Source organism: Centrocercus urophasianus, unplaced genomic scaffold, assembly GCF_019232065.1.
Source record: "Centrocercus urophasianus isolate 14NV4802_14NV808 unplaced genomic scaffold, USGS_Curo_1.0 seq_11, whole genome shotgun sequence".
NCBI classification, from domain to species: Eukaryota; Metazoa; Chordata; class Aves; order Galliformes; family Phasianidae; genus Centrocercus; species Centrocercus urophasianus.
In genome coordinates, this window is record NW_024884253.1 from 25145174 (window position 1) to 25206121 (window position 60948).

At 38.8% G+C, this 60948-nt stretch overlaps 2 protein-coding genes across 3 annotated transcripts; both read right to left on the reverse strand.

The window, feature by feature from the left end:
- Positions 1-5148: 5148 nt before the first annotated feature.
- Positions 5149-21305, reverse strand: LOC122171980 (carbonic anhydrase 3-like). Of its 2 annotated transcripts, XM_042839927.1 has the most exons (8): positions 21165-21305; positions 20514-20711; positions 13750-13868; positions 12818-12910; positions 11843-11908; positions 10681-10836; positions 6528-6659; positions 5149-5448 (listed from the first exon to the last, which is right to left on the reverse strand). In XM_042839927.1, the coding sequence occupies exons 1-7, from the start codon at positions 21208-21210 to the stop codon at positions 6540-6542; spliced, it is 798 nt and encodes a 265-aa protein (XP_042695861.1). In that variant the 5' UTR covers positions 21211-21305; the 3' UTR covers positions 5149-5448; positions 6528-6539. The 2 variants fall into 2 exon arrangements, with proteins under 2 accessions (XP_042695861.1, XP_042695860.1); XM_042839926.1 differs by lacking the exon at positions 5149-5448 and having other exon boundaries at positions 5482-6659.
- A 17090-nt stretch (positions 21306-38395) lies between these two features.
- On the reverse strand, positions 38396-51595 carry LOC122171971 (carbonic anhydrase 3-like). Its single transcript, XM_042839915.1, has 7 exons — positions 51551-51595; positions 51182-51379; positions 46750-46868; positions 44806-44898; positions 43952-44017; positions 41472-41627; positions 38396-40399 (listed from the first exon to the last, which is right to left on the reverse strand). The coding sequence occupies exons 1-7, from the start codon at positions 51585-51587 to the stop codon at positions 40280-40282; spliced, it is 789 nt and encodes a 262-aa protein (XP_042695849.1). The 5' UTR covers positions 51588-51595; the 3' UTR covers positions 38396-40279.
- Positions 51596-60948: the final 9353 nt, after the last annotated feature.

Genomic DNA, 60948 nt, shown 5'->3' on the forward strand with positions numbered 1-60948 from the left:
GCATTTCCACTTGCTTGCTGACATCGTTCCATAGATTCCTGTTCTCATTCTCCTCGCCTCGCTTTTGTAGACAATCATGAAGTCAGACAATACTGAGCCCCACTACTGAAGAGCAGAACAAATACATTGGTATTAAGAGAAGTAAACTTAAAAGTTAAAAAGAAACCATAATGCCTTTTTGCATAAACTTTTTGCCGCAGGAATACAAGGCAAGACCACAGGTCTAATTACCCTTCTACTGGAAAGAAGGCTCTTTGTCTCATCATTAAGTACCTGTGAATGTTAATGCTGCCCTGTGCTTCCATGTGGGATCATTACATCTCTGTCTTGCTGCAGCACATAAAGAGTAAAAGTCACAGCCATCTATCTTCTTGAAGAAGTTGATTTCCACTTACCAATGTGCTACACGTCTGGTTTTCAAGAGACAGAATTTGACCACTCCCTAGTTTTAGAAGCTCTTCTTACTTTCTCCAACCATAGTGAATTTTACTTTTAGATAAGTCCACACATCTTACAGTGATCACCTCCCCTATCTGTTTGCTGCCTGCCCAGTTTTCTCCAACTCTTCCTGAGATCTATGACATTCATCTTTTTCCTTCACGCATGACCAATATGAAAAAACACCTGCTTCTCCCTCTTAGCCTGATCAAACACTATTTAGCTTCTTCAAAATTAACACTGCAATTTGTAGGCTGGAGAACAGAAAAGGCAAGTGCCTCAGTGATCTCAGAAACAATCAAATCTATTCCATTTTGATGGACTTTTATTCCTTTTCTCCCCTTCTGCAGAATATTTGCAGTTCTTGGAAAAGGAAGGACAGGGAGCTGTTTCCTCAGCTACTTTATTCTGGAAGACTGCTAGATGTGGCAGGTTTTGTAAAAGCAACAGTAATTTAAGTAGAAGGATGCTATCTTCTCCTGTGAGTCTGACACTAATTGTGTTTTCAGTCAAAATACTATCTCACATTAAAATTTAAAATAATAAATATAGTTTATTTACATAGCAAGCATTTCTGATATTTATTTTTTATTATTGTTATACATTAATATATATAGACAAGCATTAGGCTTTAAAAGCACAGAGACGTTGGTCTACGGGAAAAAGGCTTTGAGACAGCAGGATCAAACATCATGCAAAACAAGCCAGATTTCAGCATGTTCTATTGGAGGCATGATATGTTATCTAATGATCATAGTTAGAGATTAGCACATGTCCTTCTGGAAAGATGGATTTCTCCAGCTGCCAGATTGAAAAACTCAGGCCTAGAGAGATGATACTAATGTAAAACTGCCCACGAAAAGGACAGAATGCTCATGTCAATCAGTTCTTGTGATCCTAAATATTCATCATAGGATGCTGTATAATAAGGTCACAAAAAAAATGCATGACAGCTCAATTCTAGCTGTAAAGATTGTGTCATAGAAAACCTCCAATTTTTTCCATAATCAAAACAGAACCCTAAAAAAGTGTTGAGGAGTGATATTGCACTCATAAAATGGGTTCCCACATGCTTATCTTTGAAATGGCTGAAAACAAGACATTTTCCCTGAACACCTGAAGAAGGAATGTAAATTGAGAGATTTCAGAGGGACTATGATCTTATTACTTTCCATGGAGGGAGTAAAGTAATACTCAGGCCGATGAGACTAAGGGAGCAGACTTGACACCATACTCACTGCAATACAAAAACTCAACTGCTACTTCAGAAGCAGCTCAGACTGCAGAGCAACACTGTGATTTGTCCATAGGCCCAAAATATAAGAAATGGTCCCACTGTGCACAGTGTGCTCCTTGCAAAAAGTCTATCCATGCACTCTGCAGAACAACTCAAGGAGACCAGGGCAGCTACGAAACAGAATGCAGAATGGGGAACTGCCCACAAAATCAGTCTGCACAAATTCATGATCAGGCTGCTGCCGCATGTTAGTACCATCATTCCTAAGAAATCCTATAAAGAGAATAAGATTTTAATTTGAATATCTCAGATTTTTTATGAGAAATAACTTAAGCCCAAGTCATAATAAAAAAAAAAATAAATAAACAGGCTTCAACAGAGGACTAATCTTCATCTCTTCTTCGTATCTTGCTATCTTTTCTTACTCTCTCTTTCAAAGGTAATACTAATAATTTGCCCAGTCTTCATGCTATATTGAGTACCTTGAATGTGAATAAGGAGGCCAAGTACTAGCCATAAAGAAACCAAAGTGTGAAAACACAAAGCAAGCAGAAGTACACATAGATCAGTTGTGTTGCTTATACTGCCCATGTCCCAATTTGCTCCACTTTACCCTATTCCTTCATGGTCGTTTCTGCTGAGGAAAACAATGTTACAGAGCTTCTGGTTTAAAAGCCATGCTGATGAACAAAAAGTTTTCGTATTTCACACATCTGAAGTAGTGACATGAGTACTGAATTTCTGTTTTGCAGCACTGCTTAACTTCTTTTTGAAAACACAATAGATACATTACTGTGGATTCCTTCCCTACAAGGAGAAATTTGAACTCTTTACAACAAAATCTGAAACTTGAACAAAATAATTCAGAATTTTTCTCATGGTCTTTCCAGCCAAGCACATTGTGTTTTACAAACTGTCTTATTTAACATAAAAGAATGGGTCCTCAAGTCTGCCCCTTATCATTTCGATTACTCCAGTGAAATGTCCAAGGAATAAATTTGGACATAGAATAAATCTCATTTAAACAAATGTAGTCCAAACCTAACAAAAATGTGATCAGTTTGAATTCTTCAAATATACATACCACTTGAATGATTTCACCTCTTCATCCCCATTAAAATCTATGCCCATTTAAATAGAAAATTTCAGATCAATATGTCTATCTCCTTCTTGCCTGCCTCAGAGATTTCCATAATGTGAGACTGCTGGTTGTTTCCTGCCTAGCTGCATATAGTTATCATAAGGATACCTTCTCAGACCAGCATGATGTTGGGGCTACATCAGAGGCTCCCAACAAGCAACATGAGAATTCACTTCTCACACATTTGTCAAGGACATCTTTTAGTCTGATCTTTAGGCATGATGATGGTGATTCATCTTCATTGTGGATAAGCATAATTACTTCTGGTGCAATTAAAAAAGCTACAGTTCTTTCCACATACACCTTCTTATTTAAGAGTGCCAGTGACCTGGATGCATGTACATCTGTGTCTTTAAATTTTCAAGCTTCGGGAAGACTCACAGCAGCAAAGAACTAGGCTCAGATACCTATTTCTGATATCTATTATTTGATAACTATTTTGATGCAGAGGACGAACAGTGACTTAGAGAAGAGGCTGTCAATGAGCTATACAACATGGCTGAATGTCTCATGTCTGCATTTCTGCTTTAGAGAGAGGGATTACTTTTTAGCACTGAAATACCACATATGTCTTAGCCATAGAAAATAAAGCATAACTCCTTGTTTTCCATTCCATACAGATGAAAATTCTTTTCCCCTTAAAGGGTTTTTTTTTTTTTTTTTCAGCTAAAAAACGAGGATCCAGGGCTTTCTGCTCTCATTGCACTTAGCACTACTACCCCCACAGAGGAAATATGCACATAGAAGTGAGATGTGTGGGATGTTATGACTACCATGACCCATGTTCTTGAATTCATTCGTATCAGTGATTAATTTTTCTTATAGTTACAGAAAGCTGCAAGCTAAAGGCATAGAAGGGCATTTGTAAAATAACAATGAACATGGCCAGAAGGCAGGGAACACATTCTGAATGCTGACTCACATTTCCTCCCTTGCTGCCTTCAAAGCTCTTCATATTTACAGTTAGCAGCTCAGTCTATAACACCAGTGCCCTTGCCACCCCCATTCTTAAACTTTTTCTTTTTCTTCTACTCCTACATTTCTAATTTGTTTCTGACTCTTGCAGAGCCACTGTGTTCTTGATTCATCCATTACCTCAGACAGTCCCTTAGGCACTGCAAGAGACTCCACAAAAAGACTGCTGGAGTAAATCTGAAACAGAGTGAAAACAGTCCTGGGCCTAATTTAGATGACATTTTACTAATTATGAATAAATATACTATGGAACCACCTTCATGAGTCAAATTGCACCTTTTTTAGAGGTTACTTAGTCTGCAAGTTCAAAAGAGCATCCTTCAAAGGATGAGGCTGATCTTAGCTTCACTTACAGAACCCAAATAGCTCCTTCACAAAATGTGACTGGGAAACCATCTCACAATTTAAAAAACCCTGACATTCTATACCCCAATTTTTCATCATCATTAATTTCAATAACGACATAGCCTACTCAAAGCCCTACTATATACAACTTGGTTGTCTTCATAAAATAACCTATCTTTCAGGGTATATATTACAGAACTGACCAGAGAAAAAGTAGTAGAAAGATATTCATAATATTGTTTTCTCATATTTGCATGCATGAGGAAATTGCCATTTTCACCATTTTCAAAGGTAGGAGACACTGGGTATTCCATCAAAACCCTGTCCTGCAAAGTCAACAGTGGTAGGCAACTTGTATTCTTGTTCAGAATACAATCATTTCTTAGATATAGACTACTTACTGTTTCTGTTTTAGATATTTACTTTAGATTTGAGATAAATAAACCTTAGTGAATTAAACCTGCCTAAGAAGAAAGCACAATCGAACAGCACGTCCTTATCTCTACAGCTAACACTGTGTTGGGTACTGGTGGTCAAACAAGAAGCTATGCTTTGAGGTTTCCTGGAATGACCTAGCTAGTAAGAAAATACATTTAATTAAGCATTTTAAAAATAAATACATTTTTTTTTCCAAACATAAGAACCACCATAGGCTTTCTGATTGTGATTCTGAGTAATAAGAATTATATGTAAGATAACTTATGTCAAAATCAGAACTGTATACATGCATCGTAGAAAGTATTAACTCATCTGAATCTTTTCACAATTTGGCTGCAAATAAGAAGAAAAAGCATGGAACACATGGAAATTTCGCAGCCAACACACTGCCTATTTGAAGGAAGAATGCAAGGTAAGGAGACAGTCCAGAAGCACATCCCCTGTCACATGAGTAAGCTCAGCAACACCCTCCTGTCCTAGAAAAGAGTAGCTATGAATTCACTCATGGCACAGACACTACAGCACTCTGTATTTTCACAGCTGAATCTAAATTACCATTCAGAGTAATGGTTTTAAATACAGATTGAACTTCTCCAGCATAAAATCAACTTGTGAGGAAGTTGATTCATATGATATTACAAAAACGCCAGTGCCAGAAAAAAAACAATCTCACTGGAAGAACTGATGTGGATCTCTCAGCCACAAACCACGTTTAAGATGTTATTTCCTCGCAGTCATATAAAATATTTTCAGTATTCTGGAAGTTCAAGTAAAATCTGAAAATCCATCCATCATCAATTTTCATGAGGATGTATTACAGAGGACACTGAAAAGTCTTTCTTGAAAGTTTTGTTCTTTTTTCATGCTCCCAAAACTGGAAAAAAAAAACAAACATGCAAAACCAAAATCCATAAGTACATGTATTTATTAACACTGGATTTTTAAATGCAGAAATACTGTTATTTCAACTATTGGCTTACAATTCTGCTACATTGTTCTTGATGCCAAAACAAAAGAGAAAGAACACCTTGATCTACTGCCTTTTGATCAGAAGAGTCAAACTGTGGATTCAGATATTTATGCACAAATCTCATTAATAGCAGAACCAATTATATTTGCACATGAACAAAAAATATGCCTCAAAAAAGCACTAAAAATTAAGAACTTTTGCTATCTTAACAATCTACTAACAGCGAGAAGATATTAGCATACACGGAGAAAATATATATACTTAGGATACTAAGATGAAGTTCTCAAAATCCATGTCACTTTGATTGCTACAACACTGAAAAGCAAATTAGTTTTTTAATATGGACAACCAGTTTTGACACAAATAGAAATAGCTCCTCCTCAATTCCATAGTTTTATCTAAGTATGATTTAGGGAACGCAGTTTTCAGAATAGACCTTTGTTTACAGCCGTCCTTTGTTTTATCAAGTTAAAAGCTGACTTTGAAATCAGTGGTAATGAAGCAGTTTGCTATCCTTACCTATTTTATATGAATATCAAATATCAACAGTGCTCTCTTTTATTAACGTGCATAACTGGTGCAGCTCAGAGTAGAACACGCTTAGTTTGAAAACAATTTCCAAAAAATATGGTTCTATTTCGAAAACAATTACTTCTCTTAACTGCAATCTCTTTAATTTGTAATAAGGCAAGCACCAAGAGACACAGGCAATAAGAAATTCTTTTATATTCATTAGTAACGTCTTCTTCCTTCATACTAATAAGAAAAGCTAATGCTAAAGCAGTTACGAAGAGCCAAACAGATTTTTTATTTCCATTTTAGTAGTACTATTTTCAAATGTAAATTTTATCCTCTGAAAGTGAAATTCCCATCTCAAAGTTTCAGCCTCCAAACCTACAGCTGGAGTCCTGTGTAAATACAAGAGGATCCAAAGCAAGACCACTTCCTAGTTCTAGAGATCACCTCACTGAAGGGCAACAAACCTGAGCCAGGTCCTAAAGGAATGATGCGCTCACCATCCTGAAATACCGAGGCTGAGTTGGGCGCCAGTTATCGACCAGGGGGAGATTAGGTTCATTCTCAGCATTCTTTGATAAGCTACGGAGCTTCGCCATCTGCAGGAAAGCAAAATCAAAGTGTGGTCATGGAAATCTCTTGGGATAGAATCCGTAAGCCCTGTAATTAAAGAAAGAGAACATCCAGATCCAGAAGCAGGAGATAAAGCCTCCTTCAAATTTTGAGGACGTTCTTCACCCTGTCACCACAATAACTGTACTCACCTTGTTTTTGTACGGTAATATTCTTGGAAATAACGAAGAGACAAAAAACAGGTCACATGTGAACTGCACTGTGAGAAATTAAGTACCATCACATATGCATTGTCTACAGAACTGACAACAGCTACGGAAACTGTAGGAAGTCCTCAGAATATGGCTCTCCTCAGAAATGGCTCTGGGCAGGCTGGTCTGGTGGTTGGCGACCCTGCACATAGCAGGGGGGTTGAAACTACATGATCATTGTGGTCCTTTTCAACCCAGGCCATTCTATGATTCTATGAATATGTGACTAGAACAGCCTAACAAACTTCTACTATTAGCCTATGTCCTAATAAACTTCTACTTTAACCCCACCTTAATGTCTGACTGTTTACCAGCAACCAGCAACTAGAATTGAAAGGTGTTAAAGGGCGTTAAGACTAAATGATAAACTAATTGATCACTTCTGCGGTGGGTCTGTAGCAGAGAATATATCTTGGTGCTGAGACAAATACATTAGTAGTTAAACCTGGATAATGACCCGGTCAAGATTTCAGATGGACTGTAAACAGGGTCTGCAGCTTCACTTTCTGGTGTTGTTTTTTTTTTTTTTTTTTTTTTTTTTTTTTAAATCAAGCTGTATTCTTTTTGAGAGATGCCATAAAAATTCTGCCCATATTCTTCAAAGCCATATAATTCTCTTCCTCTACTGCTCTCTGATTTTCAAAACCATACACCCACTCACAGATACATTCTGTTCATTTGTTGCCACTGCCATGTATGACATTAGACAGCATATCAGCTGTGATTCACACACTTGACATTTCCCTTTCCCTGGTTTACTGTGAAGAGGATGCATATATTTCTCCTTGTGTACACCTGAAAACTTATCCCCACGCACATCAGAAGTTAAATTTCCTCACAACTAGCTTCAGAATGCTGATGTATCTACATTATATAGCACAGAGTTCAAGTCTAATAGAAGTAGAACTTCTGTCTGGGCTGTTAATCCACATTCACCACATCTCTATTCATTCCAGCTTATGGGCTGGGCCAGCTCACGGATCTCAGTGTTGTCCCTCACTGCCTCACTGTACAGCTTAGAAAAAGCATGAGCAATGACAGAATCACATTTACACTCAATATGCATCAGATGCATTATGCATCTGAAACTAAGTTTTCTATTTCAAATGAAAAGTAATTTGTATGGGAACAGTAGGATATGAAAATAGTTCATCACTTCTGCTAATACTGAAAAAGTACTGCTAAAGAAGATACTAGTGGTTTTTATTATGTTTTGGAAGATGGGAAAAAGATATACCTACTGAGCAAAAAAAAATAGCATATCCAAGCTAGTTCCAATCCTCTGCCATGGGCAGGGTCATCATCCATTCGATCAAGCTGTCCCCCACCCAACGTGGCCTTGATACTTCCAACTACATAAGGGTGAAAAAATGAGTCTGCAATTGGATAGAGGAATTCCAAAGTTAAATCCTACCCTTCAAAGAAAGTTAACCTGAATATTCAGGCTGCCCACACTACATCTATCATAGAAGTTTCCGATGAACTGATTTTTCCTGCAGAGTACTGTTTCTCAGTGACTGTATTTATCCTTGTGGCTAATATGCTACTACCAGCTGGCAGCAAAAACATCCAAGTGATGCACATGCACTTAAAATAAATACTAAATAAATAAATACTGCAATAACAGCACATTTTCCAGGATTAGAAGTAATTGGTAACATGACTGGTTTTTTTTGTTAATGCATCATATGGACTGCAGACACTGGAGTAAGAAGAGTCTATTGTACTCGTATATGGCACCACAAACACTGATAATTCTGCCTGTAAAAAGTTATCTCAGGAAAAAACCAATGTCCCATCTCTGTGTAGAAACTTTCTTTTCATCTTAAATGCTCTTTTTTTTTTTTCCCCCGCAGTAGGACTAGTTCCATATCTGCCTGTGTATCTCCCAATACTCACTAACTTCAGATAAGCCTGGAAAAAGACTACAGTTCAAACAGATCAGTGATCCAAACGTCTTCTCAGAGAGCTGGATCAATGACATGATTAGCCATCCCTTGCAAAACTCATTTTAAATTAGAGATGCTCAGCAATGACTACCTCTTCCCCAACAAAATTTGTAGTTTGTCATCTATGGTATAAATCTCTAAGCAGATTTGTTAGTAACCAGTCAAAGCATATCTGTATTTTTCACACAAGCACCAGCTTAGAAATATTCTGTGTATTTTAGTTTTTGGATGGGCACAGAAACAGAAGATGGATCAAATAAATAAGCTGTGAAAATTACACTGTAAGTTACATGAGTACATTACTATGTTTCACCTCTTGCCGGCTAAGGTTCACACCACACCTGAATTCTATTCTTTGAAAGATAAAAAGCCAGATAAATACATAGAAGCAAATAGATTTTTTTATGATATATGCCCATCAATCAATGCAGTGAAATTCCTTATCATCTGATGATCTAAGATGAAAAGTTGTGTCCACATATAATATCTACATAACATCTGTCACTTGATTAATGTTCAACTTCTCACTGTGCTGAAATATTAAAAAAATCTTAAATCTTAAAATTTGTGCTATCACATCTGCTAATTAGAGGAATAATCTCAGATTTAAATAATTAGTACAATCACTGGGTGATGAAAAAGGGCATTCAAATGTATATAAACGAGAATGAGGGGGAATGAGCATTAACACAAACACAACTGTTGGTGTAAAGCCAACAACAATCTTTAGCTAAATGTTTCATTGTTCCGATTTAAACAGTCACAGAACACAGGCTAATGGCTAGAGCTTTCCAATATTGGGTCTTGGGAAAAGCAGGGTTTAGAGCTCAGTGTGAAATAAAAGGTGCAAACCACGTCCAGCTCTTTCCTTTACTATTAACAAGAGTTAATACCAGGAGAACACAGACAGGGAAACAAAATGAGGACAGCCTCTTTTCTTCAGCTGATGTTACAGAAGGTCTTTTGTCCATGGGAGCAATAACTTTCTGTAGTATTTACATTCTACAGTAATTACTATAGTAATTACTGCTTGCTATCAATCCTGCCTCCAACTATTATTAACTCTTAACATCTCCATTGTGTTACAACTTTCCGGATTTATAAAGCACGCTGATATCAGCTCATTTAAGCCCCTTTTCAGATGGGGACATTGAAACAACCAGTTTTGTTTTATTATCTTGGCTCATGATGCCAGAGGCGGATATTGGCGATATGATAGCAGAGGCTGAACTTTCTGTCAGTATTCCGTAACATTCTGTTGGCAAGTGACAAATTGCAGCAGAGGGGCAATCTGACAAAATGGCGTCTGACATGGAAGTGCGTATGAAGCAAAAGTGTGTCACTGAGTTCCTCCATGTGGAAAAATTGGCACCCACTGACCTTCACGGACATTTGCTGAAGTTTATGAAGATCAAGCTGTGGGTGTGAGCACAGTGAGATCGTGGGTGGTGTGTTTCAGCAGTGGCAACAGTGGGTCACCTCTGCTAATGCAGATTCTTATCTGCATTAAGCATTTAAGCACAGTATGAAGGCTCTTGTTCATCGCTGGCAAAAATACATAGTTAATGGTGGTGACTATGTTGAAAAATACTGTTTTGTAGATAAAATTTATTCTATCTAATACTGCTATTGTGTTCATTGTATCTCTTGTGATTTCCATGGAAATAAATAGGAGGCATTACTTTCAGAGTGACCTACATAGTTTCAAAGGCATTCAATTCTTTACCGTCCTTTCAATCACAAAACTTCTCACATCCAGTAAGCAGATTCACTGCCAGAAGAATCAGATCAGCTTACAGCATGCAACCAAAATGAAGTGAGTAAAGTATTATTTGCTGGATGTTTACCTGGTCTGAGCTGACTATGATAGGCTCTCGAAGAACAATCCAAGTGATGCACTCTTCACAAGGTGGAGTAGTGAAAGAACCGTGGTATGTCCAGTAGTCATGAGATTTAGGGAAAAGAATTGAAGGATCAAAGTTTGGAAAAGGAGCTTCTTTCCCCTTTAAAAAACAACAACAAAAAACAGAATAGACAAAAAAAAATTCAACAGCTCTAGTCAAGATTAGGTAAAGATTCAAGCCCGGCATTTTAAAAAACAGCATGACTCTTGTACATTGAAAACACATACATGGTCTGAAAAAAGCAGACATATAAACAACACAATCTCGGAATCATAGAGTTGCTTAGGCTAGAGAACACCTTCATCATCATCAAGTCCAACCATTAACTTGACCTACCAAGATCCATCACTAAACTTTGTCCCTTTGTCCATGTCCAGATATTTCCAATACTGATACAGTGCAAAGGCAACTGGACTGAATAACCCTCACAGATGGAGAATGACACAACTGCATGGCACTACTTTTTAAACTTGACCTAATTCATGTAAAGCAGCATTCCGTACCAAAGTGTTTCACTCCTTTCTGTGCAGAAATACTTTTCTTTCTGGCCTGCTTTCTCAGGGCAATTCTGCCTATGTTATGAATTGGGTTAGGTCACTATACAATGACGTAAGAGGTATTTTATATTTTTGATATTTGTGTTGATAACAAAGAAAACAGCCTAGCAAATGTATACTAATGGTGAGATTCTAATCACTTGAAGTTTTCTGAGACACAGATGTTTAGATAGTGGCACTATTAGAGAACCATTAAGCAGACCATCTCAAGGCTGAGTGAAGTATTTTCCAAAGGTGCCCTTTCTTCCTGGCCATCTACTTCAGGATTAAGATTGCATGTCTAGTTTTCGGGAGAGTGAATCTTGGTTAAATGATTCTCATTTACACAAAGTGTTGTAAGGCCAATTAAAGCCAATAAAGGCTCTTATGAGAGCAGGAAAAAAAACAACTTTTCTTGCTAAGGAAAGTTACCCTTGATTTTATTCACAAGTATACTCTGGCAATGTTGCAAAGTTCATTCTGAAAACTACAAAGTCGTGCTTCCTGATGTTTTTTTTTTCCCGAGAATTCCCAGCAATCTTCTTATTAAAACAATACAACATTGTTACCTTTGTTTTGATAGCATTTATTTCTTCAAGAATTCTTTTCATCTCTGGTTTGGGTGTTTTCCCTACCTGTAAGGAAGAAACAATGAGCTATCCAAAGAGTTCTGCTTATTTCTTCTTGATATTCTTTACATGTGCATCCAAACACAAATCAACTATTAAATTATAATGCATCGACCAAAGCTATAACTCCTACCAGATAAGATACATCTTCTGTCTGTACCTTCTGTCTGTACCCCAATGGGTATTGTGATTCAAATGAGGAAATGACATCAGTATAGAAGCTCAGCATTGCAGATAATTTTGCAATGCAGTAATTCCTCTTGACATTGTATTTTAGCCTAAGAAAGGCAAAGAACTCTTCAGATTCAAGTACAGACTAAGGAAAAGTTTCACTCTAGTTTGAAATTGGGACATGATCATATCCACTGTTGACAACTGCTGATCTCAGAAAGATGCTGATCTGTTTTAACTCCAACATACATTAATTAAACAAGATATAGAAAAGGCCTGTGTTTCAAGCTAGGACTTCACGCCTTTAAAATAATTTCTTTTTTAAGGATGAGTGACATGTATAGTCTATGAGTTAGTTTTGCCTAGGAAAAAGTTCACAAATAGCCGAAAAGCAGTATCTGCCCTTGAAATCAGCCTATGACTAGCACAACAAGCAGCTGACTGCTGTAGGTCCAAGGGCCACTACTGACACTGTGTCCCCAAAGCAGGGGAAAATACATCTGGATTTACAGCTTCCACCAGCCACTTAGTGAGACTATAGCTGCTGGGACAAAGTACTAGACACCATTTGAAATAACATGACTCATACTCTGTAACTTGAAAAGCATGCACTATTGAAAGTCAAGCCCTTCAGTGTGATATGAACTCTAGAAAATATATTCAGAAGGTTTTGTTTTTTTAACCCTGCAAGAATAGAAAACTCTACAGTAGCAGTACAAAGGAGGAACAAGAGCTTCTACTTACTTGCAAAAAAATGGCCAAAACAGCTATACCATCTGTTCTTCTCACAGCATCAAGGTAATTACTGTATTTTGGATTCCAGTGTAATAAGTGTAGCTGAAAACAAAGAGATATAAAAACAGATCCATTAGTGAGTTGTAAGCCACTAGAGGTTGCATTTAGAGTTCTTCATGTATGTGAGAAATTTTGGGGCCACAAAGAATGAGGAATAGGCCTCCAAAGGATTAGACAATTGAAACATGAATTATACCAATCACATTATCATTCAGAATATTATTTTTATTAAAAATAATCTACAAACACCTCAGTATATAAACAGCAAAGAAGAACAGAAGTCTCATCTTGAAGCTAAAGAAGAGAAACACATTTGAGTAGGCAGGCAGACTACACATGTATATCAGAAATATACCTATACCTACCTATGTGATTCATTACAGTTTTTTACAAATTACAGCAACTTTAGCAAAGAATTCATAAGAATATATGCTATGTATATTATTGATCTACAGTTCTTATCTTCTCTTACCATCCTCAAGGCAGAAAATCAAAGTAGCATATATTCTTATTTCTGTGGCCACAATTCTTTGCTTTCATGAAGACACTACTCTTTCAGAATGGTGTTTTACTAAGTTTGCATTGCTTCTCAGTAATTCAATCTTGATGTCCTACGTTTCAAAGCCACAATGGCTTGAAAACATGGGAACTTTTGTTTGACACAATATTTTTCTTTTCTTGTGTTGTGAATGAAGGAATTACTTTAGCTTAACTCACAATTATAAAAATCCATGGATGAAGAAAATGTCACAGATAAATAAAGTTAGGCATGCTCAAAAAGCAGACAAATCTTAATTCTTGCCTCCCTCCTCACTCTCCCCCAAGATAATGACAAATATTACTTTATACCTTATTTTAAAGTAAGAAGTGGTGACACTTACCTCTCCTGCATATCTCACTCCATTCACAACATGCTCAGAGCCATGGTCGTCAGATGAACCCCAGTGAAAGTGAAGCTGACGCAGCCTGTAGACCCCCTGAAGTGGCCCACCTCTCAACACTGCAATTGACAATCTGCATCAGCATTAGATTCAGATATATTTCAGCTTACTTTTAAGAAATATATAGATTTTAAAAAATATTTACATACAATTACTGTACAGAAGTCCTGCATTCCCAGAGTACCATCTACATTTTGGAAATTTGCAAGAGCACTTCAGGCAAACATTTTCAGCCACAAGCACTTACAGTCAGCAAGTGTCTAGGCTTTCATTATAGTCAGTTGAGATCATTGTTTTAATTCCGCTGCATAGACGTGAGCAGCTGGGATATGCTGAAGGTGTCTGCACAGGGCTGGCAGATATGATACAAGATCTGTAGGAGAAATGTACATTGCTAGAGCAGCACCTGGAGCAAAGTGATACACATTATGTCATCAAAAACAGCATGAGATACCTATTGTTTAGGTAATTGAATTAAGCTCCTACTCAAAATAATTGAGCTGCTAAAGTAATTCTGTTTGGTTTAATCGGACACTCAGCAGACGGTGACCTGAATTGCTCTCTAGACTCCATTGATTCAGAGTGACTCCACCTCCAGTGAAAAAGAGTGATTTTAGATATGTAGCTCACCTACATTTAAAAGCCCACACAGGACACCTAAGTTTAGGTGTCTTAATATCCTTCTAAACTCTATCCAATATTTACCTATGTCAAAGCACACAGAAATATCCAGAAACTCTACAGACTGTGCCTGATACTGCAGACAATGACTAATTTGTTTAAAAAGCTAAGAAAACATTGATGCAGCTTCTGCTATAACGGCCACTTCTCCTGGCTATGGTAGCAGCAAACGAGCCAGAAAAGCAGTCACTGAGAATGCAAGCTATTGTCCTAAAAAAAAAATTCAGCCTGTGACAAGCAACAGTCATTCTAAATAATCTCAACATTTACACAGCAATGGAAGCAGAGGGTTTGAAAATAACTCACACTAAATAGGGAAGAACTTCTCAACATTCATCAAATATTAATTAATATTCAATTCTCATTTGTATTATTTGGAGAGAAATTAATAAGCATTCCATTCAGCAGTTCTCAGGAGGTGGCTTTCATAGGTTAACGAAAAATATCCTTAAGTCTGGAAAGATAAGGAATAAAATCGATGGTCACCTCAAGAAATAAAGGACCAAGAACATAAAGAATACTTTTTACTGAGTATTAAGAGCACGCTGATACTCTCCACAAATGCCTTTTACTTGTTCCACAGACATGCAGTACCATGACTAATGCTGATACAGTAACAGTAACAGTAGTAGCTAATAAGGCCATCAATCCTCCATTAAAATAGATCTGTAAGACCAAATAATCCAGTTTAAGACCAAAATGTGCCATTATTCACGCAGATGGGCCATCAGCAGACATTTTTGATCGGGTGTTGTGTGAAGCTCTGTTACCTCATGTCAACACATCACTGCTTCACTCCTCTATAAATAGACTAATTTTTACTTAGGACATTTTGAGCGGACAGAATGGTGCAAAGGTGGTGATAGCTATAAATCAACATTTCTCCACAAACAAAAAGGTGTTGTTTTTTTTTCTGTTTCATTGCAAGTGAATTGGCCAAGAAGGCCAGTGGCATTCTGGTTTGTATCAGAAATAGTGTAGACAGCAGGAGCAGGGAAGTGATTCTCCCTCTGTACTCAGCACTAGTGAGGCCGCACCTTGAGTACTGTGTTCAGTTTTGATCACTACAAGAATGACATTGAGGCCCTGGAGCATGTCCAGAGAAGAGCAATAAAGATATGAAGGGTCTGGAGCACAAGTCTTACAGGGAATGGGTGAGGGAACAGCTGTTGCTTAGTGTGGAGAAGAGAAAGCTCAGGGGAAACCTTATTGCTCTCTACAATGATATGAAAGGAGGTTGTGGGGAGATGGGGGTCGAACTCTTCTCCCAGCAATAACAGCAATAGGACAAGAGGTAGTGGCTTCTAGTTGTGCTTGTGCCAGGGGAGATTCAGGTTGGATACTAGGGAAAATTTATTCTCAGAAAGAGTGGTAATGCACTGGAACAGGATGCCCAGGGAGGTGGTGGAGTCACCATCCCTGGAGGTGCTCAAGATACATGTGGATGTGACACAGAGAGACATGGTTAGTGGTCATGGTGGGAGTGCATTGACAGTTAACCAGATGATCTTGTAGATCTTTTTCAACCTTAATGATTCTACAAGTGCGCAGTATATAAGAAAGAAATATATGGAATGATAATTTAAATAGAAATTACCACAGTAAATGAGTCTTCTATGCTTTAAGAAGTGTAAAATATAATAGTTGCAAGAACTAAGTTTTCTAATATCTAGAACAAAACAGTCCAAAGCAATGTCTGTACAGCTCCAAGTTAATGAAAGGAATCTTCATTTTGATTAAACACATGGCTTGGAACATAAATTCTAAATGTATCTCCATTCTCCTGGGATTTTATTTTCAGAAAATGCTAATAAACTCATACAATATACCAGTTTGAAAAAGAGTATGAGATCAGATCCAGAAAAAAAAAAAAAAAAAAAAAAATCTCACTTTCTACTTTGTCCCTCATGAGCAGCATGAGATGATGGGCTAAACATCTCTTCTCATTCCTACTGTGGCCAGCTGTGCAGGTACTTGCCCCAGAGAAAGCACAGGAAGATGCAGCCTAGATCAAATTATGCCTACACAAACACCTTTCTTGATGGAGGTGAAGACACCCTATGGGAGTGGAAAAACATTTGATTCTGCACCAAACAGAATCGCAGAATCACAGAATCACCAAATCACCAAGGTTGGAAAAGACCTTCAAGATCACCCAGTCTAACCATCCACCTATCACCAATAGTACTCACTAAACCATGTCCCTCAACACAAAATCCAAATCTTCCTTGAACAGAATCATGAAGCCAGTTGTGTTTATAAACAGGGCAAGAACTAACTGCTCTTACAAGGTTCACCATTCTCACATGCTGCCAAATCCATAAGTGGATTCCACAGTGAAATGAAATTAGTAAGGCATTACTGCAAGACAATTGAAGGCCGTAGCCTCAGAAGGCCCTTAGCTGTTCAAGCATTTATAGCTTCAACAGTAATGTAGAAGTCCAAAGCCAACAGAAACTCGATTACTAAATCCCCTGAACCCAAGCTCTGCACTGCTCATTAACGCTCAATTACTTCATGAAAACACTACAAATGATAAAAGTGCTAAGCACCAAAGGAAGAATTTATCTTTGCAGCCTTTAGCGGTATGCAGTGTACCATCTAGTGGTATGCAGCATAGCTACTGGGGCACACAAGCATTGGAATTAAGCCGTGCTATTTCTGTAACATCTACTGACTTGTTCTAGTATCACTTCAGCACCCAGGATTTAACCAAATCTACAGCATGCATGGAAACGCTTGCCAGTTAAAGTTACTGGCTTTTGTCCTTTTTGTAGAAAAAGTCAACCAATATATGTTTATTTATCAGAAGTTGATAACAAAATATATTTTAACAGAGATAAATGAGATTTCCTACAAGGTGGTACTCTTAGAAATGGTGTCCACAAGAGCTAGTCATGCTAAAGAAAGATAAGCAACAAGATCTACTTACAGTAACAGTCTGCCTTTGATCAGAAAGCAAGAGATTCTGCAAAAAGCATCCAGGCAGCCTTATAAAAAGTGTGCCTGCATAGTGGTACTCCAAGCCCTTAAATGCCAACCATCAGAAACTCATTAAAAGGATAAGCAGGAATCCACTTTGGCCAGTGAACTTCCATGAAGTACATTAAAGAGATAACAAAAGCACCATTTGACATAGCCTTAACCTATCTTTCTCCAGCTGCTGGGTCTGTGTTCCAGAAAAAGACTTACACATCTTTACTGTTTATTTAATGATTGAACATTTGACCTAACCCATTGTCCATAGAAATGACAAATAAAGCTGCAGTCATTGGTGCTAAGAAAGTTAGAAGCTGCAGAACTCATGCAACATCATGATAATGGTCCTTCCAGTTAGATGGTTTCAGGATGCTCCTCTGGTGCGAATATTTTTGGGAATTCTAAAAGCAAAGAGACTCTGCTAGTAGAAATAATACCACAGTCCTGTTTCAAAACAAAACAATTACTGTTGGATCTAAAGGAATATCTGACTTGCCGTTCCAGCCAATAAATGTGGCAGTGGTGTGTACCTGCTAAACAGGTAGGCTGCCGAAGTACCCGAGTTTTGGTGCAGGGTTTTCTTGCAGCCGCCAAAAGGTGGCACAACGACCTTCTTCAACACAGGTATGGTAAGAGAGACAACTGAGTCCATAATGATCCATTAACTTTCACAGACAAGTAGCAGAGACACAACACAGCTCCAAAAGCAAGTATCTGTCAGAAATGCCTGGAGGCATTCAAGGCCAGGCTGGATGTGGCTCTGGGCAGTCTGGTCTGGTGGTTGGTGACCCTGCACATAGCAGGGGGGTTGGAACTACATGATCATTACGGTCTTTTTCAACCCAGGCCATTCTATGAAATGTCTTCAGTTATAAAGCAGATTCTTGAAGTAAGCCAATATTCATAAACTGCAGGAGTAGGTCCAAAGATAAAGTGATAAGGCCTCTGCAACATAAAATGTTAATTACATTGGACCACACATTGGTCCAGAACATTCTTTCCAATAATTTGAGTTTAAAAAACTGTCCCAATGGTGCATATTTAAAGTTTTCCTAGCAGAGGAAATACAATGAAAGTAAAACTCTGAAAGGTCATTTGCAATTTACTTAGCAATAAGAAAGGGTATAGACCTATTTCATCCACCACTTATGAAAATCTAGATTAAGTACAGACACAAATATGCTCTAACCAAAAAAGTTACAGAAATAAAAGAAGCCCTTGTTTTCTGGCTAACTCAGAAATAATTTAGATAGATAGAATAATAGATGAATGGATAGGTAGATAGAGAATGGTTTTGTTCCAAGGGATTGAAACATACGTTATGATTGTTATTATATAGTCTTATAGTATGCAGCAGGTGGTAATTTTACTGGGAAAATAAGTTACTATACATATCAAAAGAAACTTAAAACTTGTTCAAGTCAGTAGAAGCATGCAGAGTGGAATTCGTCCTGCAATTAACACTATATTAGAAAAGGAACACCACCTACAGACTGCAGATAATGGTATAACAAAAAGGCCATAACAGTAAACACTGAATGTTTCTTGCCTTCAAAGACATCGAAAATACACCTACTTTTCTTCCAATGAGTCACTATTTCTGAGATCAGAGCACAGCAGTTACTGAGTAGTATTCTGTTAATGCAAGAGATGCAATGACTGATATATCTGATGCTGTTCCAGCACATAATGGAGATAGTAAAAAAGAAAAGGTAAGCAATGGTCACAGATCTTCACATATGCCACAGCAACATGCCGTTACTGATGCGTACTGCTATCTGACGTTAGGAATAATATTTTATACAAATAACAGTAAATATTCCCATTTTGCTACAAAGTTAATCAAAGACTTCATACTCCTGAGTTATGAGTGTATTGACAAGTTCATCTGACATAACACATTTTCATACTCAGTTTTCATGAAACCCAAGTCATTAAAAAAACAAATTAATGCATGTAGATATTTAAGGCCAACAAACTTATTAGCAAAATTTCTCCTACTAGTTATTGCAGTCAATCTTAATTATACTGTAGTGGTAAATGAAGCTTATAATATAATTAAATTTAAGTCTGTGCACTGCAGAAGACAGACTTTTAGTATTTTACCAAAATGGACATCTTTTTCTTACCAACTCATGCTATAAATAACACAATTCTGTTGACCTCAATAAAAGAATAAAGACAGAGGTATGCATTTGATTTTTTCCTTTTATCTCAGTACTAAAGCAATTCCATACTTCTTTAATGTAAGGTTTTTTCCTTTGAAATATAGCCAACAGTATCAACATGAAACTTCAGTGGTTATGCCAACAAGCCTAATACTTCTAGCACCTGTTGAAGAGAACAGATATAACTCTTCTAAATACATGGCTCCACTAACTCTTAAAAGGTATGCATTATATATGCAGCATACACTTCAACTTGTAGTAACTGTGAGTAATAAGATTAAGGATTTTGGACACCAGAACATTCTGGACATTGAAGATGAAGCACTGGAATTCCTCAGCCTTCTAATTAAGACAAAATCTCACAAATGCTAAAGGGCATTTTAACTGATTAAATAAAGTGATTAGGTGGCAACATCTGATCTGTTACTCCATTTATTAGAAATCACTCAAGTACAGTATTCAAATATTGTTACTTCAGCCACATACACAATTACAGATATCCTTCTGTGCATCTCAGATAGCCTTGTATGGAATTCAGTCCCCACAGGAAAAGCCTAGACTCTGTGCCCCTAGGAAGCAACACACCAGCACCAGCCTTTGCAATTGCAGAAATTTACCCTTCACCTTAATTTATCCTGCATCAAGCTTTTCTGCAGCTCTCTTCATTCCCTAGGATTTTACCTACAGGCTTCAAAAGTAGTCTCACACCTTTCCTGTCAGATGTGCGGGACGCTGTAGGCACAGAATTCAGCATGCCACATGCAGGCTCTACACAAGGACCTTCTGACAGCCATGAGCACTCAGAGTACTCTTTCACCCAATTTGAGAAATATATGCTGATGTACAACAACAGCTCAAGCTGAAAACAAAACTAACCTGATCTATCAAAAGAATCATCAAACACAACTCTGCAGGTTTTCCCGTTATTGAGGATGGTCTTCGCTGCACCAGGATCGTAACTGGCAAACCAGGGCAGCAAGGAGCGGTCATAGTGCACTTCTTTGTTATTGATCTCAATGGGGGACTGATGGCGTCCTTTGGCAGTAGGGTAATTTTTGTGCCATTGATCTGGTCCTAGAAAAAAAATCAGAGAAACATCATGAAAACCTCTTCTAGCTCGGTACAAATTACATTGTTTCACAATGAATGGAAGGTTGGCACTGCTGAGCTATGGCAGTAAAAGTATTAATAAGTGGATTGCTAACAGGAGGCTGTTAGTCATGAGCTGTCAAGAGCAGCACTATGTTACAAGCGTTTAGATCACTGTAGCTGGACTATGACTGCACATTATTCATCTGAACCAAACTTGCATCACAAACTGCACTTTTTTCTTACTAGGAGCCAGACAACACTTCAAGAGGAAACCAGAGGTGGATATGGACCAAAGTCCAGCAGCGCCCAGAAACATGATACGATACACCCATTGACCCCGCCATGACAACACGAACTCAACCGGAGACAGACAAAGCCAGCGGCAGTCAGCTGTCAGTGCCGCCCGGCACGCTGCCTGGCCCCGCGCCCTCTCACCGTTGTCGCTGTCGTAGCCCCACGGGTAATAGTTGGGGTTGATCATGGCGCCGCGCTGCCCCTCGGCGCCCCTCGGCAGCTCCGGAGGGACGGCGGCTTCGCATCACGGCGGCTTTTTATACGCTCCCGCCAACTCCATGCCCTTCCCCGCAGAGAGGAGCAGCGCGGCCCGGAGCGCCGGGGGCGGGGAGAGCCGCGCTCCCTCGCCCCGCCCGCCCTGGCCCCGCTGGGTGAGGCGCGTGGCATGGCGGCGTGGAGCAGCGCGGCGACGCGTGGGAAGGGCGGTGTCGCTCCTCAGCCGTCCTCAGACGCACGGGGACGGAATCGCTGCTGTGTGCTGGGAAGGCCACCCCGGTGTGCTGCTGCCTGCCCCAGAGAGAGGAGGGTATAGAGTGTGTGAAGCAGCTCCAGACTGTCAAAGAGAGCAGTCCAAATCCTTCCCAGATTTCGACAGCTTCAGGCCAGTACAGGTCTGGAGCTGTGGGCTCCATCAGCTCGGTTCTCCCTCTCGAGCAGGTGCTGTGCTTCACCTGTGTGCAGCAGTATAGGTCTGCCCTGCTGCTCTGCCCCCACGTTTCTCCAAGGTTGCTGGGCTCTTTAGGGCTGTTTCTGGAAAGCCCGTTGTCTGTAAGACTGCATCTGGATCAATCAGACCGGGTGACGTCCGAGGAGCCGGGTTAGCTGTGTGTTCCCCACCTGTGTGTGTTAAAGCACAGATTCAGAGGTCAGCTGAGGATGAGACACCACATCCAACAGCTTCTGTGCGCAAGCAGCTCTCACAGATTCACACCCATCCCCATAAAATTTCCACATATACAGCTGGAATCCAGCATGGCTCCCCAGCACACTGCCTGCCAACGTTAACATAAACAGCTTCCCCAGTGCGTCTCAGTGGAGTTAGTTGTCCCTGGCCTTTATAAACGGACTGGGTCTTACTGCAAGAGTTCTTAGTGGAAATCCTGCCTGCTCCAAACAAAACCTTAATTGTCAAATTAAGCACAGGATCTGTTTGTTTTGCTTTAGCTCTAATTCTCTTTTCATTTAGCAGGGTGTTAATGCATCAAATTGCACTTAAAATTGTGAGCATACTTAGCATGCATACGCTCCTTAGGTGACTTGTGTATGACACACAGAACTCAAATGGCTTCTAAGAAATATTTGTTGTTCTGGCACAGCAGGAATTATTAAGAGAGTTAGATAAGACAGACATTAGCACCAGTGCTGTAAAGTGAACCAAGGGACTAATGAGGCAGCAGAAAAGACATTGCACTGAAAGGGAAACTACTGTGGTATAAGCTTTAGTAGACATTCTGAATAAAAGCTTGTTAATAGTAATGAAGGGAAAATGACATCTTTCTATACTTATACCTCAGACAGGCATACATCAAGAAATGAAAAGAGTGACTGAAGCTGAAGAACCAAGTCAGCCAATGAACAGATACAGACACATGTCACCAAGAAACAGAGCCAAGATGACTGCTGAATGTTTGGAGGCACCCAAAGTAGTCCATTAGCTTTTTAACAGGAAGATGGGGACATGAACAGTGTACACAGGAGCTATGTATTTATGCCCTATAGAGCACAAGTACTATTTCCCACTTCCTCCTTTTGTTACTCCTGTTTCACCATCTTCTCACTACCTCGGCCCACAGAGAAATCTCCAGGTGCAGTGCATCTTCTCGTGACTCAGAATGTACTTGCCTGTCTTCTAGATGGAGATACATTGCAAATGTAACCACAGCCCATATGAAGTAGCCGAGGGCTACGAAGAGAACCCTGAAATAGTTATAAGAACTCTATTTCCAGTTCAGCATTCAATCACCTGGAACCTACTCTCTTCACATTTTCCAGTTTTTCAGTGTATTTTTGTTAAAACAGCTTTATGTTTCTTCTTAGAGCCAAATTAGCAGTAAGTCAGGGGAACCACAGTGAGAAGATGTTTGGGAAGAAGAAAAAGAAAAGAAATGGAGTTCTGTTTTATGTGTACAGACTCACACATTGAAGCTAATCAGTGAGTTTCATGTGCCCCATATAAATATTTCCCCAACCTTCTTTTTTTTTTTTTTTTTTTTTTTTTTTTTACAAATATGTGCCCTACACCCTTTCAGGAATCTCTGCTAGGTCTCCGCTTTCTCATAAGATATTGTTAGGGCAGAATTAAACTTTGCGACTCTTAGGTATCAACCTGTGAATTTGTGCACTCACAGAATAACTTGTAGATTACAGGGGTGCACGCTGTGCCCCAGCAGCTCTCTCCAGGTTGAATATTCACTCCTTTACTCTTCAGAAAGTCCCGAAGTAGAATAACTTAAGTATGTTGACCTTAGTAGCAGAAAATCTCTTTTTCTGCTGAAAGAAAGCTATTAAAAATCTTCGCTGGGCTTTCTCATTGCTGGACATGGCCGAAGTTCTCTGCACGCTACAGACAAGAGAAGTGTTATAAGTAAATGTACAGATGGCTTTGAAAACAAAAGTGACAATTAAATGTAGTCTAAAATGGAGGCTGAAACTAATAGATTTTTCACAGAGCAAAAGGACATTCAGTACTGGACAATTACATATCCCAGCCTGCTACAAATCAGATTACGTTATGCCCATTGAAGTCTCCAGTGCAGAGATACTAGATTCAGTGAAATACTTTTTCAGGCATCATGGCAATAACTGCTTTTAAAGTGGTAGGAGTTACAGTAGAAAAAAAGAAAGCAAATATATCAACATATTCTCTATGTGATCTGCATGATACTCTATGGGAAAAAAAATGTTTTCCCCCAAAATATGCTCTATTCACATGCATATTTATAGACTCTATTACATCCTAGGATTATTACTGTTGCTATTTACTCTTTATGTTTAGCAGTAACAGTCAGAGGACATATCATGCTATATACCCCACAAATACATAATAAGGCCCTCTTTAAAGGCCCAAAAGACAGGTGGGAAAAAGGCAGGCAGTTGGGAGTACTAAGAGTAGCTCTTAATTACAAAGCAATTTAATGACACAGTATGATACAGGATTCCAAGATTTTTGATGATTTATCCAAGGCACAGATCACTAGAAATTTGAGTTAAAAACAAAACACTGTTTTTCAAATTTCTTGCTGAGGTACAGAAATTTATTTCAAGGCGGAATGCAAGTCACAATTTGGTGGGTCCTGTCCTTGTGCTGGAACTAATGAATCTGCTGCTTTAGACAATGGCAACACGAGATAAAACAAACAAACAAAGATTTGATTTCTGATTTAAAATCCATTTAAATAGTACTGAGTTCAGAGATAAAAAGCAGACGTGAGGTTAAGAAGTCACCGAACAAAATCAATCCTTTAAAAAAGTAAACAGGCACATTCAGTAGACAGAATCCTGTAAGCTTTCTAGGAGAACATCTATTGTGGTGTTACTGTAAGATCACTCACATGGCATGCACACTGAATCAAAGTCTCCATTCAAGAATGAAAATTGAGTTGAGCTATCTGCTCTTGTCTGCTCTAGCATTGAGCCATTTTAAAAATTATTAAAAAAAACTTAAAAATTATAGTAGAAATCTTGCCCCCAACCTACATTTTTGAAGGATTTAAATATATCAGAACTGAAACAGTTTTGCAGTATTGCTAGTTAGAGGAAAAGTCCTTTGACAGAAAGCACAGCATGAATCCACATTGCTTACATGTCATGAAGAAGTGCTCAACAACAGTATCTTCTGTGTCAGTATACTAAAAGCGGTGGGAGAGCAGATCTGCAATTGTGAGGATCCATCAACCAAATCCTTGATGCTACTGGTGGTGATAGGGACAGAGATACAAAAACTACTTCCAGGAATAGATAATAGGTTGTCTTTGCTCATGTTTCATAACTCACTTTGATAGAGTGGAGGAGGTTGCTATTTCTAGCAATCCTGACATAGAGATTCCTCGCAAATTACTTTGTTTAAACTTTCTAAGGGGACCAGGAATTAGTGCAAGGTCCTTGACTGATTAGCGGACTATCACCTCTGTATCTTGTTTCCATCTCTCTTGATTATTCATTTCTGCTTTGCTTTGCTTTGCTTTCTGTAAGATAGAAAATAATTAGAATGTGTGGTCTCTCATTTTGACTAAGTACAAAAGTAATTCCAGTTCAAAGAGGCAGAAGCACATAGCTGGCCAAGAGATTTACGTTGTGCAGTTATATTTGCTTGTCATACATTTGTTGTTTGGACTGTATTAGTTTCTTGGTATTATGTGTTTCCACATAATGCTAATCATGGTTAAAACCGGGGCTTTGTTACGGGAGGTGAAGAAATGATTAGAAGCTTATTCTGAATTTGTATCCAGGGCATGCACAAAACTGCTTTAATAATAGGATAACTACATTCATACTATCAGTCTAAGAATTGCTATATTCCTCAGTAGCATAAATTTGTCCATACCGACATTTTACTGAAGACATGAGGAAGAAGCCAAGAAGCTATGACATTATCTAGACAATTAGGGGGTCAAATTATATAGTCAGGGAAAATGTGTAGCATTGCCAGTCTCTTTCTTTCGTATTAAAAAAGTGAAGAGTGGGATATGTCTGGTATTTTTGTAGTTCCTGTTATGAAGCCTAGGAAGAACCAGGCCCTGCTGTGTTAGCTTATTAAACAACTCTCATCCAAAGAATTTGATGAATTGCATGCCTTGTTTTCAGAACTAAGTGAGGAAAGAAATAGAAAGATTGATTAAGAAGGTCTACTGTTGCACTAGAGAAATTCAGTCTTCCATTATGAGGCAGATCAGCTGCAATTTGCTAAGACCTCTTTCATTACGTGTTTCTACTTATAACCCAACACAGGATTTGGCTGATTCATATAAACACTGATTTATACTGCATTTTCAATTCAAGTATTTCCCCCCCCCACCAAAAAAAAAAAATCCCAAATATTAATATGTACAAAGAATCATGGCCAGCAGGGTGAGGGAGGTGATCCTGCCCCTCTACTCTGCTCTGGTGAGGCCTCATCTGGAGTACTGCACCCAGATGTGGAGTCCTCAGTACTGTAGAGACATGGACCTGTTGGAACGCATCCAGACGAAGGCCACAAAGATGATCCAAGGGATGGAACACCTCTCCTATAAGGACAGGCTGAGAGAACTGGTGCTGATCAGCCTGGTGAAGAGAAGGCTTTGGGGAGACCTGGTAGCAGCCTTTTCGTATATAAATGGGAGTTATAAGAAAGAAGGGGACAGACTCTTCAGTAGTGTCTGTTGTGACAAGACAAGGAGAAGTGGTTTCAAAATAAAAGAGGAGAGATTTAGATTGGATATAAGAAGAGAGGCTTTTTATGTCGGGGCAGTGAAGCAGTGGAACAATTTGCCCAAAGAGGTGATGGATATCCTGTCCCTGGAGACATTCAAGGTCAGATTGAACCAGGCTCTGAGAAACCTTATCTATCTATATATGTCTGTGTTCACTGCGGAGGAGTTGGACTGGATAACCTTTAAACGTCCCTTCCAACTCAAATGATTCCATGATTCTATGATATTCACATTTGTAATACTGAATAGTGCTTCTGCAGGAGACTGAGCATGGTAAATCACCCATTCAGATCTGCTTTACCTCCCAAATAGATTTTTAGTATAATATTTACAAAATGAAATAGAGCAGAAGGCATAGATAAGAGATCTGTGGAAAAGTTATCCAGATTATCTGTGCTCAGAGTATAAGATTTGAGAAAACAGCACATCCTTAATAGCAGTTTCACAGATTGCATCCAGAGCCTTTACAAGTGAAATTTGGTGGTAAGTATGCATACCAGGCTTAAGCAAAGACAGTGTTTGCACTGAAAGTACTTTGTATAGTTTGGGGATCACCAAATGAGAGCAAATAATTCATACTTCATAAGAACTGGTACCAGCTGTTTCTCAAGAATACTGGCAAAACAGAACCAGAAGAAAGAAGGGCACACAAATACTATATTTCCTCTACCTTTACTGAATGTAGCCTGCCCAGAAAACTTGAAAATCAAGTGATCACACCGTAAAACTATTGTTAAGAAATATTAAGTGGGAAATATTTTCCTATCTGTCATGTCATGATTATGGCTCAGCATAGTTATGTGTTAAAGGCAAAATGTACATAGAGTGGTTTACGTATTTTATCTTCAAAAACAATTGAAAATACTGCTGATGCCAATGGTGTTATCTTTTAAGAGAGTAAATGAGCCTTTTTAAAAGGATATAGTCAGAAAATCTCATCTTTGTCTCATATTCATACATGAAAAGCATTTGAAGGTGATGAAAGCTCTTTTGCTCAACTGCTGTTAGGCTACAGTGCTACAGGTATTTTGCAGTAGGTATATTGTTCAGTAAGCCTGAAAAGTGCACATATAGCAGAGTAAAAATATGAGGGAAACAAACTTACTCCCAACTAGGGTGACATTTTAGTACAAACATTTTTGTGTATACAAACTAGTCTATAGAGACAACCTGAGAACTGTTTTGAGATAAGCACCACGTAACTGAATTGGCTAAGCATTCTGACATCATCTTCATAACATTTATCTCTCTGTCTGCTTGGAAGTAATGTGATAACTAAAGAATGGGCAGCTCTGTAGCATAAAATACCTCTGCAGTTTTCTGCAGATCAAATAAACAGCCAGCTTGTCACATCAGCTAATGCTGCCCAGCTATAAACTGAATGCTTTCCTTATTCATCTTCCCAGTTAGGCATATTTACAGGTAAATCACTTGGTGATTTATTGGCTGAGCAGGAAAAATCAAGAGAAATAAAAAGGAGATATGAAGCATTTAATGTGTGGCTGAAAGAATAGCCTGGGAAGGAAGGAAAATGGGAGCTGAGTATAGGAAATGGATAATAGAGACCAATAAGAATTTCTAAGGAAAGCAGAAAGGAGACTGAATAGGAAGGGCATCAGTGAAGAAAGATATGGAAGATGATTTGTGGCACAAGAATAATTTATATGACAGAAGATAGCCTGGTTGCCAGGAGTCCATAATATGGAGAGGAAAGAAAAAAAGATTGTACACAGTGTGTGAGTGGAAAAGTGAGAAGAGCCAGTGGCAAGGTCAATAAATATGTCCAGTAAAAGCAATAATGCACTGGGACAATGCTCTAGAATGCAGTCTCTCCATCCTTAAAATTTTGTATAATGATAGAGATCATGATAATTTAAGTGAAATTAAGATTGCTATTTATTCAAGTAGAGTGAGCAAAGGTTGTTTAACAGGTTGTTAAAGGTTGTTAGAGTGCCCAGTAGTGTCTTTGAATGAAATTTCTTCTGTTTTACTTAATGGCAAAACTATAATGACCTATACAGTGGCACAGAATACACCTTCAGCATATCTGTGGATGAAATCCAGGGCTGCTCTCCAGGGACACTGAGATAGGCTGGGGAATAGGTCTGACAAAGGCAGAGCAAGGTCCTGCCCCTCGGCAGAAACAGCCCCAAGACCAGGATATGCTGGCCAGAAGAGAGTTGTGCACAAGAGGACGTGGAGAACCTGCTGGTCAGCAAAGAGTCCATGAGGCTGTGGTGTACCCTGGACATGGTGCACACTGAGCTGTGTTAGAAAAGTGTACCATCAGGAAGAGGAAGAATAATTTTCCTCTCCTCAAAACCTATGCAACTTTGTCCAGAATCCAGTTTTCAGCCCACAAGCACAAGAATCATAGAATCATGGAATCATAGAATTGCTTGGGTTGAAAAGGACCATAATGATCACGTAGTTTCAACTCCCCTGCTATGTACAGGGTTGCCAGCCACCAGACCAGGCTGCCCAGAGCCACATCCAGCGTGGCTTCAAATGCATTCAGGGATGGGGCATCCACAACCTCCTTGGGCAACCTGTTCCAGTGTGTCACCACCCTCTGTGTATAAAACTTCCTCTGAAAGGAAGAAGTTGTTGAAGGAAGAAGGATGTTGGCAAAGTGTTTTGAGTTCAGTGGAGCGCCATTAATATGGTTAGTGGCTAGAGCACATGGCCTGCAAAGAGAAGCTGAGTTTGTTCAGCCAAAGAGCAGACTAAGATAGAATTGCTCTCCTTGTTTCACATCAGTGCCTTGATGCAGAAAGATTGCACCATATTACAGAAGAGTTCCAGAATGATTATTCTCTGTCTACTACAAATATTATTGTAGCATACCTTTCATTTTAATTAGGAATTTGTGGAAAATAATGCAACAAAAGTGAAGCAGCAAAAAGCACATTATGTTTTGCAGCAGTTCTCTCATTGTATGCCTGGCAGTGTGTGAGAGACATTCCCATTGTGCTTTTCATTGAGCATACCATAGTTGGTGTGCCATGTCACAGCCAAGAAGCCAGTTTGTCATATGTCTTCTACTTCACTGAAATTCATGCCAGGCTATGGAAAACATGGCAGGCATGAATGGAAACCTGTCAACAGCCAGATCTTTGTCTGCCAAAATAAAAAGAAGAGCATACTGAGTGAAATAAGGTTGCTAATATGTCACAGCCTCCCTGTTTTTCTCCAGTTTCCTTTGTCAAAGAGCGGAATCTGATACTGGCAGACTACGAGTAGATAGCTCTATAGAATATATTTCTGCCAGGATTTATTCTATTTTTATTGCTGTTGATTGGCAGCATCACGTAACTGTTATGGCTTTCTCCATTCTACCACTTACATTATTTTTGTCCACACATCTCAAAATCTGTACAAGAACAGAAAAAAAAAAACCACAAAGTTTGCTAGTATCAGTAACTTTGTTACCATCTCAGGTAAAGGTTTTTAAATATGGATGAGATAAAAAAAAACAAACCCACCAAGTAAACACATCTAAGTTAATGTTCAAAATGTGTTGGCACTCTTGGCTGGAATGCTGGATAAAACACTTGCTATATTTCAGCATATGTTCCCATCTACTCACTTTGCAATGCAGTGCATCTACAACACATAATTGTGAGCTCACTTGGATACTTTCTGAATGCCATCCAGCCATTTCTGTCGACTGCATTGTTTTGTCTACTACCTTTCAACTCCTTTCAAAGCCCTGGAAAATATTTGCTTTTGTACGCGTGCGCACACACAACCAGTGTCCATGTGTAATTGTCAGAGCCAACAAGTATGCTTCATTTAATATACAGGGTGTGAGCTGAACAACAAAAGCATGCCCAAGAAGTGTATTAATGTGTGGGCAGAGAACCGTGTGAAGCTCTGCATAGTAGCTGGTATTAAGAGAGTAGAGGAGATGCTAAGTCAAGATAAACAAGAAACAGGTATTTCTGCAGAAATCTCTTGCAAAACTATACCTGGCAGTCATGGATGGGTCAGTCAGACTGCTGCCCAGAAGGACTCCAGCAAATCTGGCAGATCTAGTCAGCCTGTTTCTACACAAAACCCAACAAGTGCATTTTTTTTTCTCCATTTGCAGTTTGCAACCCACACTAACCATCTTCTAAGCAAAGGGAAGCGTGATTTTTTTAGATCAGACATAGAAAAGCAAGAAAATACCATCATGAAAAAGACTGGTGAAAAGGACCTCCAAAAGCCCTCCAAAATTTAAAAAGATAATGAGACCAAAGTCTAGAACAGATCCTGCTGTTAGAGAAAACATGGGGACAAGCTGAGCAGAGATGGCCAACAAGGCAAAACGTTGGTCTCGTTTGTACATTTGCACAGAGCAGAAGAAGGAACCATGTCCTCAGCAAGACCTGGAGCTGGATACATAACACAGAACCATAGATTATTTTGGAAAACAAATGAGAAGGATTTTTGGGCTGTGACCAGTTTAATTGTGTTTATTGAACTGGATTTAGCTTCTGTTTTGGCAAAAGCTACACAAATATCCTTCGTCAGGTACCATCAAGGGCATGTTCCAAATGCAGTAACCGTACATAACAAAGTTATTTTTATGTATTATCCGAATGTCCATATACTGATGAGAAAAAACATAGAATCAAAAAATAAATCTGAGCAAACAGATTGAATGTTCAGAACAGACGGATTGTATAGTGATTCCCGGTGACAAGCAGCAGATAGGAAATCTTTTTGCAGGTAGTATTACCTTGGTGCCCCATCTATCTGAGCTGCTGGCAAAACTCCACGTACTAATTTAAGATGATATGGATGTTCTCATTGATTTCTGCCACCAGTTCCAACCACTGACATGTGAGATTTTATATGCAGCAGTCAGACCGGATGGTGAGTCAGAAGCTGAGGCAAGGAGATGTTCCACAGCTTCTCTTCTCCTAGCTGATTATAACCATCCTTTGCTACAATGCTTACTCACCAGTTGTGATTTTTCTCTCTGTGGACTCATCAATTGAATTAATCTACCCCTCTTCTGCCACATAGAGTATTCTGTTCCCTTGCTGGCATGAAAATATGTGTATGTTCATTCATGTGTATCTATGCAACAAGTTTCAACAAGTTTTTCTTTATTCAAGAAAATCTTGCCAAGTGAAGAGGTTACTCATGAAAAAATACATTGCGGATTAGACTTTACAGTCCTATAATGTGAAGATTTATTTTAACAAATGAATCCACTGTTAAACTGGCAGGTTCGTGCTCTGCAAGTAGAATGATCTAGATGGCCTACAACAGCCTTTAAGACTGTTCCACACCAATCTTTTCTGAATGATGGGATATCAATGCCTGCCTAATAAAGTTTCAGTACAACAGGAAAAAAACAAAACAGTAAAGAACCTGATTGTAGTGCTGCTTTTTTTCTGCATTTAGACAATTGCAGAGCAAGAGAATAGCAGAAATACTGAAAAATGAGTAACCCTTCAGTCAGCATCTGTGACCAGTGAACACCATGCTTCCACATGGGCAGCAGGGGTCTCAGCAAGTTAGCACAAGCAGCAGATTTTGCCAGGTTTCTGAAAATGACTAGTAATGCTTGCTTTTATTAATAAAAAGAAAACAGTTTCTATTCAATATTAACCACTGAAAGTTCAAATTGATTGAAATACAAAACAGCAGAAAGCAAAATTCAGTACAACTCAGATCATATCCTTGAGTAAAAAGTCATAACTGGGGAGTCAGCAAGAAGTTCCTTTTATAAAGAACTGGTAGGGAAGATTCTTTGCTTATTCCTTCACTCCCCATCAACTCCAAGATAAGGAGGATAATATCTGCGTCCGTGGCAAATATGATTTCGGCTTATTAAGGCCACACGAAGCAGATAGAGGAACTCTGGTTTGCAATGTTCAAAATATTTTACAAGGCTTCTTACAATGGCATTGAAATGGTCTGATGATGGACACCATGTAAAGAAACACTTATTTTAACTTTTAATTAATATTGTACATTTCCTCTTTAATGTAAATCCTAACTTGATTGCTACCTTAAAGGTAGAACACATATTCAGCTTTATCTGGATTTCACTCATTCCATGCCTTTTTCAGATTTTTTCAGTGGTAATTCTAGCAAAGTGCTGTAAGGCATTTGACGTGGAAAGAATTGCTTCTAACTGGCACCTCTACCTTTCCTGACAGAGACAATGAAATCACTGTTTCAATTATAGATCTTACACACTGTTGGGCAACAAATCAAGTTTCATCTGTTTATTCATGGGGCAGTAGCATTTGTTTAGCTATAAATTAAGGTATGTTGCAGACATTGATACCATCCACTGCTCTATGATGTCTGACAAGAAAAATTATTCCTTGTTTACACTCTTACTCCAAAAAGAATATTTATTATACAGGCAATGCACAACACTGTGGAACTATTAAATTAGAGCTCACTGGTTGGAAATCTGCAGTGTTAATGAAAAATCATCACTGATTTCTGAAATATATCAATTTTAATGGAAATGTCTTTGTTTTAAATTCAGTAGAGAATTTATCATAACTGTGAAAGATGATTGAGACATCAAGTGCAGAGAGAAAAGGATATGTAGGTTGAAAGTGACAGTCAAACAGCCTCTCAGTAATATACAGGGCAATGTGTCTTGTTCGTGTCTCAGGTCAGCAACTGATGTGGTGCATATCAGTTGGAGGCTCTTCACTGAGAGGGCAGTCAGGCCCTGGATCTCCCTGGCTGGGCTCTCCAGGTCACAGCTCCCAACTGCTAGAGTTCAAGGAGCGTTTGGACAATGCTCTCAGACAGAGTTTTGAATTTCAGGCACTGCTGTGCAGAGCCCAGAGCTGGACCTTGCTTGTCTCTTCCAACTCAGGATATTCTATGATTTTGTGATTCTGTGGTAATTGCTCCCGGCTACTTCTTTTCAGACTTTCATCCAGCTGTCCTCTCTGTAATGTAGGTAAATAGCTGCTATACTTTGCAAAACTCTGGCTAGAGAATCCTTCAAGTAGTGTTACGCATTTCCTATTGTGTGAAGGTCCACAAAAGGAGCTGTGGATGAGAACCAGGATCTTGTCTCAGGATGACTCAAAGAGGTAGGAGGATGATTTAACAGAGATATCTGTAGCCAGTGATATTCAAAACACTACAAGCAGTGTTGAAGGCAAAGTACAGGCGACGTGTGATGTGTGTGAGGGGAGTAAAGTGAGGCTGGGACAGCCTCCCTCATGCACCATTGTTTCTCTTTAGCTTTTCCAAATTTCTCCACGTTACTCTATTACCTGTATCTCCATTCCCTCTCCTCACAGAAACCATTTCACTTCTATTGGCAGACTTTTAATTACCTGAATTCTGTTCCTTCTGTCACCTCTTCCACAGCCAAGGAACAGAGGTGTGTATGAGGCCACCTTGCTGCTGTAGGAAAAAAACTGGTATAAAGCCCTGCCTGCACCTCTGCTGAGCAAAGAGCACTGTGGCTCAGCTGTGGGCTGTCATGACAAGGCTGTCAGGTACTTGTGTGCAACACTTGTACTTGTGTACAACGTTGGCTAGCATGGCAGAGGTTCACCACCTTCACCAAATATCTTTTGTTTGTCATATGAACAACATTCAGGAAGGAACTCAACTTTTCTCCCAGGTAGACAGAGATAGGACAAGGAAAAATGGTTTTAAACTATAGGAGAGTAGATTCGGATTTATCTGATATTGATCAGATTTCTTTTAGACTCAAGCAATATATTTTCTTCTTGAAACAGTTCAAGGAATACCAGTAAGTATTTAGCGTGAAAACTTCCTGTTCCATTCATGCAGTGCTAGTCCCTATTATGTGCCATTACACCAAAAGATTGTAATCCTGAAATAAAGTCCCTAAATGAACACCATGGTTAAAGGCAGCCAATATTACCGTCACCAATAGGGCACAGAAGCAACATGGGACTGTGATGAAATCGCTTTTTTGTTCTCTTAACTCTACCATCAGAATCACAAAGACTCATAAAATGGCTGAGGTTGACAGACCTCTGGGCCATTTGGCCCAATCCCTGCTCAGCAGGGACATCATCTTCAAAGAGGAGGCCCCTCAGCCTCTGGACAGTCTGTGCCAGTGCTCCAGCACCTCACAACACAGCAGTGCTGACTGGTGTTCAGAGGGAGCCTCTGTGCTCCAGTTTGTCCTGGCTGTGGGCACCACTGAACAAAGCCTGGCTCTGTCCTCTTTGAATTCTCCCTTCAGATATTTGTGGACATGGATGAGATCCCCCTGATCCTCCTCTTCTCCAGGCTGAATGCCCCAGCTCTCTCAGCTTTCCTCACAGAAGAGGTACCCCAAGCCCTTCGTCATCTTGGAAGCCCTGTGCAGGACTCCTTCTAGGAATATCCAGGTCTCTCTTGTACTGCAGTAGCCAGGCCTGAACACAGCACTCCAGGTACAGCCTCCTCAAAGCTGATCAGAATGGAAGGATCGCTCTCTTCTGCTCTATTTGTGATACTTTGCCTAGCCCAGCCAACAACCAGGCTGATACAAACTTGCTGGTGTAGTTGGCTTCCCTTTGATATACAGTGAATTTAGATGAGAGAATTCATTATAGTTATTAGTACTCTTAAAGTATTTGAAATCAATGGGTGTAAAGGAAACTCAGCCACAATCATTTCTCAGTAAAGGGTGCTTTCACCCTTTTTCAGTCTTTGGTGTTTTGTATTCAAATCAATCAAATCACAGAGTGAACTAACAGCAGCATATAGCCCAAGATGTCATCTCCTTATTCTGATGTGAACATAGATGCACTTGTGTGCCTGGGTGGGCAGGTCTGTGTGCTGCGTGTGCTCAGTAGGAGGTTAGATGAGAAGACAGTCTATTATTTCTGTGTTGGCTTTGGAGATCTCCAGTGTCATACAGAGGGCTTTGACCAAGACCAGCCACTTGGATACTGCACTGAGAAAGCACTAAGGCAGGAGTGATGGAAATGAAGACTGACTTACGCAGGAAATAAAGTTCAAAATATATCTGATACCATGGGTGTCTGGTATCTATGCTCAGATGATCAGCAATTTCTATAGGACTAGCATGGAATAAGCCACACCTCTGTTGTTCAATACCTTTGCTTCAATGCTTGTTTAATTACTCCTATGGAAGCAGAGGAAGCCTAGACTGTGCTGTAACTCAGGTTGCTTGTTATTAGCAAGTGGTATCAGAAATTGTGAATGTTGAGGAACTAGCTCCACCATGTGGACTATGGAAAATAAATATTAGGAAGTCTAGACAAAAGAAAACTTGAAAGGACTTCTGAATAATGACAATAAGGAAATACATTGTATTGTAAGAAAACACAGCAATATTTTGGTCTTCCTCTAGGTTATTTGTTAGCATTAAGTTCTACAGGGAGAGATATACTCAGAAAAACAGGCTATAGGATGATAGATGGGAGATATAGATTAAAAATAGAGTATAAATTTGATACTGCATTAATGCTAAAACCCCATTCTCTTACACAACTGTGAAGTGAGATGTATATAAAGTGTTATTTCTTTTTTGTACAATAGTACCAAGGTCCCCAGAGTCCTCCCAGTGACCTAGGTAGTAACACAGGCAGAACTGCTTCTGTATTGATAGCATTGGCATTCATTTCTGAGTTTTTCAGCACTGCTGTAATGACTGTTTTCACATAATGCCCGCATCTTTTCTGGTGGGTTGTCTGCAGGCAGAGAGACTGTGTATTTTACTTGCTCCAGCTGATCCATGCTGTCTGTGGGTGGAAGAGATAATACTGCTTTACGGTGAGTCCTGACACGGGAAGCATCTGTGGAGGGCAGCTGGCAGCCTCCCAAAGGAACTTCAGCATCCAGGTGGCCTGCTCTGCAGAAGGCATCAGGTGTGACAAAGGGATGAGGCTTCCAAAGGAGAAACATGGGGCTGATTGGCATTTATGGCAACTTACTGTATCAGATAGACATTCCTGGACAGAGGGCAAACATGAAGGAAAATACCTTCCTAAGAGGGACACTGTTCTGATTTGAGATACTTGAGGTATCATTTTGTTTATTTTAAGAAAATTAGTTTTTCTACCTTATAAGCTTCACTTCAGGGGTTCAGAGTTTTTTAGTGGTGCTTTTTAAGGAAAAGAGAGGTAGGAGACCTTACTTGTTCCAGTTCCCAACACCTGCATCTTGGTTGCTCTCTTCTGAGGTAGGTCCTGCAGTCTTGAACACACAGTGAATCAATATAAGAGGCAATTGCTGGATGCTTCACAAGAACATTCCTACAAACCAGTTACAGTAGACAGGCTTTCCTGTTCTGCAATGATTATATAACTTACTTCTTTTTCACAGGAAATGTAAGCATGCAAATTACTGTGCTAAGGAATAAGCCTATATATAAGTACTCACTGCAGTGCAGCTCACACTAAATAGACTGTTACCCAAACCTGTGTGCAACCTCTCACCTCATGGAAGGTAGTTTATCTGCTTTCATGTGCACTACAGGGATCTGAATAAATGCAGAAGAAAGGCAGATAGATGAGGTGGAACACACACTATGTAGCTTCACTTGCTGTGGACAAAAGACTTTGGGAGAAACATTTTATTTTGCTAGGCTCACTGACAAAATTAACTTTTTTAGACTCTAATTATTCAGATGATAAACAGCAGCAAGCACATGTGGGAATCTCTCCTTGAGATTCAGTAAAAATAATCTATATTCTTTTCATTTTGCAGTAGAAACACATAACCATAACTGCTTGTATACTTAGGGTCACAGCAGGAATTTACAGCTCATTTATGAACAACTGACTAAAAAATGATCACAGCTAGTGGGAAATTACTTCAGTCAATAAGAAAAAGCTTTGAAATGGTAGGAGTAAGCTTCTCATTCTCTAGTATTTGCTTATGTGATGTGTGAGAAGCTGCAAGAGTTTCGTCTGTCAAAACCTGAGATGGTAATTTATTTAAATCATTTGCCTGCCCTGCTGAAACTAATATATGCATTGTATGCATAAAAGTAATGAAGGATTTAGTGCACCACACTGATTAGGAGAATTTTCACAATTTATTTATCTCATTGGTGCCCAGAGGCTTTTTTCCTTTGTTTAAAATAGATGAGGTAGCAAAACATTACTATTTTGTTATTGACGCTATCAGTACCAATACTGTTCGTGAATGCAAGAAATGTAGTGGAACAAAACTATGCATGTTTTACATGACAAAGTCTAAAGCACATTTGCAATGATGTTGACAATCTTCAGTAGCAATAAATTCAAGAATGGAGTAAGAGCAGATGCAAGGAGGAATAGTCTAAATTTCAGACAGGTTTTCCTCTGTGCCTATACATAAAAACACGTTTGCTGTTTGAACCACAGTTGCTTTGCAATAGTTGATACATCTCTATCTATTCTGCCAGTCAAAAAGCAGCAGAGGAAACATGCAAATAAAGGTCATCTAATGTGTGGGTAGCAACTGCACAGCGCCAGGGCAATGAAGACATCATTTCATTTTATAAGTTTTACTTCATGTACTTAAGAAAGTACAAATGAATCAGGAACTTTCAAAATGATATAAATATTCAGCTTGGTGATCAACATACTTGCAAGAATGCACAATTAAAGTTCAAGTTATTGATATTCGTACATGAATCTATGATCTTATATTTGTGTAATATTTGTGTACAGGCAAGAAAAAAAAAAAAACAACTAACACTTTTTTGTACCTGCAAACATAGAACAAGTGATTTTGTTCTGAGGTAAAATGCATTCTACTTCATGTCTCCTGTTTTTGAGAATCTGATTGATAGGTTCTACAGAAATCACGTTGAGAAATTAAAACTAGTTGTAACAGATGAAAAGGTAGTTGCTAGAATGTCTGTCCATCCTTATAATATGAGCATATGTATCAAAGAGAACAGTAGCAAGGCTTTCTAGTAAGTTCTTGTTACTTTCTATCATCATTCACTATTAGAAATAAAACAAAAAAAAAAAATCAGTTTCTTATGTAAGTCAATTTATTGGTTCTCTGAAGACACAAAAGCTGTTATTTGGAGTGCAGACAACTAATCCTGTTTTACTGCTCCAATAACAAGAAATCAAAACATCACAGTCAACAGGTTTTAAGGTAGAAAGGCTCAAATTCTTGTCTCAGTTATTTGTGTAGAAATTTTCTGAACACTAAGATCAACTGCATATGGATATGTGAAAAAAAAAATTACAGGTAAGACAGTGCAGTAGGAAACAGAAAGTTGCTTATGAGCTTTCTGTAGAAACATTTTTGTGTTGAGATGTACAGTTCAAAGACCTAAGAGTTTCTTAGAATTAATGCTGTTCCACGTGTTGCACATCTAAAATCAAAAACTGACCTGACAAATGCCAGAACATTTGTAAACAGGATTCAATCAATATGTTAGTTCTGCTTGCTTGGTTTTTAAAATAAAATTGCTTTATACTAAGCAAATAAGATTCTAATAAATCTTGTTTATCTTCTAATAATCTTCTAATAAAGTGAAATATTAATTCTCAATGGGAATTCAGCAATTCAAAATTTCTAAATACGAAGGATCAAACTCCACATTCAGTTTCATTCCTGAATTCTCATTGAATTGTGCTGGTAATAACTGAATTTGGCCAATGTTGCCTACTTGTTGCTTTGCTGTTGGAGAACCTTTTTTTCTAGCAAAGGAGAAAAGTGAAGTCGTGAAGGATAACTGGGAAATTCTCATTTTAGCACTTGTGTCCCTGCTTTATTTCAAACATAGACATACTACTTATGTAAATTGCTGTGAACATGTTTGTTGCAGTATCTCCAGAAAAACTCTCTCTGCTGCCTATTGATGAGTTGGAGGAAGACAGAGAATCCAGGAGCTTCATACGTGCCATCTGAACTGTCTCCCTAGAAAGTGAGCAATCTAAACAAATTCCACATCGTCTCCAACCATGCAAAGGTACAGTAAACAAACACTTAAGTGATTTTTCAGTTGTAGGGAAGACAAATGACACGAGTCATCAGCAAAGACTCTCTCCATATGCAATAAAAACCCTAAAGGGTGAAATCATTAATATGTAAACTAAGATGCCAAAAAAAACCCCAAAAAGCAGAGCATCAAAGGCAAAAATGCATCGTCTGGACACATACTAGCAGAACAGCAGCAGTAAGGCTCTTCCCTCTTAGCAAACCTAAAATTGCTATCCTAGCAGCACGACAACAGCAGTGCTGTGGCTGGATGGGTGAATTAACAGTAGCAGTGAAACAAGGAAAGATCAATAGGCAGCAGCAGAACATGGCAAAGACAGCAAATGCTATAATAACAGCAAGGTATCTTTTTTCTTCTTGCAAAAGCTGAATATGCCTACTTGCATTCCGAGAATACTATTCCTGGGTAACAAACAGTGAACAAGAGAGGGAAGATAAAAATGTGGTATGTTAAACAGGAATTTATTCTTTGGATGTTCACACTGGAGACGGGATATCTGAGGAAGATCTCTACAATGGATGTTGTAGGGAGGGGGCATTTTAAAACCTGTTCGTGTACTGTTTGATCCAGCTGCTACTTCTGCTTTCCTGAAGTGCTGGTTCACTTTTTTGCCTCCGTGACATTTCCTTTGAAATCCGTTTGAAATATTGATACTGAGCCCACTTTTTCCAAGACCACATGGCAGAGAAGTGACACTATCACAAATGCTAAATCACTTGTGGTCAAGGAACACATGTATCTCACATTTCCTCCTCAAGGTTAGTAATTGCATTTGCATTGAGTATTTTTTCTGATTTAAGAGACAGATTCAGTTTTAGCACTCAGAATTTTAAGCTGAGAAACACAGATCTTTATCCAGTAGAGGACAAAAACTAACTATGCTTTAAGATGCAGGGATTTTCTCACTCGGGTTCCACAGGGCTTTACTTGAACGAGGCTCTCACAATCCTGCCATTCACAGGCTGAAGTGGGCGCCAGTTATCAACCAGTGGACACATGGGCTCGTTCTCACCATTCTTGGAAAGGCTACGGAGCCTCGCCATCTGCAAGGAAGAAAAGGTAAAGCATCCATGTGAATTCATCTGGAAACTGCACCTTGATGCCTAGAACAAACTGAAGGAGAAGAGGAATTTTTTTATATGGTCACTAAAATTGCTGGTAAAGACCACTGGTAGAGATCTCTGCAGCCCACCAGCTACCATGGTTTCTGTGGATTTTTACAGTCTTCATCCACACACCTGAAGAACAACAGATCATTTGATCCTTGCCTGGGATTCTTTGGATTTTGTCCTGAGCCACACTCACAACGTGAAAGAAGAGTAGGGGCTTCTTGTGGCCCTACTGGAATTGAACTTCAGTCAGATCACTTGTGGAGGATGCACAGGATGAAGGAGGATGCAATAGCTGGTCTGCAAAAGTTGTTTTTTGAGGGGAAGGGCAGAGAAATGTATGCCAAATGGATTATTAATCTGAAATTTCAGGCTTACTACATATTTTATTCACAAAGTACGAGAGTGTAAAACATGTTGCATCCATGTGAGAAAACAAGAATGCTTTAAATATTTTGTTATTTGTATTTTCAGCACACAAACTCTCTCACAATAGCATCTATGGAACTTGAGTCTTACTTCCATAATAGTCACGCCAACTCCTGAGGTCAATCTAGAATCCTGATAGCAGGATTCCTGAATTACAAATCATCTTACTAACATCAATTTGCACATCTGTTGAATAAAAAAATTAGCTAGACTGAATACATCTGTCAGATCAGCACAAGAGCTACCTTTTCATTATTCCACCTTTACAGAATACAAACAAATAATCCAGACTGTAAATCTGAATAGCCTCAAATTAAAGGACAACATCCTTGCATAAGAGTAATCTTATTCTAAATGTTTACTTTTGTTTTTTTCTTTAGCATTCTCTGTCTTCTGATTCTCAAGGTCAGTTTCACAGTTTGATTCAGCTCAATTCTTTTAGCAGGCCATTTCTCACAGCCTTCAGCTTTTCCTTGTCAAAAAATGCAAGGCAATATGGCTGGCAAACCATCACACTGACATGGTTTGAGACTACTGAGAACTGGTAAATGGGTTAGCAGAACTAGTTGGAATTTACCTGGTCTGGGCTGACTTCAATGGGCTCCCTCAAGAGAATCCAGGTGATGCACTCTTCACAGGGGGGTGTCGTAAATGAGCCATGGTAGGTCCAGTAATCCCGAGATTTAGGGAAAAGAATTGATGGATCAAAGTGCTGAAAAGGAGCCTCTTTCCCCTTACAGAAAGGAAAAACAAATCTCTGCAGTAACTCTGGGGATATACATATTAAAAGAACACCAGCAATGATGTTATACAGGAAGTAATTAAATGTAAAGATAAATGACAGAGACCAACCTCCTTTTCTTCTTGTCAAGTATCAGTCCTGAAATTAGTAACAACTGTTTAACTTCATAAATAAATTAAGAGAAATTACAATCTGAATTGTGCAGGACCAAAACATATCCAATTATTGTATTTTCCTATTACCTACACCCTCAAAAAATTCATTTGGGGTTATAAAGTACTGGAATTGGCTCCCAGGGAGGTGGTTGAGTCAGCATCCCTGAATGTGTTTAAAAACCATTTAGATGTGGTGTTCAGGGACATGATTTTGTGGAGGGTCATTAGGGTAGTACGTTAGGTTGTGGTTGGACTTGATGATCCTTAAGGTCTTTTCCAACCTGAGCAATTCTACAATTCTATAAACATTATAAAATTTTAGCACTGGGGCACTGCCAGTAATAGCATTTTTATCCAAAAGAACAGTGGCTGAGCATTTACCCAACATTCATTCTTCCTCACCTCCACGAATTCAAATCTGCATCTTACTCCTTTCCAAATTATGCTCTACTTACACTGTTGTGGCAACACTCTCAATCTTTTTGTTGGCACTGTTACACTTAAAGTAAAAAACTGAAATATTCCCTGGAGGGGTACAAGGCCCTGAGTTCCTTACCACTACAGATCAATATCACCAGAACGATTCCAAACAACATTTCTCAAAAAAGTTTTTCTTTCCTACCAAAGCAGATACTCAGGAGAATATCTCCACAGCAGTATAATCAGATTTTCTTGTTTCCCCTGCAGGGGAACAAGAACTAAGTGAGAAAATTTTGTTTTCTGCTGATATTTAGGAAAGCAAAACCAATTCTTCCTAATTTCTGTTTCTATGATGACAATCTTCTGTAGATAGACATGAAGAATTATACAAAATAGTCAGAGGAGCTGAAATCTTTTCCACACATCATTGCACATAAAATACTGGCAGTAGGAATAGCATCAAGACTCCAAACGTGTCTTCCTGACAAATTCAATATAAGTTTGCAAATAACTTCACCCCCCCCAAAATTGTGCTTTTCAGTAAATATAGCACAGTGTCCAAGAAACTCCTCTGCTTGTAATGTGTTGTAGCAATTGATAAGTACACTGCAAGATAAGTACACTGATGATACCATCTACTAACCTGTCCTAACAATAGTCTTGGTAAAATATATGTTATAAGAAGGAAAAAAACCTTAAGAAATAAAACGCAAGATGCGGATGATTGTAGACGCACCCATCTTTCTCTGCTTTTCTTGGAATGTTGCTTTTTCCAGAAGTAAAACATACAATGTCTGTAGGGTATCTGTTTTTCTGTTAGAAGTCACAAATTCTGCCAGACAGGCAGTCTTGGACAGAAGGTAAGGCAGTATTTATCACTACCACCTGGTTATCACTATGTGCTACAGTGCTTCTCATCGCCTGTGGCATGTAAATCTTCTGCATGTAAATGGCCAAAAAATGACATAGGGACTGTATGAGGATGCTGAAACTATATTAAGACAGATCTTGTAGACAAAGCAGGAGGAGCAAAGGGTAGGGCAAAAAAAAAAAAAATGACCTTCTATTCTCAAGGAAAAAGAAATGAATTTTATATGAAGACTAAGAAAAGACTGAAAAATTAAAACTAATAAGATGGAGTTGGTAGATAACAGATTTCAGACTTGGATCCGCATGTCAGTGGCACTACATATATGCTTAAAGTAAAGGCAAAATATTCTTCTAAACTTGGAAGAAAATGTGTGTAAACTTTGTAAAACTGAGTCCTAGTGATCTGGTGTTGTAGTCAAAATCAGATAAAATAAGAGTTTCTTTTTTAGCATCATTGGAATAACGATGCTTATCATGAAGGACAATGCCACTGTGTACCTAGGAGTTAGGTTTATAGCATATAATCATGTCAAGTAACAATAGAATTGGTGATGATTTTTCTCTGTAAAGAACTCTCTTCTGTAGTTTCACATATGTAAATACTTCTGTCCTTAGGTATGCATCTATTTATTCTAGACCAACAGCACCTGCAAGGATTGAAAAACATCCTCTACAACAACAGGAATAATAACATAAGTGAAGAGTTACATGATTACTGAAGTAAAATAAAGTGTCCTACTTCAAAGTCCAATCTATCACCTCTAGTGCTAATGTCAGGTACTAGAACACAAAAAGGAGTGGATCTCAATTTCTAATTTCTGCTTCTGTTGCTTTCCAACTACTTTATAATACAACATATTGTTTTGATACCTTGGTCTTTATCTTGTCAATTTCTTCAAGAATTCTCTTCATTTCTGGTTTAGGAGTTTTTCCAACCTGTAATGCAAAGCAGAAGTACTGCATTTTTTCTGCTGACACAGAATATTCCACAGCACATCTGCAGTCACATCAGATTTGATGTAAGACCTATTCTGGGGTCACTCTATTGCTTATGTTCATGACATTACACACCTCCAAAAGCATTGATGTAGCTCTGCATCTGAGAAGAATGAAGATAGTATGCGAAAGACATGATTTTATTGCCATGTCTTTTTCCAAAAACAGATAAAATTTGGTTATTCAGGAGATAATTCCTTCCTTCCTATTCCTTCCTTCTTCTTCCTTCCAAGTTTATAAACAAAATCAATTTTAAAACATCTGTATTGTATTATTCTTATTAACCTGCTGTATGTCAAGGTTAAAATATTTAATGAACTCCTTTTACCATCAATTCTTTCAATTACCAAGTCTTTTGGAGTGCTCCCAACTCATGTAAGGACCAGCAGGAGACCAAGGAAATGAATCAATCAACATAATCTTGCTGACAGGTGCTCCTCACTCAGTACAAATCAGAGCACAGAGCTGAGCAGCAATCAGGGACAAAGTCAGCAAGTGCCCTAAGTTGTGTCTACCTCATTCAGTACTGTGCCACTAGTGTCATGGATGACATCTGAAGTTTGCTCTGAATGTAAGAGGGCATGGAATCTGAAGGGCCCAAGGACATACGTGACCAGCCTGTGTATCACTTACAATGTTTTCCTGTAAAATAATGAAGTTCAGGGAAAAATAATAGTAAAAGATGGAAAATACAGAAAATATACAAAAACTGAATATTTGTCACTTACTTTCAGAAAAACACCCACAACAGCCACACCATCAGGTTGTTTCAAAGCTCCAGCAAAATTGCCGTGTTTTGGATTCCAGTGTACCAGATGTAACTAAAAATCAATAACACTTCAGTTGTAAATGCAAAAAATTGCCAACAGAGCAGTCTTGCATTAATGAACCTTACATTATATTAAGAAAAGTTTCCAGTACACAGAAAGTAAAGGAAGGGACATGAAAATGTATCTCCCTATGTGTCCATGTGCTCACACTTTCTATAAACATCATTTTGTATTTAACTGAAGCATAAAGAAAAGGAAATACCTTTTAAAAATTCATCGTTCAATCCAGCTACAAACAGTTCAACCTAAGCATGTGACATGCACACATGCAGTGTGTCAAACACCTACTGACATGCATTTCACACAGGCAGATTTTTAGACCTTCAGCTTATGCAGACATCACCTCAAGGATTTGCACTGGGTTCTATCCAGTACATTTGATACTGCTTTGCATTTCTTACTACTCTCTGCACACCATAATGGAGAGCAATCGAGATTCTAACTTGGCATTTCTTTCTCATTTCTACTTTCATCATACATGTCAAGTTCTGTATCTCCTTCCAGAAAAATCTCTGGTGCCTCAGGAATCACAAAATAAGTAATGTCTGGAACTTAATACCATACTAACCAGTCAGATTTTGGTGCATATCCTGAACGCAAATCTTTAGCAGTTTTCTTTAAGCACAGTATTTTATTTCTCTAATAGCAACAAAATAAAGAGTATGTAATGCTGTCTCTTTTCCCTTGAGAATAAAGATATAATTGCTAAGGATAAAGGTAGAGTAGCCATACATCTTTGGCCACATTCTGTCCATATTTCTATACTTCCCAGGCATCCTTCTCTTGTCTCAATTCGAGGAAGTAGAACTTGTTTAGTCAGCCACAGAAAGTTGAATACTAACGCAGTTTGACTGTGGCTGAGGAATAGAGGAAAAGAGAAAACAGCAAGAAACAGCACTGACAGTCATCTCAGCAATGTCTATGCACACTGATCCTGTAAAATATCTGCCAGAACCTTCTCCTATAACTGGTGCGCAGAGCCCCTGAAAGCTCTGCATCTACAGGATGAGTTATTTATGGTAGGAAATCATTACTGCAGTCTTTTTTTGTGAACATATTGTTAGCCTATTCTCTGATGAGATGGACAAAGAAGGTAATACTTGCTTGTAATTCACTAGCACCACTAATGAATTCATTCATATTTATTAACTGAAGAAGTCTTCAGGACCTAAAACAATCATTAATTTTAGCAACTTTGGACAGTAGTGGCAAGGTTGTTTATATATTGTAAGAAACAACCCAAGTATCTTTTCTCTTCATTTCCTGAAAATAGACACAGAGTTTTTAAAGAGTTTTTAGGAAATAGAAGGTACTCTACCACTCCAAATCAGCTTTAAAGTAGATGTAATTTTAAACATCAGCTTATCAAAATGTACTTTTAGCCAGTTTTTCTGGTCATTAGTAATGCCTCCTGAAACTAACTTAGTAGTTTGAATTATAGTAGAAATTACTAACAGCAAAAAAAAAAAAAAAAAAAAAAAAAAAAAAAAAAAAAAAGAAAAAAAAAAAAGTGTTTTTTATTTGGAAATAATGTATCACTTTGTGTCAAATATTTTTAAAACATTCTACAGAAATTAAAAAAAAACCAAAAACCTCTTTCTCAATGAATCAAATGGTCATGTTAGTATGCATGTGCAAAGATATGTTCGTTGTCAGATACAACATATACCATTGCACAACGATAAATATTCCTAAGTTTCATGGACAAATTATAAAGCAAGCAGATTTTAGAGAAAAAAAAAGGATAGTTGTGTAAGGGAGAATGGTTAATCTGTTAATCCACTCAGATGCACGATCAAATTCCAGTTAGTGCTGAACACTACTATTAAAAGTAACTCCTACCTCTGCTGCATATTTCACCCCATCTATAACATGCTCAGAGCCGTGGTCATCAGCAGAACCCCAGTGCAAGTGCAGCTGTCGCAGCCTGTAGGCTCCTGTGAGCGGCCCACCTCTCAGCACTGCAAGTGATAACCTGCATCAGAGCTAGCCTACAACACGGGCACACACACATTTACCAAATGGGGACCCTGTACCTTACAGGTTTGCAGCACCTCATGTAAATCCAGCTGGTCGCAGCAGAAGCCACAATACTCACCACTGTGTAAGAGCGAGCTGAGTTCTGTGTAACTCAAAATGAGTGCTATTTGAATTGAGAACTGTACATGCTGCCATTCAACAAGCACAGAATCAAAACTTAGCTGCCCAACAACCCCCTTTCCTCTGGCAAGTATCTTACAGTTCCTGATGTAGAAGGAGAAAGATGCTATTCACAGCTGTTTCTTTTCAAGAAAATGGCCTGTAGTAAAATGGTTCAGATAGAACTTTGAATCGAATCCAAAAGTGCTGTGAAACACACCTACAGTGTAAGACCCTCATACTTGTTAAAGTTCAGTTATTTCAAACTATGCTAACAGCATATTTGGATGCTTCTAGGAAAATAATACTTTTTTTTTTTTTGTAAGTGAGGGATGAGAAGAAAGTTGAGCTTACATGAATTAGAAAAGTATTCTTGAGCAAGCAATACCGTTAGTCTGCAATTGACATAAACATCAAAGAAATAAATTAAGAAACTACCTTTTCTAATGTTCTTAGGCAAATAATGCTTGCCACATATCAGCAATTGACATAAACTCTGACTTTCAAAACACATCTGCTCTTTCAGCTTGGGGATTTCTTTGAGTAGGGACTGCTTATAGGATAAGCTCTCAAATGTATTTTTCCTTCATTACCTAAGACAGGAATTAAATGTGTTTCCTTACACAGAAAGCTGATAATGCTGCTCACACCAGCAGTGCCAGAAGACCTTGCTTAAATTGCATTCAAGTTTGAACTTCTAACAATAGATTTGAAGTTCAAAGTTAACATATTTAAAATCTCCTGCATCCAATAGTGTCAAATTTATTTTTGGTATCATGTGTTGGAATACGTACAGATGTGCTAAGCACGGACCAAAAGCTTTGACTTTGCAGTTTCTCTTTTTAGTTGGCATGTGTCCCAGCCAATGACAGAGTATGGAGGGCAGAAACAAAGCACTGCTTAGAGTTTCAGGCACATACTCCTCTTAAATTTTGAGTTTGTTAATACATAAATTCTCGTAACTTACTAATTATTGTAGAGAACCTTCAGTGAAAGATGTAATATATCACAAGATATTCTTCTTGCTTCGTTTTTGAACACAGGAAAAACAGGGCTTAAATTCCATGGCTCAGATTCTTAAAAGTACTTGCTTGCCATACACTGGAATCAATGCAAGGCAGGAATTTTCCTTCAGGAGCTGAATTCGGGCGCTCAACCTACATTTACAAGCTAAATCAATACCAGAGTTAGAAACTTATTTAGCAGTGGCTTCTTACAAATGGCCCGTTCCAGAGCTCAGATACTGTGCAGCACATGGAAACAGCACTTCACAATGGTCTGCAGATCTCTCTGACATAAATCTTTTCAACATGCAAGATTTTCCCATTAGATAAGACAAAAATAGACTTGTGCCTACTGAGCTCAGCTGTTGCCATCATGGAAGTCAACAGAAGAAGGTAATATGTGTTTTCGCAATCACTTTTCCTGTGGTTCTTTAGAGCTGTCAAACACTGTATTTGATTCCAAGCAGATAAACCTCCAGGAAAGGACTTTCTGCAGTAGCCTGCAGAAAGTTACTAACAGTAGCAGGTAACGAATGTGTGAACTGGGCGTCCAAAAGAACAGAGATAATAGGGAAGGAAGGGAATGGAGGGAAGACGATTTACAGGATGGGCAGGAAGGACTACACCAAGGGCTGCGCCCTTCTTGACCAAATCAGGGACTTTCTCCAAAACAGTTCCCTGGGCAACACTTCCTTGAACAGCCTCCTAAATATTTCCGCTTTTAGGAATCTGCAAAGACAGAGCAGAATCATCTGAATAGCTTCATAATCAGTTTACTTCATCACAGGCTTTGTGCCGCGGTATTGATTTTATACAATCTTTGTGAAAAAGTATTCTATAACAAAAGCGTAATTTATTATTGACCTGAAGCCTCTGTATAGAAACATCAGTAGTGAATATTACAGCACTGCAAAAATACATGACCAAGAGATGGTTTAGTGTCCTAAATATTTTGGATACTATCCATGAAATGTGGAACAATAGCAGATAGCTGTAATGGTAAATAGAGGAAACAGTCCAGGAAACAATGAGCTCATCAGAATAAACAACAAGTGATTGTAACCTTTCAAAATACTGCAGATGTATGGCATTAATTATATAGCTTACTAACAACAGGTTTCCAATACAAATGCCATCAAAGCTGATACAGAAAAAATACAACAGAGAGTAACTGTTTTCTGTAAGTATGGCTGTTTTTCTTCTTGCCTGATCAATACTGCATTCTCTTGAGATGTCTTCAAATTATATGGCACTGTGAATTCATATTTCACTTTGACTGTTGCTGTCTGTTTTGTATTCAGAATTAAGTACTGATGCAGCTCTGGAATCTAGCTCTGAACTGTCTAACTTCAGAGATGCAAGGCTGATCTCTCAATCAAATAACAATGCCACTTCATAGCTTTTCAGACTTCTGCAAAGTACAGGGAAAAGAATCAAATCAAATGTCAAAGTCTGAGTTAAAAGAATCTGAACACTTCCAGAGCTTGTTGAATAGTTTTGGAGCTGCTGCTCAAAGTAGATGATTGTGCTCATAAAGGCATATTGTTTGCATGCAGCAAACTTGAAGAAGGAGTAATGCTTTCATAGCACTCTGTTGGTGACTGAAGTCTGATGACAACTCTAATTTCATTTAACTGCATTCAGTTGCTTCCTTCTGAACATACAGATGTAGCCCTGCATTTCACACTGTTACAAATTCTACAAACGCCTATGGCATTTTGCTTAAACAGGCACTGCAGGCTTTGAGCTCTGTTCATCTGCTTTATTTTATGAAAAATAACAGTTATACCTGATTTCAGATTATATTCTTCTCATTCATGCAGTTTACATATATTGCAAAAACACCATTCTATATATTATATAAAAATATGCGATATTAAGCCTCCCCTGATGTTAAGCTGTTACTGCATTAGAATCAGAACATTTGCACTGGAGTTTTTACAGACTGAAAAGGCTGAATTTGAAGAGAAGGGTTTAAAAGCACTTCCTATCTTGAGAAGTCTAAACTCTGGGTTCAGGACTTTTGATGCAGGAAGAGGCAGCACAGAATCGTAGAATGGCCTGAATGGCCATAGAATGGGTTGGAAAGGGCCAGAAAGGTCATCTAGCTTCAACTCCTTGCCACAGGCATGATCAACCAACCACTAGACCAGGCTGCCCAGAGCGACATCCAAACTGGATGTATGCATGAGATGGAACAGAAGTGTTTGCACACATTGTGCAATGACAGTTAGTGACAGAAAGAGCAGAGCAACAAGAAAAGGCCATAAACAGCAAGAGATGCTGTAAGAAGTTGTTGCTTCCTTTTGCATTCAAGCAAATACCTCTCTGCAGATTCTTATAGGTAATGGCAACTGCATTTGTGATTTAACCACATCCATTTCTCCTATCTGGAACAGTCAGTAAAACCACAGTTTTGGACAGCTGGTCAGACCAAAATGTTATAGGTGACTTTTGCCAAGAGAAGTTCCAGATTAAAAGGCTAATTTTTGTGATTTAGTGGTAAAACAGTAAAGATACTGTCAGAAGTAGAAAAAATAGCCAGAGGAAACTGAAGATGATGTCAAGCATGTAGAAGAACATGAATATAGATGGGATGTCTTTCTGAAAAAGAATAAACACAGTGTCCAAGTGCTCAAATACACTGGGACGCTGAAAATCTCAGAATCTGAAATGGCTGAACAGAGCAATCATCAACCTGACTGTGAGGGTTTGAACCAAACAGAAGAAATCAAGGTCAAAGTCTATGGCAATGTATGAGCCTTTTGTTTACAAAGTGTCTAAGCCAGTGCATGAAATACTTCTGGATGAAATTCTCTCACCTTACACAACATCTGAGGACTGTCCATGCTGAATGTTACATAGGGAAAAGTTAGCAGTAATGCTGGCTGCTGCTAAGAGCCTACCCCACTAGATCTGCTAAGAGCCATCTGTGCAGCTACAGCCCCTTGCCCAACCTGTTTGCACAACATAAAAATGGCAGGACACACCAAAATAAGTGCTGGGACCACCTCCCTTGCCTACACAAAAGTCTTCATTTGTGTGGGCTAGCTGTTGTGGGATGCTTTGATTCCAAGCGCTTTGTGAGCCTTCATTCCTAATCACCCCCCAAAGGCAAAACAGAAGCTGACCTGATCTATCAAAACTGTCATCAAAGACAACCCTGCAGGTCCGCCCGTTGTTCAGGATGGTTTTAGCCGCCCCGGGATCGTAACTGGCATACCAAGAAGCAAGAGAAGAGTCGTGCCGCACATCTTTGCTGTTGATCTCGATGGGCGACTGCTTCTGTCCTTTGGCCATGGGGTAGTTCTGATGCCAGTGCTCAGGTCCTGGTGGAAAGGCAAGGGATGTTCACCAACGCCTCCGGCCGGGCTGCGACCCCCAGCCCCCAGGGGCTCCCCATTTCACCCGGGCATTTCATTCTGAACGAGGACAGCAGACCCCGAGCCCTGCCCACCGCAAAACCAGCCCGGGCCGCGCTGCCCCGCGCTCCCTCTCACCGTTCTCGCTGTCGTAGCCCCACACGGACTGAGCCATGCTGCCGCTGCCCGTCCCGCCCCTCACCCCCGCGGCTCCAGCGACACGGCGCTCCCGTCTCTTTCTCCCCAGAAGCTTTTTATAGCCCGCCGCCGCCCCACGTCCCGCCCTGAGAGGTGGGCTGGAGTGGGCTGGGGGCGGTGGGAGGCTGCGAGGAGGGCAGGGCTGGGGGCGGGCAGGGGCGACTCGGCTTCCCCGGGGTCGTTCCCTTCCTCTCGCAGCTCCAGACGGAGGGATGGATGCGGAACGCGGCCTTTTGTCCTCTCCTTCACAGCGTGCCCTGCCCCGCGGAATATTTTCCCCTGTTTGAGGGCAGCGCCACTGGTTGGAAGTGCACGTGGATGAGGCTGGGCACGCTTCAGAGTTCCGTCTCAAGTGGTTATTGCAAATACTCCTCTGTCAACGGCTAGAAAAGACGTTGTAGCTGTCTTAGAAATGTCTTGGAATGCAAAATCATGTTGCTATGCAAAGTCAGCCTCTGTTGCTTACAGAATAAGTCCATTCCTTCCTGTTTGGTTAAATCCCATTTGCTTTTTTCCACTTGCTTCTCACGTACGGAAGGAGCTTTGCACTGGATGAGTACAAAACCACACACACTTGCTGACCATTCATCCTGCATTCTGCCAAAGGCTGCAGCACAGAACATGGGTCCTCCATTCCCTGCAACTGTGTCATCTGCTGACATCTAGCAATAAGGAGTGCGTTTGAGGCTGAACTGCTGAAATTCAGTCTGAATCTATTGCAGAACATGGCCAGGTGTTGGAGGAAACAGCCACAGCCAGATATTTCAGCCTCTACAGAAAGCATTTGTCACATCAAGCAACTTAGCAATTGGTATTTTGGTTAGGAAAACAGCTGTTTTCCAAATGATGGAGAGTTAATGATCACAGTGGTGATAGTTGGCTTTCTTCCTGCATTTCTGTTGAATGTCAAAGCTTTTCTTTCAAATGCCACCTTCGCTACAATCTCCCATGACTTCGGCAGTCCATGTTATCACTATTGCAATCACTATCTATCTCAAGCTAAATGCTACCTCAGACTGCATCCCTCAAGTTAAAGGTTTGAGAGTCTGCCAAGAGGTCTTGCAAACTATGGAGATTCCCAGCAATAACTGCAGTGAGGTTGATTGTGTGCCCATCAGTACTGGAAAGCAGATTGAACTTAAAACTGTGCCTTAGAAACCGCACAAGTTGAAAACTGCTTGAACTGACGGGGTACAGGGAAAAGCTTGAGAAGGTTCAATTTACAGAGGATAAGGTTAATTTGATCATACTTTGCATCCCACAAACGTCTAGAGGATAAATGTTCCACATATGGTTTACTTACATTGCTAGGCTAATAAATAACTGAATTTGGACTTTGTTCAATTACACTACAATGATTTTTCAAACTTGATCAGTAAACTCTTCTTACTCTGAGATTACTCGTAAGTAGATACCCACTTTTTGACAGAAAGCTAGGACAAGATCTCTCACTTAGGAATCTGCTTCTGATTTATATAGGGCTCTATATTAAAAGGTTTTTTATATATTCTCTATACATCTTTATATAGAGAATACAGGTTGAAACTCATGAAATCTTAGATACTTACACAGTATTGTAAGAAGTATGCCTGCCAGCACCTTTAAAGATAAAAGACGTGCTCGTTATTGATGTGACTTTTAAAAAATGTAGTTCCTCCTATCTTCCTTAGACAAAAAAAAAAAGAAAAAAAAAAGAAAAAAAAGGAAATGATAGAAAGTTAATTATAAACAGTGGTGTGGAAAATCATATCATCTTTTCATTTCAAAAGAAAAAAAAGAACTCTGAAGCAAAAGAAAATATGATCTTTTACTCTGTCATCAATGTAATGTCACATTTGTTTGCAAGGACAGGCATGTAAAGTTGACACCTGTTGCAATTTTAATTCAGAAAGCTTAGACTTTAATCCTTTTCAAATGGTTTCTACTTTATCTTGGTAGAGAGAAACATTTGTGAGCTCATGAAATTCTAATTGGAGCAGCTTATTTTCTTTCTGTATAAAGAGACAGTTTCAGTAGGCTTGATTATTATAGGCTCAGAGAGAATTTTAGTCAACTTCATACACACACAAGGAGTGCTTATTAGGCCCATCCATAGAGCTAAGCAACATGATTTGTATGACGCAGAAAAAGGGGCATGTCAGTGCTTCCCTAGCATTTCATTTCATTGTCCTACATGAGATTTTACAAAATCTGCTGTTAAGGAAACCTATGGTAACAGTGAAAGTCTTCACATTTAAATTTTCCAGTGAGCTAGTCCTGTTGTACCCACAAGAGCAAGTCAGCTTCAGCAAACGTAAGGTGCTGACTTACACTTGTAAGTGACAAATATTAGGATCAGCAGTGTGGGTTCTTGGAGTCAACCCCAGACACTGAGTCATATCACAGTGTTTCACTGACTTTGTGTTACTCTTTTCCTTTTGCTTTCATCATCAAAGGCAGAACAAAAAGAATATGTAGGAGTTTTATCCATACTAAAAGGTAATCACAATAAAATGCTTTTTGCATCCCTTTGGACCTACTTTTGTATTTATCCAATATTGGCACAGAAATGCATTATCATCTAGTTGGCTTAACATCATTTTCTCTAGGAAGTAAATGCTTCTGTCACATAAGGCCCCTATAATTAAGAAAAGCCCACAATTCTATACATGCAAGAAGAGCAGTAGTACCTAGTGCATTCAAACCTGCATTGCAGTAATTTGTTTCTTTTTTCTAAACCTCTGATATAGTTAGAGAGACAACAAGCTTCTGAAATAGCAAAGCTTAGATCAACCTGTATCACTGTTGAAAAACATCAGGATTTCTGCAAACTTGACTGCAGTGCCTCATCTTCAGTATGACAGTAATGGAAGTATCTTCACAGCATGTTCTGAAAAGAAAATACGCTATATCCATTCTTTAGGTGGAGATTTGGAGTAAAAAAGGATTTCAGCCATAAAAGCATTCCTGCAACTCTTAGGCACTTGTAAGAATCTCAGCTGAAGCCTCTTACGTGTGAAGACAAAGGAAACTGCAAAATAGCAGGAAATCCAGTGCAGTTCCCTTGTTTTGAGCTTTAATAAGAAGGTTGCACTTGGTCAAGAACAACCCTGTGCATTAGTACCCAGTGGCAACAATATAAGACATAGCAACTTGATATTTCTTTTATCAAAAACATAAAGATTTGAGAAACCAGGGAAGGGAAAGTAAGAAGATCAGGGAACTGAATCAATGTGACCAAAGCAAATGGCAGATTTCATGAGCAGCATTAGTGGTTCCATCTAAATAGTACTAATAAAAACATTTGTGATTATTTGTGATTTTACTTGCAGAAGCAAAGCTGTACATTTGTTCTAAGTGTTCTGATTTTGTTCTTTGAGGTAGAAGTGATTTCAGCATCAATTGGAGACTGCAAGATGAAGCGCAAGTACAGGCTGAATAAATACGAAACCTCTAAACCTGGCTTCTCTTAAACTGTCCATATGGAATCATCCTGGAATACAGCACATTTAATGGGAGGATGTTGTCAAGTATAAAGTGACATAGAATGGAAAGTGATTAAAGAATGCTGATTGTATTTTAGCTTTGACAGATAGTTGCCAGACAGCTTCTTATCACCACATTATCTGTAAATACGTAATATCAAAAAGTACTAAAATCCAATTCCAGTAGCAATCTTTGTGTCAAACTTCTCTGTTGCAATAATAAAATTGCACAATCAAAGTAGACAAGTACCTGCAGCAAATCTTCCTATAACATAAGAAAAATACAGTAGGATGAGGTGACCAGAAGTAAAACTATTTGCTTCAATCAGTAGCTGTAGACATACCCTTGTGTGAAGCTGATACCCAATCACAAGACCACAGTCTACTTCGAAACGTGTGTCCGAATAAATAAAACATAGTAGTCCTGTTTGATACCTGAGAAAGCAGGCAGTGTTCATCCAAAAGAGGACTTTTATCCTCTTTTGTCTCCTAAATGAAATATGGAAATAGAGGCCCAGTACTAATTAACATGCTTTAGCAATAGGGCACTTTCTGAGGGATTTGCAATTCAGATGTAGTGTTTGCTTCTGCCCAGCAAACAAAGACATAATCGAGTTCATTTCACATATGGAATACCTTGCCTTCAGTCAAAGGCACTTCATTTGGGTTAGGAAGAGAAGAATAAGCAGTCTGGAAAATGGCTCAGAGTCTGGAAAGTGGATTTACCCAGGGCACAGGATGCATACGCAGGAGAAAAGTGAGTTACTCTCCAGCTCTGGACCTCACCAGCTGTTTGGATTGGCTAATACATAACTAGAACAATCAAAGTTCTGTTCCACCTCAGAATACCACTTTCCAGCAGTATCCAGAGGCCAGAGTGACAGCTAGAACTGGCTGACTTTAAGGGGACTCACACAAGTTAATATGCCAGCAGGATGTAATTCAAGAGTTCCCCTGCTTGAAGATAAGCTTTCCAGGTTCCACTGTGCTTAGGGCTATTTCCCGTGGGTGATTTCATGCAAAGGACTTTACCAGAGGGAGCACAGAGCGTGCCTGTGATGAGCACATTGTTAAATAAGCAAAAGCATTTACACAGTCCTTGTGGCCAGTCTAAAAATAAAATACCTTCCATTAGATTTAAAAGCTTGTGGAAGAAAACAAGACAACATAAAGGAATCTGATAATACAAAATGGGGAAGGGGCAGCAATATTTTTTGACATGTGGCACATTGTATGCCCAGCAGTGCAAGAAAGGCATGTCACTCAGTGCTTTTGATTGAGGGATGCCATGCTGGCATGCCATAGCCAGAAAGCCAAATTGTCATATGCCTTCCACTTTACTGAGATGCCATGCTATGGAAAACATTGTGAGCATGAATGGAAACCCCTATTAACAGCCAGACCTATGTAGGAAAATCTGCCAAAGGAAGAAGAGAAGGATATTGGGTCAATTTTGTTGGCTTTTTTTTACGCAGTGAATTATTTAGCTACATTTAGATTATTTGATGAAAAGCAGAATCCAGCACATCCAAGCAAACAATAGGCTTTTTATGCATATTTCCATTTCAGGAGACATGTAGTTCTGCAGTCTTCTGTTCAGACTCCTTTGAGCTTGCTTGCAAAATCCCATCATTCTCCTTCTATGGTTCAGAACCTATATTACCATTTGCAGAACTTAGTGTTTAGACCATATGAGGCAACAAATGTGAAAGCAGCAGAACAGAATTCAGATTTGGCAAAAAGAACTTAAACAAATTTTCCTTGTGGCAATCAATTAAGATGAATACCAACTTAAAGTCTATAGCAAGTAAATAAATTAATAAATTAGTGAATTTATTAAATAATGCATACTGATCTGATACAAGAAAAATATACTGCCTTTTAAAGATGTCTTTCAGGTTTGAAAAATTAAACTCTGCAGGGAGATGACTCTTCCGTGTTGTTGGTTTTGTTTTTTTTTTCTCATAGGAATTTACTTGTATGGTATTCACACTGAAATCCAAATCTGAGCTGGGCTGTCTACTTTTATACCCATTGGCACAGTCTGACTTGAAATAATCCAAGTATGAGAATCTGACCTATACTGTTTGCTTTTATAAACTGTGGACGTGTCTGTTCAGAAATTCCATCAGATTGGCAACTCTTCTATATCAAGGTAGAGTTTTATGCATGACCTTCATCTTGCATGATACTCTGGCAATAACATCTACCTGAGAATAGTCTGAACCAGACCACAGAAATGCTAAAAGGAGGATGGAGGAGTTCCTAAAAGCTTTACAAAGGACATCTCGATGATATATGTCACATAGTTAATGATGCAGCAAAACAGAAATACTTCAGACATGTTTTCCAATGAGACACATCTTCCTAAAAGAGAATTTTATAATGAAATCTTTGGATATGTTTTCAACCTTGGAAATATGCCATCCGCAGACAGCAGAGATTTCAACTCTTAATCATCTTCCAAAAATCCTTTGATAGATCCACGTCTCCTGAAGCCCTAAGAAGGTTACTCCTTATGAAACCATATCATTTATGCACTTTTGAAGGTCAGGGCATAGCATCCCATTTCCATTAACACTGTGCTTCACTTCAGTGGAGTCAAAATTTCACTTTGAGACCAGAAAACGACTTTGAAACTTTGAAAGCTGTATTAGTAGGTCTAAAAAAGATGGCTCGAAGTATGGAAGTATATAAACATCAATATGTATACAGCAGTATACATACACAGAAGTGTAATGAGCAGATAATTATAGAAAAGTCAATTTAAGGAACCCCTTACTTGACAAGTATGTGAATGTCAGCATCTGTACATTATTTGTTTTTGGAAAAAAAAAATCAATTATTTATCTCCTGAATCAATGTCAAGACTTCATTCTTTGTTTTGCTGATTGATGCTAGGCACATTTTTTTTTATCCAATCAACCTCTGCCATGAAGATCTCATGTAGTCATTTTGATGACACTACTCACATACCTGCAGTAGTGTGTGGTACCGAAATATGTTTGAGATACAGAGCTAAAATACTCAGAACCTTTCAGAATAGGACTTAACTCTTGACCTCAAAGATGCTTCAGTGCTACCTTTAAAAAACATTAAAATTATCAATATCATACTTCTTGCAAATTTTAGTGGTTTTTGTGTTTTTTGGTAAATATGTCATTGTGGAATTAATTTTTGGAGAAAGACAGAATATTTTATGGCACAAACACCCCATATCTTCCTAGATTTTCTGCAAATAAGACTATTAAGGGCCTTGGTGTGTTAAACTAGATAGATACAAATAGGGAAATAATGCTTCATGCTTCAATGAAGACAGTGCTTCCTGTAATTTTGAGCTGCTCTTCATGCTTCTTGGAGGCAGTAACATTATACCAAAAAGAAACACTGAGAGATGCCCACCTTGTATTTGCTGCCTCTGACACTACAGTGATGGTTATGGCATATTATCAATGCATAAACAGCTCAGTAGTAGTGAGTACTGAAACCCTCACTGCTCTCCAGCTTGGGAGGATTGCTTGGAGCAGGCTGAAGTTGTCCTGTAGGAGTTCCATGAGCCATTCAGACCTAGAAAGTTTGGCCCACTCAAACACAGAGCCAAACATTGTAGGCTTAAGGAATGCTTTTGGTTTGCTTGGCTGAGATCAATGAAGCTTCTATATTCAGAATTCATGCTGAGGTGCATTCTCTGAAGATATGAATAGTGCATAGGTCCACTGCTGTCTGCAAAATGTAACCTATGTAATTCTGTAGGAGATCTTATTTGCTGCTTTGAAGAAATATAAGGTGGACAAATATAGGGATGAAGATTAAATGTATGAAAATGCAGATCAGGATACCTATCAGAAATAACCAGGCAATATATGTGGATTTCTCTAATATCCCATGTAGATAAAGAAAAGATTTTCTAGCTATTCAGGTAGGAAATTCCTCCACTGCAGCACTACTGTAGTGGAAGACATAGGACAAAAAATAAGAATCCATTAAATCTGGCCCGATCTCTAACACTGCTGTCCTATGAGGATCTGTGTTGCAATTTGTGTTGGTTTGTCCCAGTTTGCTTCCCTAAATATTAGTGTTTGTAGCTGTTTTCACTATTCATTTGCTTCTTCTGTGTGCCTCTTGCTGGGTGTTTTCCCAGCTTAAACTACGTGCTCTTCACAAAGGTTCTCTACAGAAATTATAGCAAAGTATTTTAAGGCATTAGGCATGGAAAATATTTTTCTAACCTTGCATCACTATACCTTTCTTAACAAAGGCAATGAACCCAGTGCTTCAATTATAGGTCTTACACAAACAATTGGGCAACAAGCCAACAATTTTCATCTCTATATTCCAGGACCAGCAGCATTTGTTTAGCTATAAATTCAAAGGTGATGTATGTTATGATGTTTTGTTGTGACTAGGAAAATAATTGCCTTGTTTAAACCCTTTCTCATATTAGTTTAATTCAATTTATCACTTCCCAGTTAATCTCCAGAGACAAAAAACTGATGAAAAGTAGTAAAATTAGGCATTTCTCATGGGAGATGCTACTCTACTCATTGTTTTTCTTCCATTTCAGCAGCAATGTCACACATTTTACCTCTATGCAAAATAAAAGGTACAGATTATGTGAGGGGAGCATTACAGTCATGCAACATCTGTCTTTTTCCTCTTACCTGGAATGTTTAATGGGTTGTTCTCTCTTTTCTGTTCTAATATGGTCACCAAGCATGGGGAAAAAAAAAGTAAGATAGTAAAAATAACATTTCATAATGTTCCTTTATTAATTCTGCATGCAATTTTACTGTCATTTTCTCTTTATGGCTCTTTTCATTTGATGGCTTGTCATCATATGTGAAAGTAAATTTAAGTTATAGTTTTAAAACTGTATACTATCAAAATAATTAAAAAGCAGGCTTTCTTGGGAACTGTGCATCTTCATGGCTGGATAAAAGTCTCTCAGGCATTTGCCAAAAATCCAGTAATCTGGTTTTCGCAAGCTTCTTTCCGGAGAAACCTCACTTGAGGTAGACAGCTACTTGAGGGAGATTCTTTGGTTACCAGTGGTCCAGAAATGCATGGTTAGCATTTCTCCAGAGACAGATAAATAATCCTTTGTCAACTGTAAAGTCCAGTGTCTTGTTTTCATTTGCGTTCATCTATGGTGTTCTGGAAGGGACAGGCAAGTAAGATTTTTCCTCTACTAGCCAAACATTAATTACTTCTGCAATTTTTTACTGCTTCTAAGGATTTTTTTTTTCCTTTCTAGGATGTCATGTTTGAAAATGGGTCAAAAAGAAGAAAATTTGATCAGCTCTTTCAATCAGCTGAAATGAAACAGTACAGTTAGCACAACTTAAATCTGGTATAACTGTAAACAGTCCCTGCACATGCTTTCATAGAGTGTTGCTGACAGTTTCTTAAAAGCATGTCTTAGAGAGGCTGAAGAAAATCCACAGCCTGTAGCACTGCTCTTCTTTTCCAAAAGTTAATGATCTGAACCAGTTTCTCAGTTTGCATAGTGAGAGAGCCCAAGGTAGAGAAGAGTGACAGCAAATGGTTTTATGCTGTCAATAGAAAATTTGATGCCCAGATAAGGCTGCAGACTGTTAAATACAGTTTTTCAAAACAATAACCAGTTGTATGAAAAGATAATACACCAAACGTGATAAAAGTTATGTTGTCACAAAGAAGTGATATGATTCAACTTGTCTTGCACCTTTTCTTAAACAGCCCTGGACTTTGTGTTGATGGCCAGTAATGAGGGACTACAAACAAAAAAGAATGCCTGCTGTTGGGAGCAGTGGGAAACACCATGTTTTTCAGCTTTACAGTTCTGTTTTTCTGTTTTATTACCCTGTGATCAATGGAGAAAAAGTTTAAGATAAT

Bases quoted from the DNA above. Each gene is read 5' to 3' on its own strand.
- LOC122171980 (XM_042839927.1), bottom strand. From the start codon at position 21,210: ATGATCAACCCCAACTATTACCCGTGGGGCTACGACAGCGACAACG. The intron at 13,869-20,513 runs GTTAGTTTTGTT...TGTCAATTGCAG, and splicing joins TGATTCTTTTGATAGATCAG to TGTTGAGAGGTGGGCCACTT. The intron at 6,660-10,680 runs GTAAACATCCAG...GCTTTCCTGCAG, and splicing joins TCATAGTCAGCTCAGACCAG to ATGGCGAAGCTCCGTAGCTT.
- LOC122171971 (XM_042839915.1), bottom strand. From the start codon at position 51,587: ATGGCTCAGTCCGTGTGGGGCTACGACAGCGAGAACG. The intron at 46,869-51,181 runs GTCAGCTTCTGT...TATCACTTGCAG, and splicing joins TGACAGTTTTGATAGATCAG to TGCTGAGAGGTGGGCCGCTC. The intron at 40,400-41,471 runs GTAAATTCCAAC...TCTTCCTTGCAG, and splicing joins TTGAAGTCAGCCCAGACCAG to ATGGCGAGGCTCCGTAGCCT.